At 41.0% G+C, this 58,071-nt stretch overlaps 5 protein-coding genes across 13 annotated transcripts; 2 read left to right on the top strand and 3 right to left on the bottom strand.

The window, feature by feature from the left end:
- Window positions 1-5,649: 5,649 nt before the first annotated feature.
- trpv4 (transient receptor potential cation channel, subfamily V, member 4) lies at window positions 5,650-16,064 on the bottom strand. The gene is made up of 15 exons (XM_079162090.1): window positions 15,940-16,064; window positions 15,230-15,405; window positions 13,796-13,948; window positions 13,289-13,429; window positions 11,647-11,945; window positions 11,336-11,515; window positions 10,960-11,118; window positions 10,142-10,234; window positions 9,929-10,002; window positions 9,435-9,600; window positions 9,268-9,334; window positions 7,948-8,252; window positions 7,398-7,525; window positions 7,184-7,305; window positions 5,650-7,062 (listed from the first exon to the last, which is right to left on the bottom strand). The coding sequence occupies exons 1-15, from the start codon at window positions 16,014-16,016 to the stop codon at window positions 6,962-6,964; spliced, it is 2,241 nt and encodes a 746-aa protein (XP_079018216.1). The 5' UTR covers window positions 16,017-16,064; the 3' UTR covers window positions 5,650-6,961.
- Window positions 16,065-21,471: 5,407 nt separating this feature from the next.
- gltpa (glycolipid transfer protein a) lies at window positions 21,472-25,241 on the bottom strand (the record flags this gene model as incomplete). Its single annotated transcript, XM_079162094.1, has 5 exons — window positions 21,472-21,654; window positions 21,822-21,972; window positions 22,086-22,219; window positions 22,326-22,384; window positions 25,139-25,241. The coding sequence occupies 5 exons, from the start codon at window positions 25,239-25,241 to the stop codon at window positions 21,472-21,474; spliced, it is 630 nt and encodes a 209-aa protein (XP_079018220.1).
- Window positions 25,242-26,127: 886 nt separating this feature from the next.
- tchp (trichoplein, keratin filament binding) lies at window positions 26,128-31,284 on the top strand. Of its 2 annotated transcripts, XM_079162093.1 has the most exons (13): window positions 26,128-26,236; window positions 26,527-26,722; window positions 27,724-27,934; window positions 28,046-28,102; window positions 28,447-28,515; window positions 29,121-29,294; window positions 29,380-29,492; window positions 29,587-29,653; window positions 29,754-29,926; window positions 30,019-30,100; window positions 30,189-30,374; window positions 30,533-30,676; window positions 30,765-31,284. In XM_079162093.1, exons 2-13 carry the CDS (start codon window positions 26,532-26,534, stop codon window positions 30,795-30,797), a joined length of 1,500 nt encoding a protein of 499 aa, XP_079018219.1. In that variant the 5' UTR covers window positions 26,128-26,236; window positions 26,527-26,531; the 3' UTR covers window positions 30,798-31,284. The 2 variants fall into 2 exon arrangements, with proteins under 2 accessions (XP_079018219.1, XP_079018218.1); XM_079162092.1 differs by having other exon boundaries at window positions 30,533-31,284.
- A 127-nt stretch (window positions 31,285-31,411) lies between these two features.
- Window positions 31,412-46,681, bottom strand: git2a (G protein-coupled receptor kinase interacting ArfGAP 2a). Of its 8 annotated transcripts, XM_079162087.1 has the most exons (21): window positions 46,335-46,681; window positions 43,606-43,739; window positions 43,141-43,253; window positions 42,882-42,987; window positions 42,695-42,781; window positions 42,469-42,599; window positions 42,187-42,281; window positions 41,832-41,877; window positions 41,307-41,358; window positions 41,147-41,219; window positions 39,805-39,902; window positions 39,582-39,693; window positions 39,341-39,483; window positions 38,919-39,068; window positions 36,995-37,243; window positions 35,988-36,077; window positions 34,371-34,453; window positions 34,039-34,230; window positions 33,648-33,779; window positions 33,111-33,174; window positions 31,412-32,760 (listed from the first exon to the last, which is right to left on the bottom strand). In XM_079162087.1, exons 1-21 carry the CDS (start codon window positions 46,384-46,386, stop codon window positions 32,548-32,550), a joined length of 2,415 nt encoding a protein of 804 aa, XP_079018213.1. In that variant the 5' UTR covers window positions 46,387-46,681; the 3' UTR covers window positions 31,412-32,547. The 8 variants fall into 8 exon arrangements, with proteins under 8 accessions (XP_079018213.1, XP_079018208.1, XP_079018210.1 ...); XM_079162082.1 differs by lacking the exon at window positions 33,648-33,779 and having other exon boundaries at window positions 33,099-33,174; XM_079162084.1 differs by lacking the exon at window positions 33,648-33,779.
- Window positions 46,682-46,856: 175 nt separating this feature from the next.
- Window positions 46,857-53,793, top strand: ankrd13a (ankyrin repeat domain 13A). Its single transcript, XM_079160871.1, has 16 exons — window positions 46,857-46,997; window positions 48,053-48,196; window positions 49,032-49,167; window positions 49,497-49,621; window positions 49,732-49,777; window positions 50,012-50,155; window positions 50,262-50,451; window positions 50,821-50,887; window positions 51,003-51,084; window positions 51,177-51,238; window positions 51,326-51,456; window positions 51,583-51,740; window positions 51,882-52,013; window positions 52,111-52,271; window positions 52,391-52,455; window positions 52,636-53,793. Exons 2-16 carry the CDS (start codon window positions 48,086-48,088, stop codon window positions 52,832-52,834), a joined length of 1,809 nt encoding a protein of 602 aa, XP_079016997.1. The 5' UTR covers window positions 46,857-46,997; window positions 48,053-48,085; the 3' UTR covers window positions 52,835-53,793.
- The last annotated feature ends 4,278 nt before the right edge of the window (window positions 53,794-58,071 follow it).

The following is a 58,071-nucleotide window of genomic DNA, read 5'->3' as shown; positions in this document are numbered from 1 at the left end:
TACAGGCTCCAAACTGTCTGTCTCCCTGCTCCTTCGCACACATTAATGAGCTTCTGTTGATGGGATGCATCTTAGCCCTGAAACTCTGGTCCATTCCACAATTCCCGATTTGGACAATGGACGCTTAGCCCATGTTAGGATAATAGAATTAAATTTCAAATAGATTTGTGCCTGAGCTGATCCATGCACGGCTCACTCAGCTGCAGAGGCAGAGTGGCATATGGCATGTCATTATCTAAGCCCACCCTCCCCCTGTCCGGGGCCAACAGGGTTCAGCAGTGCTTAAACAAACTGAAGGTTAGGACTGGCTGGCTGGCGTTGAAGGCGAGGACAGTGGGGTTTTAATTCGGGGGGTGGGGGCGGGGGTGTTGCTAAATCACAGCCTCCACAGCGTCTCAGAGGGCCTCAGCACCGCACCATGGCGCCTGGGCTCAGAGGCCTGCTTTAAAAAGCTGGGCTGTGTTTGATCGAGGGGATTTGTTTTCTGTTGGATTATACATGGTTGCTCCCTGCCTGGCTGAGGGGCCCTGTGCAATGTGACAGATTTCAGCAAAAGAAAGAAAGAGGGAGAGAGATACAGGGAGGGATTTGGGGTCAGAGGAGCCTCGAAGCATCAGTAATCAGGATAATTGCCATGTTCCTGGTGCTGGTTTCAGCCTCCCCTCTTTGGCTATGCGGCCTCATATTCAGATTCAAGCTCTAAGGAAATCACATTCTTCACTGAAAGATTTTTACTGTGCCTCAATTTACTAAATTCTTGTAAGTAAAAAAAAATATATTCTAAGTAATATTGCCCAGGAAAGGATAGATAACACCGATCAAACGCCATATGAACGAGGACACTTAGATCTATAACTTATCTCTGTGGCGATAGGCTATCGACTGTTAGCACGTGTTCAAGGGCAATGAGACGCTCTCGGGGATGGCCTGAGGGCAAAGTGGAGGGGAATTGACTTATGCTGGTTTTAAAAATCCCTTAGTAAATCCCAATAAGTCCATAAAGACCTTTACCCAGTGCAACGGTCTGGTCGCATATTATGCTCCTTAAACACTGCTGAGAAGGAAGCAGCGCAGACAGACTGTTCAAAGCATGGGTCAGATCTTTTACTCTCAAAACAGAGGAGACGGGAGGGATAGAGAAAATAAAGGCAGCTGCTCGCTCTGTAGAGTCTTGGCGCTGCTTCTCTAACCTACAGATGACAGAGGGGGGGTGGGTAGGGGGGGGTGACGTCCCCTCCACACCACTTTAGTCCTGTCCCCTGGCTGCCCTTGGGCCCCTGGGGCTCTCATCTCAGAGTCCTTCCCAGCATCCCTCCTCAACGTCTGCAAAAGATAAAGTCATGAGGCCAGTTATCTCTATTGGGCTCCTACCTAGCAAGAAAATACTTTAATCAATAATACAGATGGTCCTTCGGAGGCTTGTATAGTTAACCCACCAGCCTTATAGCTGTATTGCACAATATCATTTAGAGATTTGTTGTGTTTTGCTGCAGAGTTTCAGCACATTGCCATCTCTATAGTGCTACTGAATAAGAAGACTGGATGCACCATTCAATTACAATTTTGTTTTAAGCATTTATTAAATACAAACCAAGGTAAAAAAAAAGAACAATCAGCACAGACCACAAAATAAATCAGGATCTTTTTCCTTAGGCACAGACCCAGAGCCCTTTTCTAAAAGGCAATGCAGCAGGTCGTAATTCCAGGAGCTTACAGCGTTTTATTTCTTCAGCATCACAACTATGTATGTTCAGCTGAAAAAGCTTATGGCCTCCAAATATTCATCTAGTTTATGTGGTGGGTATATTGCTGTATCCAATCCAAACACAAAAGTCTGGGGATTTTGCTTTATTTATTTTTCCCTGTTTCCTTTTACTGTTTGTGTGGCTCTCAGAATGTTCCTGTGGACAAACAGGGCTGTTTTCCCCGAATTATCTCAAATGCACCAATGCTGCCAAAGTCTGAGGGTGCAGCAACCTTGAGAAAATAATATATATGGAAATGGGAAATCTATTAAGCATCTCTCTTATTGTTCTCCCTGCAGTGTTGTATTTATGTTTAAAAAATGATTTTGTCTCCTCAGGATGAAAAAATGTAAAGAATACGTTGCTTTATTGAAAATGATAATATATGAGTCTTAGATTTCGAAACAAGAAGTCTGAATATAAAAAAAGCTGTAAAATCCTTTAGTCGTGGGGGTTTCAACTTTTGAATGTGCCTACAGTCAAGCATCCCAGTGATTGCTTACCTTCTGCCCCCTCTCCAGTTCTGCAATCTCCCCCTAATCTCCCCACAACCATCATCTTCAATTTGCTGAAACTGCCATTGTCCCCCCTCCATCCCAACGACCACAGTAGATATTTTGTCTGTTCCCTGCTTTTTGTCAATCTCAGGACTGAAATTTCTTTATTTTAATGTAGATAGTTGGTTTTCATTTGACCTCTCCTCTCTTATGTATTATTGTTTGACATAAGTAAATAAAGCAGATGACTTCTATGCCTGTCTTGTTGCTATACTCATCTGTGGCCTTCTTCTTCTTCTCCCTCCCTTCCTGTAAACATATTCTTAAACATGTAAGGCGAGACCTTACTGTAACATAGGTAAGCATATTAGTCTAAGGATTCACTTTGCACTTCACCGCCATATGTCGGCCCCTACAATCCTGTTGTTCACTTGACCTTTTACCTCACCTTTACAGCAGTATCTTGTGGCATCCCTAAGGCCTCAAAGTGTCGTTGGAAAACAACCCACAGTGAACGGGGAAGGTACCCGTCTAAACTGTAGGAATGATTTCCTGGATGAGGATTTAGAGAGACTACTCTTAAGCAGAAGCAAAGGCAAGCTAAGTCTCTTCACATGCAATTTACTCGAAGTGGCCACGACAAGATGTCTCCAAGACTTGGACATTGAAGTCATGCAATAAGGGATTATCAGCTGTCTCAAATACCTGAACCAATTTTCTTACAAAGCAGAGCACAGCCACTGATGTTTTTCTTTCACTGTGGCTCCCACCTTCCTAAGCCTCCTTCCAAAAACCCAGCAAAATGATGAACAAACTACATAGCGCTTTAGTTCTGGATTATATTTGAATTTCATCAATAATAGTCTATATTTGAATGTCAAGCTATTAAAAAAATGTCTTTTTTGTAAACTTTTTTTCCTTCTTTTTCTGAGGATTTTGCTTGTACAACAGGGTCTCACAAGTCTACATCCTGAAGATAAGGTAAGACAACATACACCCAATCTAAATGTTTAGCAACACAGGTACCTCCAAGAACTCAATATTGATGCTTTTTCCTCATTTCTCTCCTCACTCCCAACCTCTCCACCCACCTAAAACATCAGATAAGCCGTAGACTGATGAGCCAGCCGCTTCCACCAGAGCGTGTGGTACTGGGAGACTGCACACTGATTTCATACACGCTCGCTCAGACAGAAAAAGAGCTCTGTGGAGCAGAAATGCTTCTCTTATTAGCAAAACTCATTCACCTGCACGCCACATTGAGTCCCTGGCAATTTCACAATAAATCATGAGAGATGCCTATGGAGGCCGGGCAGCAGGCTGACGCTCTGCCGCGGCCGTGCCCTCGCCTGTCAGTTTAGACACTCTGAATCATTTCGGGTTCAGCAGCCCTGTTTCATCTTAGATGAACTGAAAGGTCATCTCACACGCCGCCTAACCAATATGTCTCTGGCTCCTCGTCTCCCAGTGCTTCCAGTGATTGCTCGTTCCATTTAGAAATACCACACCTTGGTGAAATATTTGTATCACTGGGGATTAAGGAGGGAATTTCAAGGAATTACATCAAGGAAGGAAATTAGTAACTGACTTAAATCTGTGAGAAACCTGCTTTTAGATCTCCTGACTTTCTGTGTTAGCCTAAAATTACCCAGTGATGATCCATCCACCTCTTTTGCAATATTAGTTAGTGAAATGTTTCGTGAGAGTGTGACCAATATGTAGGGAGGTTTCCCTCTCTCCGTCAGGCTGCTAGACCTCAGGCAGACAAGGAATGTTATACTTGAAGATATCAGACTGTGTGGAGTCTTGTTTAGTGAATAAAGAATGAGTTGGCCTAAGTCCAGCCCGGTATCCGCTTGAGACTCATCAACCTAAACACCTTAAAGCTTAACTGGTTGGACAATAGCTGAACAATTTGTACTGCCAATATCTAAGTTAGTTTACTTAAGACCTCTGGCTGAGACTGTCAACTTTCCCTTATGTGCGGTTGCTAAATGATGGCCGTTACAACTTGATCCTGCTTGGCTCTCACTTTGGTTTGTTCAGACACATTTGTGGCAGCGAGCACACGCATGCTGCAAGCAAGTAAGCCATTTTGTTAACAGCTCACACTTCCTGTGCAAGTGTGCGGTTCCAGAGTTGCTGACAGTGACACTTGCAGGACCGAGTCCTGCCCTACTTAACAGGCTGCGGGGAGGAGGGCAGGCCAAGTTGTCAGCAGCGTAGGTGCTCACTGCTTAGATAAACCTGGAGGATTAGTGGCCCAGTTAAAGTTGGGGCAAAGAGGATTAGCCTCTTCTCTGAGGTGGTGAGAGATTCCCCGTGTCCTTCAGCGCTGCCGGCCTCAGAGAGGAGGAGGAGGAGGAGGAGGAGGAGGAGGAGGTGAGGGGTAAGGCCCTAGTTATCATGAGTGAGAATCACCACTGTAGCATTTTAAAGATGAAAAGCGAAGGTGAGGTGTAATTATAAAAGGTGGAAAGCAGTGAAGCACTTCATAAATTGTTGCCAGCTTGTGGTTTCATTAGGAAGGCAAAACCCCATAATTACTGGCCGGGTGTTACAGCGAGGTCAACGAGACCTGAGATAGATCCACATGAAAAAATATTTCATAAGCGGACTGCATCCTACAAACTATAACCTATTAAAGGTTATAGTGCTAATAACAGTTAGCACTGACAAATCAATGTTTACAGCTGTAATCAAAAATAAATATATATTTATATACATTAATATATTCGTGCCCTACAGTTTCTGCAGGAGTCGACACAGCTAAGACCTGTCTGCCTAACCTGGGAGCTCCACATACGACACAGCAGAGGAATTTAGAGCTCTGCAGCCATCAGCAGGTCAGAGAAGGAACTGCAAACGATGATTAACAGAGCTCAAAATCCTTGTAATGAGTTTTTGAGAACAAGGATTAATGTATAGTATAATGAATGTGCATTTTTTTAACCAAAAGACACATTTTTACACATGTAATGTAGATGGTTGGCCACCAAAAGATGTCCCTACTCTCAGGTAAGGTAATATGAAATTTAGTTTATTTCATGAAATTAATTATATAAAAATGTTGTGATATTAGTGAGATGATCATAAATGTAGATAATTAAAGATTTTCCCTACTCAACTATACCTCTCAAACATCTTACGTTTTCCATATTAAACTAATCTTTGTTAGTTTTCAGCACTTTCCCAAAGGATTTTTTATCATTTAACCTTTCCTCACAAATTGATTTGGGACATTTGGTCAAATTAAAGCATTTATGGCTGATGCTGATTAGTAGCTAATATCCTAGGATAAAATAACTCAATCAATCTTTCAAATACTGATTACAAAATATCTTCAGAAAAAACATAATCTCATAATTCTATGCAGGAATCAGAAAACAGACTACTGTATGGTTCAGAAAATGTATTTGGTGTTTATTGTTCTTCGCAGTAAATATAAAAACGCATCGTGTCTCTTCATAAAAGTAATGTACACACAGTAAACAATGACCCGTGACCCTCAACAGCAATGAATTAGTGAAAATGAATTGTATGCTCTATTCGCTCTTAATCATGTCATGTAGTACAAGACCACAAATACATGTATACATACAGTAGTTGCGCATAAACAAGATGCTCTACGGGGCAAGGAGCCAATTGCAATAAAACCACTGCAGCAAATAGGGGGAAGCACATAATGGCAAGGCCTGAGAGTTGATTATGCAAATACCCCAGCTGCAAAGGAACAATAACTCTACAAATTCAAAGACAAACCATAACACAGGAGGCTATTGTCTGGCATTTGCATATTTGCTTGACAACTATAACCTGCTCATCATGCCCATCTTGTTCAGAACAATGTCATTGTGTTCATACAATAATGCACACATCAGAAATTGGCATACTGCATTGTTTCCAATGAAATGAAGGCTGCGCTGCCTGAGCTAGTGCGACAACTAAATGAGACTATTTGATTAATACGGTATAGAAAATTGAGCAAAATAAACTTTATAAAATACATATATCCTGTTTCTATACACTGAAACCTCATAAGCTGAATAATAAACAATTAAATTACCATATACAATATAATCTCATATAGGGACCTCTAAAATGTAAAGCAGGCAAATAAAAGCAAACATTGTAGTCTATAAGCCTATCAATATTTATTGCAATGATTTCTTGAAGCAGTACATCCGATTGTGATTATGTCTGTAGATGGCATTTTTATCACAGCGTTTGTTTAGACTGCTCATGCAGTAATACAGTAAGTATGCTTCTGCTAGCTATTCAAAAACCCATGATTCTGTTTTCCATAAGATTACAGTGAGACTGGAAATGCTTGAATTTCTTGAATCCCTGAGTGATCAGACACTGAAGTCTGCAATGCAGATGTACAGTACATGTTTATTATAAGTTCTCTATTCTTCTGTGACAAGTTTAAAACAAATTACAGTTATCTCATTTTGATGTTTTTAACTTCATTTGGTGTTTTTCAGGCCACTGATTCTTTAAGACATTGTACATCCAGTGTTTCCGTGTGCCCAGTCCTCTGTCCTATTACACTGACTGACTGTAATATTTACTACACTTTTTCTGAACAAAATGCAAATAGAATCTGTGCAAATTAGTAGTTATTGGCCAAATCATCCCCTGCAAAGTGATCTCACTGGTGCTGATGGCTCTCAGCTGTCTCTTTATAACAAGGACTGCACTAGTCTTCTGCAGGCGTCAGTGCCTGGGCGTCAGCGGCTCCATCTCTATCGCCAGATCACGAGGACGCGGACCCTTACTTAACTCCACCACCCGCGGAACCACTGTGGACCAGCGGTCTGGAGAGGAATAAAAATAAGGATGTTCTTTGATCTTTATGAATAAGTTAGTGTGTGCTCCACATGAATATATACTTATTTGTCGATGCATTTATTCATGAGAGCACAGTGAGAATCTCACCTCTCCGCAAGGTTCTGACACTCTGCTGCAACCCGTTGGCTTGGCAGGTCTCATTCTTGCCTGGATCCTCGTTGATTATTGCCAGGTTCTGATTCCAGTGGCACCAGTTCACCTCATCCACCCTGATATAACAAGACACCATTGGGATTGACAGTTTTCTTTGAAGTGGCATTGGCGCTGCTGAGTGACTGTGATTATGAGTCATGCATAATACCTGAAGCACCAGCGTCGGTCAGGTGTGCCATCCCAGTTCTTCCCCACAGTCACCATCTCCCCGGCTCGAAAAGACCTGCGAAGGCAGACTGGGAAAGAGCGCTCGATGTCCAAGATGGTCGTTGCCCACTGTGAATAAACATTATGTTTAATTAGAGTAGCCTATTTAAACCACTCGAATAACAATAATGCTTTTTTTTGTAGTTGGCTATACATAGCATGCTAACATGCTACACTGAGATGGTACCATGGAAATATTAGACCTGCTGACATCTGCATGTTAGTTCTGTCCTTATGAGCAAGTTAGCATGCGGATGTTACAGAACAGCCTCACAGAGCCGCTAGCTTGGCTGCAGGAAAGTGACATTTTTCATAAGTAAGCACCACAAACTGAATTTGTGTTTGAGTGGACGACATATCTCAGAGGTGAATATCACAAAACCTGCCAAAAATAAACCAAAACTATCTGGATGGCGAGACACCAGAGGAGGTAATGATACAATATGCGTTTCCATAATTTGGGGGAACTGACCCTTTAAAACACTGCTCACCTGAAGCTTCCAGATCTTCTTGCTCTCTTTCGACACCTGTCCCACCGTCTCCCCCATCAACGCGATCAACATGTTTAGCAGCAGGATAAAAGTGAGGATGATGTAGGTAACCAACAGGATGAGGAAAACTGCAGGATACTGTGCACCGTGAATCATGTCCAGTTCTCCCATCCCAATGGTCAGCTTAAAGAGGTCCAGTAGGAAAGCACTGAAGGTATCTGGGTCCCTGCACTTGGGGTAGGTGGGACAGCCCCCCTCACACTCTGTGCCCGGTGGAGGACACATTGTCATCAGGGACACCAGGGCTGTGGGGTAGGAGAAGGAGGTTAGGTTATGTTTCAGTGAGCACTTAAAGAAACAGTTCAATATTTTGGGAAATGTTTGCTTTCCTGCCTAAAGTTAAATTAGGAGATCAATACCACTCTCATGTCTGTACGTTAAATATGAAGCTGCTGGCTGTAGCTTCATATATGTTAATAGACAGAGTGTTATTGATATAAATGTCAATATATCCCTATTAGTATTGCTGACATATACCTGTAAAGTTAGGTGACCATAAGCCTACCGGACCAGTGCTTGAAGTGGGAAAAAAACACGTGGCAGTACTCTCCTTATTCACATGTTGAGGTGTGTATCAGCAAATCTTTCTATTTATTTATCGTCTCTTTAAGCATGTTAGTCAGTAGTGATGTAATTGTTATACTTGGGCTATGCATCTTCTATTGTAGCCCTATAATACTCTAATAATATTCCACCTAAAACATTAACAGGTTAAGGTGGTGTGTTTGTGTATTCACCCATAGTGTTGAACCTTTCCTGTGTTATGTGTAGCCTGTAGCATCACTCTATAAGATTTTATACAATGCCTGCAGCCTGAAGTCAACACCTGCCAGCCAGACAGGGTGTGAGCTAATCATTCAGGTTTTAGGAGCAGTGTCCCAGTCAGGATGCTTGTATATTATTATTATATTACATTCTGAATTTCTACAGTGAATAAAAGATACTAGTTGCTATTGGGATGGTAAAATATGAAGGCGTTTGACTTAAAACTATACCATTTTATATAATCTTGGACCACAATCATTACTATAGATAATGCCCCAAAGGTTTAAGACAAAACTAACTTTTTAATTATTTATTTTTAATTATTTACACATATCACAGCATTCGTCTGAACAGTTCATTCTTCTGGCAATGTTTAAATGCGTCGTCTCGTCCAGATGCCCTCAACATTGTTTTTTATGTTCTTACAGCTTATGAGGCCAAAGAGTAATCTGTATTAGTGTATCGGTGAGTACTGGCCCACTTCGAGCACTGTACCTGATGCATATCCAATCATGAAGAGCACGTACACCAGCAGAAATCTGAAAAGGTCTTTAAAAAGAATCTGTGAACCAAAAAAAAAAGAAAAAAGAGTGGTAAGACACATGGGTGGTGATATTTAAGGATAATTCATTTTCAGTAGTTAATTTCCTCCATTATCTAACCTTCTGTATCATGATACTGTAGGTGCCAGTGAGCTTCAGGCCTCTGGTGAAGTAAAGAGTGTTCATCCAGCCCAGGACAAGTGCAAACACCATCACAGACACATAGGCCTTAATGCCAGACAGGTAGAGAGCAGCTGTGACTACAATCAGCACAGAGTAGATGAAGCTAGAGAGGACAGAGAGGAAGTTTGTCAAGGAACCAGTTCCAATGCTAAAGTCTGTGATTCTGAAGTAATACGTGAAGGCAGGAAGACGTAATTGCTGTTATTTTGTACAGAATGTAGGAATCACAGCCAGGCTGCTAATTACTTAAATCACCACGGTTCAGAGAGGTGCTCGACATTCTCTGCTCTGTATTTAGACTATAGAACATGCCAGGGAGGACGTTCAGAAATTAATTAGATGACTGAATTTAGAGGATGCAATATGTGCCTCGAGTGAAAGTCAGCAGAGGTGAGGAAGAGGGGGAGCAAGGACGGCGGATGTAAACTTACTAAAGCAGTTGAAAGGATCCATCCATAAATAAAGACTTCACCCCGGGGCACTTCTTCGTGAAGAGGTCCTTAATCTGCAAAGAACAGGAGAGACATTTCCATAATGACAACAACACGTTCCTTACAGTTTTGAGTTTGATGCAAGAGACTTGGAGGCAGCAGTGAGCAACCAATGATGGAAGCATACAAAGGTGTCATAGTGTATTGACTCACATTGGTGAGGAAGAAGAAGATTCCCGATGCCAAGGTGACAATCTCTCCTGCCATACGAAGGTAGTCAGAGGATGTTGTGTAAGGGTACGGAGGCTGGAAGGAAGGGGGACAGGACTAATCAATTAACTCAATCTGAAAGTTTAAGCAATAAAACGTATATATACAAAATACATCATATCAGTTGATAAGACAGCGAGCTAAAGGATTAGTTCAACATTTTGGGGACTACAGCTATTCACTGTGTTGCCGAGAGTTGGAAGAGAAAATTGTTATCTTTCTAACATCCGGTATGCGATATACGGGGGGGGGGGGGGGGGGGGGGGGGGGGACCACTTGATTGACACTTGAGATCCCCTGAAAGCTTCAACAGCAAGATTTTGGGAGGTCTCTAGAAGAATTTGTCAATTGCAATTGTCACTAATATCTTTTAAAAGCTTACTTTTTCCAGCAGCATTCCTTATTCATACTGCAAAGCATTTCACAAATATGAATACAAAAAATGATTGTGTTGGTGTTTCTTCATATATTGTCATTAGACAACCGGTTGTTTCTGGTCTGCTCTGGAATGATACATTAAGATTTCTATGTACAGACAGTATTAAGCTATCTGATGTACAGTGCATGTGGTCTACATATACTGTGCACATATATAATAAGCAAAAAGTTAAAATGCTGCTATTGGAATAGATATGTTCATTTGGTGTCCTGACAATTCAATGCTGTATGGGAACATCCGACAATTTCAATCACAAAGCATTAATCGGTTCATTTGAGATCTAGTCATGCTGTGACAACCTCTTCAGTAGTTTCACACCCACCGTTCCCTGCGTTGGGTGGTAATGAGCCACTAGGGTGAAGATGATCATGGTGATGAGGTAAGAAACCACGCTGATATAAAAGGTGACTGCAGCAAACTTCTGCCATTTGGCCCTCAACAGCTCATTGATGGGCTCCACTGCCAGCATCTCATGTCGGTTCTGACAACAGGACCAGACACATGACATTGATATAATGTTATAATAACACACACAATTCTTTCATCACACTCAAAGCTTTTGATGCACCCGTACATGTTTTATGTTACGCCTTGTTGCTCTTAATACTCTGATGTTGAGAGAAACAATATTTTACTTCAGCTGTGTATTTTTATAGTTGGAATACAAGCATGAACTTGAGCTTAATATTGTTATTCACCTCATTGCGGCTGTTGTAGACCAGGATTTCCAGCACAGACGGTTCCTCTCCACATGTATCCAGTGAAGACAGATCGTAGAGGGAGGAGTACACTGGCCCATATGCCCAGTCCTTAAACTTGCGTGACAGTTGACGAACTTCCTCATCTTTGATCTCACGTCGGATAATGTGCTGAAAAACCTGTGGGAATACGGAGAAACTTACCTTCTGACCTTTGACTTAAAAATATTATGGCCTGTAGAATTGTCACAGTGAAAATGTATTTTATAATACTGGTCCTGCTTGACACACTGAAGTATCATTTTCCCTACCCCGATCTTGCCCAGTTTGGCAGCCATCATGAGGGGGGACATGCTATCGTTGTTGAACACCGTCTCCAGGTTGCAGTCCGGGTAGAGCTTGGCACTCTTGATTAGCAGCAGGTCGTACATCTTTGTGAGGAAACGCGTGTTGTCCTTGGTGTTGTCCGCAATGTGCACCAGAGCGTGCAACACCGTGTTTCCACGTGAATCCTGGCGCCGCAGGTCGGCCTTCTTGTGTGGATTCTCAGTCAGGTAGTGCACTATGTCAGGCTGGTTGGTGCACGCAGCCAGTGAGAGAGGCAGCTCACCTAGGCAAAGAGAGAGACTAACTTCATACTGAATTCCCAGGAGATTAAAGGAACTGTATTTCAGATAACAAATAAGCAAATCAACAGGATGGTTAATTAAGAAGTGTAGCTGGCGTCTGTGTGTTTTCGCAAAGCACACTAAGCGTGGATCAGAGATCTGACTCAAATCCCTGCTATGAAAACAGTACAATTAGCAGTTGTTTGAGGGAGGGGCGCAATGGGGCCAGAGTGCCAAAAGCAGCTGCTGAAAATGAGCTGTTGCCATGGGTGACAGATTACTTTGTCACCTCACATAGAGACGCTCCTCTTCATGGATTTGCACGGGTGCATGCAGAGTGTTAGCGTGAGTCTAAATCCCATTAGCCCTCAGCCCTGCCAGGTTCCTGTTCACCTCACTGCAAAGCTCCGCAGCAAATTACTCACACTGTGTCCGGACACGCTGGGATTTGGGAATGACAACCGTGCTAAGTGCAAATAGAAATCATCTCCTCTGTGATGAGTGAGAAATATAATGCATGAATGTAATCAAATAAAAAAATTTTTAAATTGGTTTGGGTAAAAAATAAAACATAATTCACAACAAGATATCGTTCTTTCAGGGTTTTAGGAGAGTAACTGTTATAACTGCGATGATTATCTTCTGAAGGCTAAAAAGGACACAAAGCAGGGTACCGCATCCGGTGATATGGAAGGTTGTGCCTGAACAGACACCGCAGAGGGCAGTGTTGAGTTTAGTTTACAGGCTCTGATTTATTTTGCCTCTCTTACAGGTCAGTGAAGTCCTGCCCAGGGGAGGGTCGGCAGAGGATGTGGACTTTTCTTCACTGTAGAACACTGACACCTTTCACTGAAAGAGCCCTTGAACATTTGACATAATGCTCGTCTTTTCATGTGTTTTTGGAGCACGGCTAATGACGGTTTCTCGTACGATACTTCAGAAAACAAACTGTGTTTGTTCAGCCAAAACCTGCCACGTTAAGAAAGGGTGGGGTCTTATGTCACGTCATTTCTCCACGTTAACAGAGGTTTCCTTGCAAGGACCATGTACCAGCTATTTTATCTTGGCAGTGATGTCAACTCTGTGCCGTAAAAGACAGACTAACCACTTGTGAGTAAAGCAGTGGAAACTAAAAGAGTGACCAGTGAAGTCATTTAAACCACATCATTACCATCAGATGAAGCAGAAAACACAGTAACGGCTTTCCAGACATCTTTCTGTGACCATCTGCCCACAGTGTTTTATCACTTAGGATAGATTAAATGTTTGCTGAAAACAGAAATTCAGAAGCACAATGAACTCTTTTGTTTCCACACTAGATTTCTGTGCTGACAAAGGTCCCTACCAAAGTAGAAGTAGCCCCCCTCGTCCCTGGGCTGGAAGAAGCGTCCCCTCGCCTGGGCATGAACATCCGCTCCGTGCTCCACCATAAGCTCCACATACTGCTTACAGCGTCGCTCTATGGCAATGTGGAGAGCCGTCTGGCCTGACAACGCAAAAAAACACAATAATAGTAAAACATTTGAACTATTATTGGTATTCAAAAAAGGGCTGTTTGGTGTGCTGCGTTCAATCTAATAAATATCAGCTGAATGAATGATGTTCTCCAAGAGATTATTACAATTCGGTAATTGTAATCAAAAGAAAAGTCTATAAAAACTGACTAAAAGCAACGAGGGCTTAGGGCCATATTTATGTGCAGGTTGTATTTATGGGGGTCAAAACACATTTAACAAAAAACGTGTATGTTGTCACATAAAAAGTGTTTCCTGTATGAGGCAAAAGAACAGATTTGTTATAATTACAAATCACTTTTATGTAACTGACTGTTATCATTGTGTTGTGTCCATACCTCTGTAGTAGACATCCCTGAAGGGCGTATTTAAGAACTCTCGGAGGTTTCCGGTCTTCTCCGCTATGTCCACCAGCAGTGGGATGGTGGCGTTCTGCCCGCCGTAAAGGTTCAGCAGAGCTTTAGGCAGACATGTCTTACCCGTGGACAGCTCTGGTGGAATAATGAAATGAACACTGAACATTTGTATTGAAGTGCACCTTCATCAACATTACCAATCTTGTTCCAAATATGTCCATTTGAATGACTGGATGTGATTTAACACCATAAACATAAAAGTGGATATTGTTGGAATATATTTTTCATAGAATTGAATTGTTCATGTTTAGGTCTGTTTGGTCAAATTTGCGTTTGCACTACGAATGGCAGAAGCTGAGCATTTCAACCTTTTATCCCGTAGTTTATGATTTAAATTGTTCATCAACATTTAGCTAATGATTTTGTCCATTTATTCATTTATGTTAAGCTATTTTTACATTTACGTTTAGCTAGTTATCTCAACAGTTCATCCATTTAATTTAGCTAACAATTTTAACTTTTTAGTCAATGCTCTGAGCTCTAAATGTTAACGATTTATTAAATCCTTTGAGCTATCTATTTCACCATTCAGGTATTACTTTTAGGTACAGTAGCTGATAAGATGTCTCCACTTACTTGCTTAAGTTAACTCATTTCTCTTAATAGCATCACGTGGTGTTAAGGTGTTTCAGCTGACTCAATATGAGGATATGCATTTTTAAAATCAAATCGTAATTCATTATTTTTAATGATAATTATTTGTACTCTAATATCTTTCCCCATACCAACAGGCAACTGCCAGTACCCCATTGAATAGAAGGACCCCTGGTTAGGAATCTACTTACTGTCATTTAAAATGTGACCTCCTGGTGTGTTGCCCTAAATGTACTGGGAACCAGTAGGTTACATAACGACAGAAGCTAGACAGAGTTTTGGGAATTAAAATACGGGTCAAGAAAGCGCTTCACTATTTTTAAACCACTGTAAAGCCCTGTTTAACTAGCTGAAGGAGATGACAGTTTGCTGTGATTTCTCTCTGCTCCGTGTTATAAGCCTGAAACAACTTCTTAGACACACACAGGAAGCTTTCCTTGGGCCTGCCTCTAGCAGCACAGAGACTCAACTCCACTTTTTCCCTCTCACATCCTTTCAAAAACAATAGAGAGGAAGGAGCAGGGGAATACAAAAGGGCAAAGGTAAAACTTTCACTAGATTAAACTGAGTTTCTGCTTTAGAGCAAAGGAAGAGCCAATTATTATTATGTGTCATCTGTATCACAAAAAGCTCCCCGTGTCCAAACACAAACTCATTGTGTTCCTTTGCAGTCTAGTGTAGTTGTAGTTAAGTTTCAGTGGTTGGCTTAGACTGGCAAAAAAAAGCCGTACAGATATCTGATGCAAGTGACAACAGTCTCACCTCTGAACTCCTCATCAGTTAACCTCTTTTCGTGACTTTGCAGGTACTCCAACAGGCCCTCGAGGGCCCCGGGGTCTGCATGTGACACGCCGTCGAAGAGGAGAGAGCGGTTGAATATTTTCATTACTTTTGGTGGGTCTGAGCTTTGACCATCATCACAGGATGTCTCAGTTTTACTAAGGAGACACAGAAACATGACATCACACATTCACTGTAAGATTCCCTTTGAATCTAGGAATTATTTTTACATTTCATTCACATGAAATTAAGAATTGAATGGGTGTTTGATGCACAAACCATCTTTTAAGCAATCATCCACACCCTCGAGTGCTTCAGTAAATAGACCTCTGTGTTTATTGGACGGGTTGGGCAGACTAAATATTACCTCAACGGCTGCAGAGCGACCAACAACATGCTCTCTGTTAGCTCAGTGAATGGGCTGAATGAGGGACTTCTTGGTCCAGTGTGTGTGTGTGTGTGTGTGTGTGTGTGTGTGTGTGTGTGTACGTACTTCCTCATGTGGCACACCTCTGTCTACAGAGTGGCATTTGTAGGTTCTCATTTTTATGACCACATTTTTCCAAACCAGCAGTCCAAGCTCACTGCTGTTAAACCAGAACCCCCTAAACTAAAAGGTCTCGAGGAACACATGATCATTAAATCCTGGAAACACGTGAATTGTAGTTTAGAGACAGCGAGGCCCTTCTCACCCTCTTGGGAGCTTCTTCCTGCGTCGCTTCTGGTTGCTGGTGTTCCTGCAGGTACCATAGTCAAAGAGCGAGTCCATGGGTGCTTTCTTGGGACCTGGAACCACATTTGACTCATATATGGTGGATTCCAATAGGTCCATAGGGGTTGAAATGCCCTTCTTGAAAGCACCCTGGAACTTCATCCGCAGGTTCTGTCTGCTCTCCGCCGGCTGGTCGGGCTGGACCAGCTCCAGGGCTGAATCGTGACTCGTGTCTTGAGTTGACGGGGAGCCATCCTCGTTCTCAAACAGGTGAGAGAGCTCAGACAGGGCTGCATCGCTCTCAGGTTGAGCGGCCCCGCCCTCACCTGAGTCCACAGAGGCTCTGGCAGGAACAGAAACGAGGGTGTCGGCCTTGGACAAAGCAAGGTGGCACCTTCTGAGGAGAGCAGAACGGCCCTGGAAGTATCATAGATGTGTAATTATGGTAAATGCATTTCCTTCCTCATAAAACATCTGCAAGGACAATTTTGACATTCATGTTTCCTAGCTAACAGTCTTCTTCCCTGCCTTTGTCTGCACATTGCGGCATATCTTGGCGTGTTGCAGCCACATGTTTATCAGTGGTATAGTGGAACACCAATGGTAGGACTGTGTATCGTGTCACAAAACAGGGACCCTGATAGAAGAACAGCTCCATAGCGCTTCTCAAGGTAAAAATAAATAAATAACAGAGAGCCTTTAATCGCTTCAAATTCAATCAGACTATGATCGTGTGAAATAGGAACGTTTCACTTCCTATATATTTCATAACTCAGAAACTGTCAGCTTAAAACATTTGGCTAAGGGATCTTCTGTCGTTTCCAGCAATTAGGCGTATATTTAAGCTCGGGTACTTCTCATTTATACAACTTGTATCTTGTCTTTTATCAGTTGAATGTTTTTCTTGGTTATTTGAGCAGTATAAAGGGAATGTGGGTGTCCTTAGTTGATTGTGGAACTGATCCATTTCTAGGTCAGATAAGGAAGGACGATGTACAAATAAGAGACATCAGATTCAGCCGGCAGGCCAAATTGCGTACTGACGGGTTTAGGAACCTCAAGTCTGAAAGACTAAGCTACTGTATTTACTCAGGTAATGTATCTATATTGCTGTCATGTCTTTAGATGAGATTTTCAAAACTAAGGCCCACCTCAACAGGAAAAAGCAACAGTTATTTAAGTCTTTCTTTTTTTTTTACACCAGCCACTACGATAAGTGCAAAGTGGACAACTAACTGTATTTAGATTATTACCAAAGGAACCCTGGAAATTCCCACTTTTGAAGCTTGAAGCTAATTTGTCATTTAACCCCTCTGTACCTCATTCATCCCTTTTATCACAATGGTGTGCCAAATTCCTCTTCAGGGGAAACTGGAAATGATGCTGAAGCATGTGGGCGTCCTGTGGAAACAAAAAAGAGTCACACAAAAGAATCTGTAGGTCCCAAGTGTCATAAAAAGAGCTGTATGAGAATATATGAGAAGAAGTAGAAAAGGACTGGTGCCAACATGAATAACTTGGCTGTGAGTCCGGCCCGTCATCGGTCATAAGGATGTGTTTTCTCTTGCAGGCAGAATCACACCACAATACTCATTACAACTCAGCACACACAAACACACACTTTGCTACATTGTGCTATCACAACGGAATTTAGAAAAAAAGGAACAGCCTCACTTGTTCCCCCTGAGGCTTCCTTTTACATCATACGCTTTCCTGTGATTGTTCATGACTTTGACAACCTATATAGGCCAGACTGTGCTGCAAAGGAGCAACACAAACAGGGGAGCTGGGGTCCCACTAAGGGGGAGCCATGACTCACATCCCTGTCTGACACACAGGGATTACCATACCTTTACACCTCAACAGGCTTTTGATTGTAAAAAAAGACGGAGGAACAAAGAGTGGCTGTCCTTGATGAACTATTATAACAGACTAAGAGAAAAGGATTTAGTCGTTAGTGGAGGTGTCTGACGGCAAAGGACCCGCTGAGTATTAAAACTGTCCGTGATAAAAGGGGATCATGAAATGAAATAACAAAAAGTAGACCCGAAGCTGGAAATCCACTTGAGAAAGTTTCTAAATGTGGGTGACTCTGTAATGTAGCCTCAGAGATGTGGGACTTCCTGCTCACTGTCACTGATGTGATATTATCCAGAGCAGGATGTCCACATTATGTGTCAAATCACACAAAACAGAGTTAAAATGTTAAATTATAGCAAAACACATGAGGAGTCATTAAGAGTCGACTGTCTCACAAACAAGGTCTTGATAATTAAGATACTGAGTTCAGTTAAATGTTTTTTCCTTAACACATACCAATATATGAGATTCCCTTCAGAGGCATCTAATGATGAATACCGATCAGAGGAGTGACTTACCTTTATCTAATCTGTTGGTCTTCGTTTGAGTTTCTTGAAAAATAAACTAGTCCGCAGCTCTTTTCCCTCGCTTTTGAGCGCTCCTCTGTTGCCTCCTTAGGTTTACACAAAATGCTTTGACTAAATCACAGTATCTACTATGAAGGCATAGTATGCTTTGAGCGCGAGGGGCGTCCCCTAGCGCGCGACTAATATCACTGCTCTTCTGCTCGCGAAACTTTCACCTGCTCGCTCGCCCGCTCGCTCGCGAGTAGATTTTCTTTTTGACACTAAGTGGGCGGACCCAGTCTTCATCGTTTAACTACATTTAATTGGTTACAATCCTCGTTTTTGGATTTGCCGGATATCACTTTAACACAGACGGTAAAGAGGTTGTTTTTAATCCGCCACTAAACACTACTCCACTACATCGCAGAGTCTGACAGGTTTTATAAACTTTTAGACTGTAGAGGATGATGAAATACAAAGTATGTTAATAGCGTTTTGAAATACAATAATTAAAAATGTGTTTCTCTTGTAAATATACTGGAGTCAAGTTGTAAAGATTTAAATTCACTCCATCATTCTATTACAGACAATGTGTGTTTGATAGTCAAACCTCTTGTGACAAACAGCTGAAATAAACTCTTTGATCTTAATTGATTAAAACATGATGAGATCATACTTAATCATTGAACCACTGTTTGTACATTGACTCTTTGCCAAATGAGTTCACAAACTTAAATCACTGCCAAGTAATTAGTGGATGAAACATTTTCCAGACTCTTCACTGCAGTAAACATACTAATACCAAACTGATGAACAAATAAAATACCTGCATTCAAAACCTTAGTCAAGTATGTTATAATCAGCAAAATGTACTTTAAGTATCGAAAGTAAAAGTACCCGTGCAGTAAAATGTACCTTGGCAGTGTTTTACCATTACCTGTATATCTAATGTTTTAGGATATATATATACATATATATATTGCTGCATTAACGTGTATGCTGCATGTTTTTAACTCCTTTATATACTGTTGGCTAGTTTAATCTACAGCAATGCATCATATTCTATAAGATCATCGTATGTTTGTAGTGTCAGTACAGTAAGTTATTTACCTCTGAGATGTAGTAGAGTAGAAATGTATCATATATTACTTTAAGTAAAACAAACTTTTTTCTTTGAGTCTGTGTAAAATGTTAACCTAAGTGTGGAGACCGACAAAGGGATTATGAAGAGCCATGCACAAAAGAAGAACAAAATAATAACAACTGTTCTGACTATGGCTTTTTATGGCATAATATACTATGACTTATTATGGAATGTTATACTATGACTTTTTATGACTTCTTATGGAATGTTGTACTATGACTTTTTTATAACCTGTACTGTAGTTTACCTCTTGGCATTTAGCTTAATGCAAGACAAAGATCACTTACTTAAGTAAATGAGATGATTATGACATATGACTTATAAAATGCTTATCTTCAAGGTGATTTAATAGTATTTCCCAATTAATGTAGTAGAAATATAGTGACAACAAATAAATATTCTCCCTCTCAATTGTACTAATGGAAATGGAGTAAACATACTAATTTAGTTTGGGAAATTGCAGAGATGCACAAGCAGTAAAGCAAATCACATGAAATATTGCACAATATTGCACATTGCACACATTTATTGCAAATTATATGGTTTACATAAGTTGAAAATACAAGCTTTGTTATTTTTCACTATACATGCACTGCAAAATCATTTTAGCCACAAGAGACACATCAGATGAGCATTTCAGCACATTAACTCAAAACAATACTGACTCACCAAAGGTCACCAACATATATTCATGATATGCTGTCAAAATATCACATCTGACATTTAATGTAGTTTTGCCAAGCATCTGAAATCCTATCTAAAAACCACGTAGAAGGCCAAAGTTATTGCAACACTTTATATCCCCTTGACGAAGAGGTTTAAAGAAAATTCACATTCAGTTTTACGTAAGCACCTGAGAGCAGAGTGGACAGAGAAGGCACTTAGTGCTGATGAAGCAGTGCTTTGGATGAAAAGTTAAGATACCTGTTCAAGTATAAAAGAGACCACACTTTCAGTAATAGTTAACATTTTGTTTTTAATTAGCCTGCCTAGTTTACAAAAAGGGACATGTATAAAAATATAAAGGACTAAAGGCAAAAAAAGCTGACATTTTTACTTAAATGCTCCGTAGTTCTGGCTTAAGGCAGAAACAGGTGTTCACTATATAAAGCTGTTTACAACAGTGTATGTACAGCTTCTTGTACTTCATGAGCTTTTCAAAAATTACGCCGATAAACATTCTATTCATGTATTTTGTGCATTTTGTATAGCTAAATTAATAATTAAGGACTATCTAATAACTTAGAAATAAAATTGTTCATTAAACACTAAAAACTACAATCAATTACCCAAATACATGGACAACTACACAGTATGTGTTGTGTGAGATGAAAACACCTGACCTCTTTTCCAAATATTTGTAAATCGTGTGAATTATGTGCTTTGAATTTTGATAGTTTTACTTCAAACTAGAAGCCATAACCATACAACATTTTTAATTCTTGTTTTGTCATTATTCATTTTTTGTATAATAACAAGTAAACACAGCCATTATCTTATGTTAGGATATAGAATTTAAGAATTTAAAATCCACTATATGGTACAAATTATTACAGCAGAGATTACATTGTAGTCTTATATTCAGTGTTAATAGTGATCTGGCTCATTAAATCTGTTAACTTCAGACACCTCACTCACTTACTTGAAGCTTTCAAGAACATTTGTTGAGTAGCACTTTGATTCTTGCTATAATTATCTTATAATCATGCAAATTAATATCTGGCAAACAAAGAAATACTGAGTTTAAATCTTCAGTTGCTTTAGGAAACTAGCATCAGAGTCGACCAAGAATGAGGAAAAGGCCTAACGAGAAAGTCAGAACAGGCCCACAGATGATTAAAAGTGTGCAAATATTTGACATGTAACTACAGAGCATACACTCCCGCAGTGAGCTGTCAGATGACCTGAAGGGAGCCATGTCAAGATGCAGATTGCAGACAGCAGAATGTAAATTGCTATGTAAACTAAGCGGATCACTGGAGTAAAGAATAATGTCTTGCAGTCACACTGTGTAATCAAGATCAGCATTCCGCTTATTGTACATCTCATAAATAGCATCAACAGTGGGGGTGAAGTTGATGAGGAATTTTCTGATTTTTTCCAAGCATTCCTCTTCCTTGACATCCCGACCCTTGGAGAGGGCCTTCATGAAATCTGTCTTATATGGAGCAGCGAAAAGAGCTGCCTAGAAGAGCAAATAAAAATGCCAAATTTGTGCTCAACTCTGTGCAGTTAGCACGCTCTGTGATACTTGTCTTCACAAATAACAAACAAAATGATACATCTGCTCGCTTATATATGTATATATTATATATATCTCATAAAAGACATTGATATAAACTCTGAACTCACCTTGAAGAGCTGTTGCACAAACCAGCCATGATACCGTTTAAGGGCTATTTCATAGGCTTTGGTGACATTGACTCGAATGAGGTTTGGGTTGCTATCATCTTTTTCACCATCCACCAGGCTCTGTAGGAAGACTTGAATAAATCGTAGACCCCTGGTCAATAAAGAAGTTATGCACAGTGGTTATGGGTGCAGACCTTGCTCAAAATGGAATACACACTCGAAACCCAACAGTCCATAAAACCTGAAATGTTAAATTTCTCAAACCTTTTAAGCCACATTAGTGCCAACGTTGCTCCAGCTTTGGGCCATTCTGCTCCATGTATTTCTTTCTCTGCCTCCAAAATATGCTGGAGTGTCTTGAACCGTCCTGGGTTGGTATCGTAAACCGCCTTGATTTTCTATTAGGTAATCAGAACCTTTTTATTGCATCATAACGTTACTGAGAAATGTAAGAGGAGAGCCACAGATTTAACTTGGGTCACATGAAAGAATAATCATACTTACTGTGATGTTACCAGATAGATCTGCCTTTAATGGGGCAAAAATGGTAGAGCCAAGGCAGTCTGAGGAGGAATATTTACACAGTGAGTGACTGAGAACTTAGGGAGGGAAATTCTACGCATGTAAACAAAACTACTGAGCCTATATAACAATATTATTACATCATTTGGAGCATCTCATTGTGACCACAAACCTCTATCAACATAGAAGCTAAAAAGATAACTGTAAAAACTTTATTGCAGTTGTGCATGTGTGGCTTGCAATCATGAAAATGTCTTAATATTTGAACTAGTCACTTACCCACACAAACTGTTCAATAGCACCACTGGAATGCATTAAATGTAAATTAGCTATAGCTTTACAGAAAACATACATTTAAAGAAATCCCTATAACAATAATATATTGATATTAGTAAACACTACTATACATTTGAATTTGGGGGACCGTGGCTGAGTGGAGAGCAAGGCCGTCTTTCAATCAGAGGGTTGGCAGTACAAACCCCAGCTCCGGCGCCACTGGTTGCATGTCGATGTGTCCTTGAGCAAGACACTTAACCCCACAATTGCTCCCGTAGTTGTGCCTACGGTATGATAGCATCCGAATTGTAAGTTGCTTTGGATAAAAGCGCCAGCTAAATGACTGTAATGTAATTTAACTGGGGCGTAAAACTAGTGAGTTTGACCTTTCAACAGTACAGACTCTTGTAGTTATGTCTAAAAACTCACATTGCACCACATTCAAGTCAAAATCACATACCTAAAATCTAAAATGTTAGGCAGGATTAAAGAGACAATACTCATAAAATGATTTACAAGACATTCAGGATTTATGAAATTGTGCAGATACTACATTGCTTCCTGGATCTGAATATTTCAATTGATTTACATTATGTATGATATAGCTTTAGTTACGTGGTGGACCAAGCAGACATACACAAGGCAAAGTTTAAAGGGACATTTTGGCGCTTTTATTCCGGCTTTGTATCGTTGCTGTAAGGGTGGTATGTGCAAATGAATGATGTTCGGCTTCCCTCTGTGTTACCGGTGCCGGTTGCTCCGTGCTCACATGCTGCTCATTTGTCGAGGAAGATCCGATACAAAGCCGGTTGACAATTGACAAAAAATGCCTTTAAGACTGCACCTGCAACCAAGGGTCCTGGAATACACCCGTACATCACTGCAGCGAGGTGAGAAGTCAAACCAATGGAAAAGCAAGATTTTCAGGAGGTTACTCTTTAAGTGAAATACTGGAAACATCCTAAAGTGGTTAAAACACTCTTGTGGTCTAGAATAACTCTACATTGGTAGATTAGGTCTTCAGTGTCTGCTGTTTTCACAGACACGATCACCGTATTATCATTAGGTGTCCTTTAATTAGGCTACTAGAGGATTTGGTGACGGGATGGCGAACAATGAGACATCTAGAGTACCAACCACACGCGACTCCTGGTTGACCCACCGACACAACAGAGAGTTTTAAGCCTCTGAGCTGTTTGTGGAAACTACTCATGACAAAGTCCGCTCTATTGTGCTAATGTCATCACCACAGCACTAATGACAACATATCTTGTTTCGGAGATATCTTCATGTTGTATGGCTCTGGCTACATTTTCCACTCTCTCGACAACATGTGTGTTACAAAGACACAGTGTATCCGGAAACAACAAAACTCTCTGGAAAGTTACAGTATTCAAGAATAATACTTGAAATAAAACTAATACAAACCTCTAACAAGAATAAGTGCTTATATACTTTTGTATTAACAAAGAGCATTGTCTGTTCAGGTCTTGGCTAATTAAAGGCCCTGCACAGCCATCACAGGTGTTTATTATTCTGATGGTGTTTATTCTCAAGTTGGACAAAGCCATGCAGGGAGTTGACTGAGGTCACTTAAATCCATCTACTTAAAAGAATCATAAATATAGGGTTTGTCCTGCTTTAAAACAGGTGCAAACCTAACAAGGGATTCAGGAAGTACTGTACTAAGTACTTGTACTAAGACAAACTCATTTAGAACACCTGAGTGAATGTAGTATGACAGTGTACAGGACTTTAATGGCTTGTAGGAAAGTTGGCCAATAAATTTCGAGGTCAGGTTAAACAATGGCGACAAGGAGAAAAGAGCTAAATATTGACATCAGACTTGGTTCCTCTCAAGGGTTTCACATGGCAAATTCAATAGAGGACCTTTGGCATATTAATACAGAATGAAGTCGCACAAAGATGCCCTGGTGCACCATGCCGCCGGTGAATGGGCATGGGGAACTCAACACCGTACTAATCAATTTTCACAACTTAAAATCTAGGCCAGTGGATTAAATTATGCATGCTAAAGGATTGTTGACAGCTTGATGGTGAGAAATACGATCCAAAAAAGATCATCATTTGGAAAGACTGAGATCGGTTCATTGGGTTTGATGGAAGTGTTGTGACAGATTTTTCTCACACCAAGTTTAGTGTTTAATAATCAAAGTTGAACAAATCTCACATGAAAGATGCATGACGGTGGAAAAAAGGTCCATGGCAGGGGACTTCTGTCATATAAAAAACAGCATTTATGTGCACGTCAAGCCAATTTAACAGTCGTCAGGCTTAAAGCATGCAGTATTGTGAATCTACATGCTTAAAATAAATATCACTTAGTCAGTGCTATCAATCTGGTCTACACTGTAACTGTACAACTCAAATAACTCAGCCATTAAAATAAGCTGAATAGAAATACGTTAGAGGTACCTCTTCTCTCTGCAGCCAGTGACATCTGGACTGGATACCTACGAAGTCTTTAAACTGTGTCACACTGTGTAAACTTCACTTACCAAAGAATGGTGGAAGGTATGACACAGCCTCCAGAAACGGTCTTGTTTCCACCTGTCTGTCAGCTGGCATCTGTCTGAACTGGTGCTCCATTAGCAGAGCCATATCTCTTTAATCCGGACACACTCGTACCTCTGAAATGATAGCAACAGGCTCTCAACCCTCCACTGCGGATTTAGAGTGACACCAGAAGAAGCTGTGTGCCATACCCCACCCGGAAAGCACTAACGCGCGCGCACACACACGCACGCACACCCACACGCACACACAGTCACCTACATTGAACCCCAGTAGTGGTGTAATATCAAGCAGACGGCTCGTGTGATCGACGTGTTACTGGTAGATCCAGAACAAACACAAGAACCTGATGTGCTATAATCAGCTGACACTGGTCTTCCTCTGCGTTTTATCACATGTGCTACTTTACTGCCAACTAATGGATTTCCGTGGAACATCTTTAAGTGTTCAATTACATTATTGGTAGCCTGATAATCTGACTTAATTTGCCATTTAGTTCCACTTCATTAATATATATATGTATTCATGAAATATTTATTATTTCATTCTGACCAAGTGTAGTCGGTTAGTCAAAAATCTGGAACCAGATTACAGCCTATTATTTACAATATGATATGTGTAATTCTATTTAATTCTAACAACAATAATAGTAATACTAATTGGTTAATGTTGGTGATGTTGCCAGCATTTTATTTGTGAATCAAATGGTCAAATACATTATCAACCGTCATTTCTGCTTTATTTCCCAGTAGACGACTAGCGTTACCTTTGTCTTTACAATTAAACCGTTATATTCTATTAAACAAAGGATCAAAAAAGAAAATAAAGTAGAACGTATATTGCTAGGCTTTTTTACAATTTAAAAAAGGAATTTCGCGTTTTCCTGTCAACGTTAGGCAATTTTGACCTTTACCTCTTTCCGTAGCGTGGGAGTAACTAGGAAGTGTATGGGTAACTAATGAAAACTGTGGGCATTGACTCCATGGATCTACTATTTGAATAACGGAGATTTTGTCGTAATGCAAAACGTAGACTGCCTTTAACAAACATCGAGAGAAAGCGACTGAGTTCACCACTAAAAGGTGAGTGGGTGTCATTTATCCAGCTGAAATGGCCCTGAAGTGTTGGTGCTAGTGAGACGTTTACCTTTATTGCCCTTAGCTAAATAATAAACGATAAGGCCTATAACACATAACACTAGCAAAGACATAACTGCATACTTTTTGTTTTCTGTATGAATGAGCTTCGACTCAACGCACACAAGTAGTGCTTTAAGGTGGTCGAGGTAACGCTAAAGCTAACTAACGTTAATACATCAATCAACGTAGGTTCAGGTTATTTCTTCTTATAACGTATGTTAATCATGATTCAGGTAACATGGCTCTGCCGACCTTCTCGGCCCACGTGCCCACTCGGTCCCGGGTGGCGGCCGGACAGCTGGCCCGGCAGCGGGAGCAGGAGGCCCGGTGTCGACAGCAGTGGGAGCTGCATGCTCAATACTTTAAGGAGCAGAGCGTCCGCAGCCAGAGACAGGCGGTGTGGAGCTCCCATCAGTCCCACCAGCAGAGGTAACTGCATGCACCAGTGGACTGGACGTATCCAGTTACCACACAAAGCTGTCTCTAATACTGTGTCATTGCAGACATCTCTGCAACAGTAGGAGGTATAACAAAGCAATGCGGTTTAGGACAATTGCTTCAATTTGACTATGATTTGTGTTCCATGTTTATTTTTATGATGGCCAAGGGGCTACAACAGCTGTAAGACCTGTAAGTAATCAACCTTTGAGTGTAAGGTGTCTGTATTCAAACGTTTAAAGAGAGACAGTGATCTACACACTACGGCTCCCTGTGAATGTATACACGTCTCAGGCTCACATTGGCTCTTTGTTTGGAGCAACACAAATCAGCGTTAGATTTTCCTCTCAGGACCCGACTAATCTGCTGTGTGAGTGTGGCCAGATAAAGGAAGGTGTTCAGGGAATTGCTACTGTTATTATCATATACGTGGTGAGCGATCAATCAATTGTTGAATCAACAAATGTCAAAATACATATTTTTAAACACAGTTCACATTATTTAAAAGCGGCTTTTCCTTTTACATGTGTAAATAGTGACGGTTCCCCAATTCATTAATCCGTGGCTTGTACTAACGTAACGTAGAGAGAACATTCATAAGTATTTACAAGTAATGACTGAATGTGCATTCATGACTACCAGCGTTGATAATCATTCCACTATGAAACATCATAGTAATACAGTTTTGATGATATTCACTGAGAGCAGTAGTGCGTAAGTCAATGCCTCTTTTTCAATGTTTAGTTATTGGATATATGTGCACAGTCTATGTATTGGGCTCAGTGACTAAATACCAGTGTGTCTTCCCTTTAATCTATGTAACCTTACATAAACGTGCTGTGCTATACTGTGTTTGTGTAAATGTCGTGAATAATGAAGACATAAACTAGACGTATTCTCTCTTCTAGTATGAAGAAACCCTGTTGGTTTCAGCAGACAAATGAAAGAAAATGAAGCCAGAACTAAAGTATCTTTTTCCTACGTTTTGTCAGTATGTCGGCATTCAATAAACAGAGACTGAAGGAGGAAAAGAAGGCCAGTCTGGAGCAGCGCAGGAGTCGGCTCAGGGCCATGCTTCAAGAGGAGCAAGACCGGCTGGAGGCGGAGCTGAGGGAAGTAGTTCCTGACAGGAGCGCATTGGAAAGGCAGCTGGTGCAAAAGACTGAAGAGCTGCGTACAGCAAGAGAGGAAAGAAGGAAAAAGGTAGCTTTACTGAAATTAATTTAATTAGTTGTATATTTCCTTTTCAGGACTGATCATGGTGCTCTGCCATAAGTGTATAATCCTTGTTATTTCTCTTTTTTTCATCTCAAGCTTTCACAAGAGCTGCTGAGGGAGCACTGGAAGAAAAACAACACCGAGTTGCGAGAGGTAGCTAAGTGTAAACTATTAATGGAAAAGCAACAAGTTGCCAAACCTGTTACTTCAAAGTCTCACTGTTGATGAAGTGATAAATGGCCTCAGGAATCCTGTAACCATCCTGAGTTTCTGAAGAGCTCTGCAAGAGGAAAAAACAGACACTTTTTGTCAAGACGTCCACTTGATCTGTAAACTAATATGGCTTGTGATACAGCTATTCCATGACTTTCTGTTAACCTGAGTCCAGTGTTGACCGAAGAGAATAAAATGTTGTGGTGTCCCTTCTGCTGAGGGTCAAGTTCATCAGTAACTCTGTCCCGTCTATGTCCTTTCTCGCTCTTTTAATCTGTCCACAGGTTGAGTCAGCATTACATAAAGATCATGTTGTCAGCCAATGGCAGGAGCAGATATCTGAGAAGGAACAGGTAAGACATCCATCACAGCTACAAGACAAAACAGTTCATTTTATTTTTATTACAGTGTTTTGATAACTTTCTATGAATGACAAGTGTTTTTGAGTGGCCTAAGGAATCTCCAACTAACAACAAGGGCCGACAGGTCAAAGCACTTATTATTCACAGACATTCCCATTCATATCAACATGTTAGGATAGTCAGATGTAACAACACTGTACATTTCTATGGTCAATTTACAGTGCTGTGCATCATTTTCTTTTGTAGTCATATGACCATGGCAAACAGTTCGATGTCCTTTCTACTCTCATTCTATTTCTATGGTTATTATTATTATTTTACTCAGACCAAATGTGTAGAAATTGCTCTCCAGTACATTTAACACCTCCCTCAAGTCAGTGATGACACATCGGACCCACAAGTCGTTAAACTTTGTCATTATCCTTTTAGGTGACTAATTATTTATGTAACAAATTCATCCTTAATTAAACAGTGCTCATGTCATCTGTGAGCACAGTATCAAGTCTGAAATCTACTCACGTTAATCCTCTCAACATGGTACATAATTAAGAAAGTTAAGACACCTACTGTAAGTGACCTTCTCTCCGAACATGTAGCAAGAAGTGGCGAAGCAGGAGGAGAAGAAACGCTTTGAAAATGAGTACGAGAGGACCCGAAGAGAGGCTCTGGAGAGGATGAAGCAAGCTGAGGAGAAAAAGAACGTAGAGGAGCTGAAGAGGGCGGAGGAACTTCGCAAACAGATGGAAGAACTGAAGCTGAGGGAAACGGAGGTATTTAGAAGTTGGTCAAAGTATTTCTTGTTGGAAAAATGATCACAGATGAGTTTTTTTTTTTAAAGCATTATTTCTCTTTCAGGCAACTCGCTTGAAGAGGGAGCAGGAAGCTCTGCTGGTCAAACAATGGGAGCTGGAGAAGATAGAGGAGGAAAGGAGAAAAGTGGAGGAAAGACGAAAGAAGTGTGAGATGGGGTAAGGGAAGCTCTTTACGCCGATAACGTATCTAAATCAATATGATACTTCCTTCTCGGGAGCAATTGAGTTCATTGGATTTGTGTTGCACCAGGCATTTCTTGATCCGTCAATATCGTGCTCAGCTGAAGAGGAGAGCCCAGCAAGTGCAGGAGGAACTGGTTGGTCTACTTCACCCACTTTTGTCACCGTATACATTTCTACATGCATTCAAACTCGACTGGCTTTCACACCTTCCTCGATTTCGTCTGTGGCCGCTAGGAGGCCGACCGTAAGATCTTGGCAGGCTTGCTAGACGGACAGCAGGAGGACAAGAGGATAGAGACTGAACGAAGGGAAAGGGCCATCGCCGATGCTGCCTGGATGAAACGTGTGATTGAAGAGCAGCTTCAGTTGGAGGAGGAGAGGGAGGCTGAGTTTGACGTCCTACACAGGTACGCACCATGATTCAGTAAGCTCCGACTCTGCAGGAAGGGAGTTTCCCGCTTCTCCTCAAATACAAACCAATGCATCTCATCCATTTCAGAGAAGAAGCTCAACACGTGTGGGAGAAACGAGAAGCACAGTGGGAGAAGGAGAGGAAAGCCAGAGAACGGCTCATGCAAGAGGTGAATTGTTTTAAAATCAAGATGAAACTATTTGAATGTAATTCAAAAGACTACTTAATAACAGCTCTATCTTCTTCCACTTGGAAAGGTACTTGTGGGCAGACAGCAGCAGCTGGAGCTTAAGATGCAAAAGAACAGAGAGGCTCAGGAGGAGTCCCTGAAGAGACGAGAACAACTGATCCAGGAGCTGGAGCTGGAGAGGGAGACCAGATGCCAGGAGAAGGAGCAAGAAGAGGGACGTAGGACGGCACGGATGCAAGAGATAAATGCTCAGGTTGGCACATAGTGCAGTGGTTTGTTTTTTCATTGCACTTTTGGTCCCACACAGCTAACTTAATGTTTTAGAAGAAACATGAACAGGCATTTCAACCCACAGCACAGGATCAGATTATATCCTTTGTGTAAACCAGTGTTTCTGTACATCTACTGTAGGTGGAGCAGCAGCACCAAGAGCAGTGGGAGGAGCAGTGCAGGATAGAGCAGGATGAGGAGGAGGACAGGGAGGCCCTTCAGGTTCAGGAGGAGGAGCTGAGGCTGGAGATGCAGAGGATGGCCAAGAAAGGGTACCAGGAGAAGGTAAAAGATGAAAGTCAAGCTGAATGTCAACTTTCCAAGGTCCAAAATGCTCTTTAATGTTGAAATATGCTTGAATTCCCACTTTCAGGTTCACAGCAGACCTCGATCAGCATGGACATGAGCAACCTGCCTGAAGTCAAAACAGAATTGTGAGATGTATATTTTTCTATCTGTAAATCGGTGTGTCGTGAAACAAAGCTCACATGCCTATAAGTAGATCGTAACAGTGGTCACTGTAATTGTTCCTCCTGTCCATGAAGAGATCCCTTCCTACCGCGAATCAAAGTATCTGATGGACAAAATCCACAGTCCTCATTCAATGAAAACATGCATTTCAACTTTCATCAAATCCAGTTGGGATTTTTTCCTTCAATGGTGTTTTCTTGCTGAGCCACAGTGAAGAGACAACACAAGTGAATTCAGTCTCACATCTCTTACATACACACAATGTGAACTGATCCTGTATTCCCTTTTAAAGAATGACGTAGGTTATGAGGTCATACTGTGCTATCCTTATGTTAATAATGTCATGCTGGTTGTTTTCATATGTAGAAAATAAGTAATGGATTTGTTTTGCACTTTTTTTTTTTTTTTTTTAGAGCTGTATATTTTCCATCCTGAATTTATAGATAAAATAAAATGATTTAAATAAAATAATTTCAGTTTTTTGTATTAAGGCAATGCAAAGTTAAACCGGATGAATTCAACATCTGGCAAATCACAACAGGCTGTATTTATAAATTAAGTTTATTTAGAAAATAATTACTTTTCCGAAGTGCAACTTAACAGCTGCATCACATACATCCCTGCACTCCGGTCAAGTACACAGAATGACATGATCTTGATCAGTTTTCAAAATGACGATAAACTCTGAAACACTTGGTGAGGATGAACGTTGGGTTGCACAATTATACGGGAGACGTCAAGACTTCTATCCCATATGTTGCACATTAAATACAAAAATAGCAGCAACGGAACAGAGCACAAAAAACAAGGACATACATACAGTATGGCTATTAGCTCGAAATATCTTTTAACATCACCAACACTGCAATGGCACACAAGACCGCAGAATACATTGCAGTGTGAAGAAACACACCAGATCATTTGAACTTAATACCACAACATCTTGGTGCTAACAAGCGTTATTTGCATTCACTGAATTGACAAATGGGCACAAATAATTAGGCACAATAAGTGCACTGCAGACTGATGTCACTTGGACAGAGGGCAAACGATGTAAATGGATTTTTTGATGCAACAAACATTTGCATTGCAGAGCTACAATGTGTGCATTAATGAAGTTTCAGACATATAATGGTCAATTTGTTTTTGGAAATTGAACTTTACAGTTTGATGCTGGCACAGTGCTGTTAATGAGGAAGCTCCTTTAGCCAAAAGAATGTTAGCAATAGCATTCAATGACCGCAGATTCATGACTCATTTATGGCTTTTCAGCATCCATTTCTGGCTTTGAACTGATAACATTAACCGATATCATCCTCTCATTCCTTCTCTTAGTAACAGATATTTACATTATGGACTGACTAAAGATTATTTGTAACTAAGAGCAAGTTTTACTCAAATGATAATCTATAAACCATTACAGTCCACAGGCCGGCTGCTTGATTTAACATGATTTGTGGAAGTTATTATTTTTATCTTAAGAGAAATTGTGCTATTACAACAGCTATGTAAAGTTGCTGACTTTTCCTTTTACACTCAGATTTTGTCCAGGCTTGGCTTTAAATATTTATTCATAAATTAAAAAAAACAATGCATGCATATACCACTAATACAAAAGAATCATTAAAAAATATATTCAAGAACAAAACTGAGACGCTGACTGCTTTGCAGCTCCGTAAGTGCTGTTAGTTTGTATTCTCCTTTGTGGTGATGGTGACAAGCTGCTTGGCTGCCTTGGCAATGTCATAAGCACATTGGATGACCTGCTGGGTGACCAGCTGCATGTCCGGTCCTGGGCAGCCCTCGGAAGGCAACGCCTTCCTGCACTCATTCTGAAGCCGGAACGCACTGGAGGTCAACAAGCGCAGAGAGCCTCTCACAGTCTCCGAGCGTGGCCTCTGCAGAGGAAGGTTAAAATATCTTACTACTAATGGACAGTGTTTGTCCAAAAGTCAACAGATTTGTACAAAGAGATGCGATATAGAGAGCTCAGGGGTAAATTGCTGGCTTGAAGCTGGACAGAACCTACTTTGGGTTGTCTGCCATGCTCTCTGTACTTTAACACACTACATTTAAAACAACGACATATACAATTCCGTGCAATTCATTGCTATGCAATTTAAGAACAAAGTAAAATAATACATACTATATGCTTGTGATACCTTCATGATAACAAATGTAAATAGAAATGGCTGATTGATGATCCGTTCTCTCAAAGTAAAAAATATCTACTAACTTGTTTCCATACCTTGGGGAAGAGGGCCGCCATTTCTATGACAGCCACATGTATTCTTTCTGAACAGGGTATAAAGCTGTGAGGAGGAGAAGAGATGTGTTGAGTTATTATTATTGAACATGGATAACATATCGACTAACCAAAAGCTTTTACATGCAAGTCAGTGTACTATATAGTATTCTCATCACACCGTGCGTTATCATCTTCAACAGAACATGCTACTTGTTGCGCACATTTTTAGCATTGTAAGTAAGTAGAAGGCAGTTTCACTCCATATCACATTTTTGTATTAAAAATGATGGCTGAACAGTAGAAACATCAACCTGAAAAATGTTATACATACAATTCACTGTCACCTACAGTATATATCAAAAGCAAGTCACTGCATAGATATAACTTAACTTTGCATGAGTTAACTGAAGCAACTGAAGCATTCAAGGTGAACACATTGAAGCAAAGGAGACAGCTTGTTAGCAGGTGAGGCAGAAACTGTGTGAGGGAGAGGAACATAAAACTGTGCCTGGGAGGCAGGGACAGAGGCCAGAGTACCAGGAGGTGGGGTCAGGGGACCGCAGGCTGAGCGGCTGAAGGGGAGGGGGGGCCTTCTCGGCCCAGGGCACCAGAGTGCTGAAACATCCCAGGCTGTGCCTGAGCCGGCGTACGCCTTCACGCTCACAGGGTCTGCTCCCAGGGGTGAGGGGCGGGCACACAGCGACACCAAAACAACATCATAACAGCGAAGCAGATTGGAAGTAGAATGAAGGGGGAAAAGTGAAGATAACAAACAAAAAGGGGAAATGATAGAAGATAAAACACAACTAAACAGAACAGAATAATGATGACTGTATGAGGAACTTAGGGTTTAAAATGGAAACAAGGAAATGAAAGCTAAAGAGCAGATCCTAAACTGATAGAGATCCCTTTCTCTTCTGATTCTGACCTGTCATGTTTGTTCTCCTGAGCAGCTCGCAACAGCTCCTGGATATTCTTGGTGATCTGCTCCGTTTTGCGGATGACGTCCTCTGTGCTGGGAAGCGTGGGGTCTGCCTCCATCTCCAGATCGTCCAGCTCTGGGATAGAGCTGCCCTCCCCGAGCCAGCCACTGCTCCTCAGCCTCCCTCTCCTGCACATACTGCAGAGGGAGATTCAGAAAGCTTTTACTCTAAAGCTGAAACGGCACATTATTTTACTTGAAAAGCCCCTTTGACTCTTTTTAGGAGCAAGAAAACTGTCCCTATTGTCTTTCAACCTCATTTTGGGGGATGCTCTTACCCCGAATCATCCATCTCAGAGTCATTGAATGTGTTGTCATAGTCACTTTCCGGCATGCTGCTTTGCTTCTCTAACTTCGAGGCCTAGAGGGAAGAGAGGGGACAAAAAAATGATAATGTACCTCACGCTCGCAAGACGTCCCATGTCACTGCCGATACAACCCAGAAACAGTTCTGGTGGAATCACAATTTCAATGCTGGTCCACAAAGAACAAAAAGATATAATGGAAAGGTACTTCTTGCTGTTTGTTGTATGTCAAATTGGAATATAAACATGTAAAAGCGATGCAGATGACTGACTGAGACAAGCCAATACAGCTGTGAAGCAAGAGCACATAATCAATATGAAGCATTCAATACAGGATTAGTAAAACACATTGCGCAGAGTTCATTTAGTCTACTCACATGGGTATGACACAATCACTAATGCTGACTTGCATGAAATTGACCTGATGTTCGTCAGTCTTCAGTGACTATGATCATCAAATGTGCATGAGGGTGACAATTAACCAAACAGTCAAACTAAAGCCAGTTCAGCAACATGTTGATAGAAACATTACACCGGAGCCATGACACACAAGCTTTACTCATCCTCCAAACTGAAGAGAAGAAGACCCCATGCAGAGGGTCATTGTTTTAGAGTGGGAAGTCAAGGTTCAGATGAGTTCATACATGAAACTGAATCCCACACAATACGAATGCCTCATCTTCACACCAGACAGGCTTCACAGTCATCTGAAATGTTCACTGGAACTAAGCTTCATGCAGGTTCAGACTCAAAGCTACATTTATAAAACAGGCCGCATTGACAAGTACACTCAAGCCGCACAGGACCTTCTGTACAACGTGTCTTTCAATCCATGTCCAAGAATCTCTACAAAATCCTCTCGTACGCAGAACAAAGTGAAACGCAGCAAACATAAGCTCGCCTCAGGAAATGCAATTAGCACATACGTGTTTAGAATCTTTTTAGATTGTTATTAACTTTAACTCCTGGAACACCACGTTGTTTGAGTGTTACTGGAAGAAGTGACAGCATGCTGTTGGAGGCGCACAGTGCGACATCGCCAAGCAATTGCTAAAGACGGTTTAAACACGACTTCTCTTTATACTGTTAGAATGTTTGAAATCAAAAACGTGAGTTCAACAACTCAAGAGTAAAATCTAACAATCTAATTGACTCGGTTTCCTTTATTTTTACAGACGAGAGGTTGTTTTGTAAAAATGAAACAAACACGACCGTCAAACTTTGTACAGAGAAACTTTTTCAACATCATCTGCTGCACAGGTTTGTGGAGCAAAGAAAGCAAGCATTCAAATTAGCAGGTGCTGCATCACAAGCGCAACTTCCTGCTCAACGTTCAGCGGTCGGACAGATGGTTTTGCCTTCACAAAAGCAAACAACTCCAGTTGTTTAACAGCGCTGTGAGGATGATGCTGATGGAGGCAGGTGTCTGATGGTGAGGGCAGCTGGTGATGGGGTGGCTCATGCAGCAGGGCTGATAAGGAGCAGTGTATGGAGGACAGAAGGCGGTGAGGGAGGAGGAAGAGATTCGAGTGGCTCCAAGTGGATTTGCCGTGTCCCACAAAACGTGGACCGAGTGAGGATGTACTTAACCTTTTGAGCACTTTCGTCCTTCGACCAAGACAGGGTGGATGGAAATGAGGGGAGGGATGAAGAGGTGGTCACAAAAGCGCCCCTTTCCGTCTAAAGACAGGGTTCAAATCACATTTTAAGGTCACAAAGTTCTTAAACTCAAATGAAACAAACTAAAAAGTGAGATGAATGAGATTAGATCACGTTATGTCCCAATAGTCTCTTCAAGCCAGTTGCGTCTTAACCGTAAATTGTATATTGAGAATGGAATTAGTGGAAAACTACATCTTTGCAATGAACATGACTATTACATTCAGGATTAAAAAAATTCTATTATTTTAGAGGGGTGATTTTAAGATAAATCAATGCTATGTGGTTGGTTGTTTTTACAGATTATCCTCCTTATTTCATTCACTAAACTCATAATTATTTCCTTTCGGAACACTGTGTGCAGGAAAACATAGGACTGAAGAGCCTGGGAGTTAATCCATCAACAGAAAAGTACCAGAAAATGATGATTCACAGGATCAAATTTAACTGTGTAAATATCTTATTTGAATCAAAGAGAGAATCCAAACAGATGAGAAGACAAAGTGAGTTTGTGAAAGTATCATGCATTACAAAAACACAGAGTATTTGTATGGTAGTTTTAATGCTTCATCAACATAAAACACAGTACAAACCTTCAAAGTTTATCAAAATAACAGCATCTCCTTGCGGTTACAGCTAAGTTTTGTCTGACAGACAAGCAGCACTCCAGTAAACAGCAGATATAAGCAGATAAAATGGATCTGGGCGAGATGAGATGTGACTGGCTGTGTCTAAATGCATGACATTGTGGTTTTGATGGCTCCGTCTTTGAAGCTGCAAAAAACTACCCAGTGGCAGATGAGTAGAGAGAACCATTAAAAAGAAAAAAGGCAGAGAGAAAGGTTTGCAGACAGGATGAAGACATGAGGGGAAAGTCTGGGGAAACAGGGCGGTGGAGAGGGAATGGCACAGGAGAGCAGGGAACAGGTCTTACTTACATGAGGTGGGAAGGGTTGCAGGGTGGGGATACCCTCCTCTGGGTAGGGAGTTTCCCCTTTAGGGAGATAGGGCTTCAGGCCTGAGCCGGTCTCATACATAGACATGGGCCGACTGGCCCGCGCAGACTGCCGGTGTTTCAGGGCTGAGGGGCTGGAGGGGTCGGGGTAGTCTGAACCGCTGGGGATCTGATAGATATTGGTGGGGACGTGCCGTCTGAGAGAGGAGTTCTCGCTTTGCAGAGAGTGCAGCTGGAAGAGACGGTCAGCAATACACTAAGAGGTGCTCTCAGCAAAGCCAGCTGTGTTCCCTGCTCTGATCTACTCTATCTTCATAGCACAACATTTCAGCTTCTATACCATTATTCCTAAAATATTCTTATTATACTTAGTCTACTATCGTTAGCATGCTTATAGTCGTTTAATTCTGCCAACGCTTTCATTTGGCAGGAATAAAACACATCTTTGTTGTACTATAAAACTTGAGAATCTAACCTTTGAATTTTGTTACTATGATATAGAAAGTCAATATTTGGATAACGCTCTTACAAAAATGTATATGTCAAAACCTGAAGCTGCTTAGATGATAATGACTTAAAGAAGAACGTGTGTATGTGTATGCCATCAACCTCCTAAAAATCATAAGAATGACATGATTTTTGATTTGAGATGGACTTAAAGATAAAAAAATAAAAAGCAAAGCAAGTGATAAGCAAGCAAAAGATTGTTGCATAGGTGAGCAACACAGGTGCAGTTCAAGTCAAAGATGTAGCCACAGTGCAGATGGATTAACTCAAGAATTATGACAGGATATGATCTGGTGTACTGGTCAGTAAAGTGAGTAGTTTGGTTTCTGTTATGACTGACTATGCCTTTTACAGTTTAAAAGATATACAATGTGTCATGACAAGCAACATGTCCTGTTTTCTCCACCACATCTTCATCCGACTGTGGTCATTTAAGTGAATCTGTTCAGCTATAAGCTAACACGCAGCCAGATCACATCGTCAAAAACAACACAGTACGCTACAGTGCTGTTTTGTCTACTGCAGTGTCGCAATGACCTTCGGTGTGCAACCAAGAGAGACAAATTATCGGCATATGCTTCCTTCACAACAGCCAGCTCAAAATAAGAACATTAACCTCACTGACAGGGGTTCAAATTTAACACAAGGAAAAGCCATAACATGCTTAAACATCTGTAAATGATCATTCTCAAAATAGTTTGGGTTTTAGCAGGATATAGATCGCTAGGTTGAAGCACATTGCATACATTTGTGCAGAATCTCAAACGTAACATTGTCATGTCTATAAATCAGCAGTTTGGTGGAGCAGAGTAACAATATTTCAGGTTTGCATCAGCCGAGTATGCCGTCTATGACATTTCTATGAAATGTGAGCACAACACATCAAACAATAAATTCACATGTACTAAAAGCTTGTTACCAAAAACAACAGCTGGAAATCATCCAAAAACATTCTACACAGAAAACACAGTATATGTGATGAAGCAAGGCACACACACTATGAAGGTATTAAAAACCACTGTCAATTACTTCATGCTTTTTCTTAAAACATGCTGGTTAGTAACATTAGACTGTACAGATTTATTACAAAAAAGGAAGGCTACTGGTAAACGGTTATTAACTAGAGAAAAGGTGCATTTCTTCTTCTCAAATCCAGAAACAAACCAAAAAAATAAAAGAATCTCCAGTTTACATTCAAGCTCTGAAATCGAACATGCTGGCCAAAACAGAGGGTGGACCAGCAGGGCGTCACAGCAGCCTTATCTTGCAACACAGCATTCCTATTCAGATAGCTCGGCTCCCATACCCGAGAGCTGGAGAAGACCTCTGCTGACCACTGTGGCCCCCCCTCAGTCCGGCCCCCGGTGTTAGTGATCTTATTGGTGGAGCACGGTGGATACCTTTTTCTGCATCAGCCTCAGCTCATCACTCAGGTTGTTGTTGGCTTTCATAAGGTGCTGGATCTTGGCTTCAGAGGCGGAGAGCGCGGTTTTCACCTCGATGTATTCATGCATAGTAATGGCTCCATCGGAGAGGTCAGAGTCCAGGCTCTGTTGGACAGAGGGGTTGAAAACAAAGCGGTAAAGGCACCTACAGTGAGAGAGAGAGAGAGAGAGAGAGAGAGAGAGAGAGAGAGAGAGAGAGAGAGAGAGAGAGAGAGAGAGAGAGAGAGAGAGAGAGAGAGAGAGAGAGAGAGAGAGAGAGAGAGAGAGAGAGAGAGAGAGAGAGAGAGAGAGAGAGAGAGAGAGAGAGAGAGAGAGAGAGAGAGAGAGAGAGAGAGAGAGAGTCTCTCAGGGTTCAGATTTGAGTGACGCCATGATACCTTTGTCCTGTCTCCTTGGCTTGAGGGGAGCTCGTGATCCGTGTCCTCATCAGACGCCACACTATCGTAGTCAGGCTGGTCATTTTCCTGGCTGTCACTGCAATGCCTGACAGCCACACTCTTCAGGATAAATTCAACGTTGTCTGGAATGAAGGGACACCGAGTGGAATGGTTGTTTTATATCTGTGCTACACTTCAGTGTCAGTAAGATCTTGGAGTGACGCAACAATAAGATGCTGACCTTTGGGACTGGTTATCGAATTCCCTTGTTGTCTGCGCTTAGCATCACTTAATATGTCAATCACAAGAGTTGCAAACTCGTGTGCATTGAATCTTGCCAGCTTCTGTCTTCCCTAAATAAGAAAAACAAAGTCACATCAGCGCTACGCAATCTACCTTCAAATGAAATGTGTGCAGTGGGAAACAATACGACATTGTGAAGTGTCGTTGTGAAGCAGACTCGCCTGGTTTCGTGTTGATGAATACTCTGGATTCACAGGAAGGAACGGCACCACAGTCGTCTCCGTCACCAGAGTGCTGTGATTCTGTGTAGCCAACCACACTACAAATAAGAGGATAAGAATGAGGCTGATTAGAGGTGGGAGTACAGCTGAGGATATCAAGTATCAGTGGGCCTCATTCACCAACCGCTCTTAAAAAGGTATAGCATGCAACAATTTACTAAAACAAAATGTATAGACTGATCCACAAATAAATCCCTCTCAAACATAACTTGTGATCACTAGATGTGTGTGATGGCGTCTCTATCAGCAGAGACCCTGCCCTCCGACTGTATTTTCTCATTTCTTATTATTTTGCTGTGTTCAGGACATTTCTGGCGTCAGCAAAGAGCATTTGGACTCCACATGAACGTGTAACCCACAGCCAAGCAGCAGCGTGTGCATTCCCTGGTCCAACAACGCTGCTCTGTCACACCCTGAATGTCTCCTAAAACCCACCAACACAGTTTTCACAAAGATTCTGATATTCACCATTTTTTTCTTGAGTGTCTTATTACAGTCCTGCGACAGCCACAGATAACAGATTATTTGTATTGTTTTTGTCCGGCCATTTGATTCATTGATTGCCGATAGGATGTAATTAGAATTTAAACAAAAAAATCTAAAATGTTTATGACCAACCCTGCCTTCAAAGCTTATCATGCCTGCCCTTTTTACAAATCATATTCTAATAGGCAACTCTTTCACTACTAGGTTTACAAAATAAAACTGAAACTAAAATGTACTTTCAAATCTAACATTTTCTTTACAATTCTTATCGCTCTCTTCTGTAGCATGAAAATTGGATTAGTGTTTGTTTTATGTGGTTTCCCTCCACACTGTAGTTAATATATGGAACTACACGAGATCAATACAGTCTATATAGTGACATAGTCAATGTTAAGTAATATTGAAATGCTTTAGACACTTTCACAGTTTTTATATTATGTATGTGTGGTTTCCCACATAATATATGATCAATTATAACACCTAGAAATGTATTTTCGTACACTCTTTCTATTTCATTTTTACTTGATAACAGACTTTGCAATTATATATCATAAACTTTGGTCCTGTGCACAACCCTCTTTAGACTTTCATTTGGGCATTCTTGACTTAATTCTCTCAACTCAACGAACAACTGTGGTTTAAGAACCTGTCATGAATCTGACGTAGACTTTTCTTGAGAACAAATCTAAGAACGATCTTAGGAGGATACGGGTGAATGAGGCCCAGTGTGAGGAGCTGTCAGTACAAATGTCTTCTCTGGATACCAGAGAGCTTTAACTGGATAATTCTACTTTACCTGCATCAGTCTCTCGTCTGTCCACCTCATCGTACACATCCATGGCCAGCTCCTCAAACAAATGATTACTAAGCTGCATGGAAATAAGTGAATGACACTTAGTTAGACTTAAGTAAGGAGAGAAAATATACCTCAGTGAAACTCTGCAAAAAACACTTACAGACTGCAGTTTCTTCTTTGCTGCCTTGGCCAGTTCTGATAAATCTAAACTGCTACAAACAGAGCAGAACTTTCATAAACACATGCTGGTGAACTGTTAGGTCAACATAACGCACTCCTCATTCTGAGTAATACTTACATGTTCCTTATCCATCAAAAGAGAGCAATAAAAAGAGATTAAATGTGTCATTTAAAGAGTAAAAAAGGCACACTGGTTGTTTTACAGTGGATGTTCTGCTTGTTTAAAAGTTAATACGAATAATAACATTATTTGCCGCAATTTCTTATTGTTTGGGTACGACAGCTACTTCACTGGGTCTGTTTCTTTAAACACTGATAGTAGATGCTGCAGCGTTCTCAACTGCGTGTCAGAACAGGCCTCAGAGCAAAAACACAACCATTAACAACTGCCACAGCTGCTCACTTTGTAGGCTCAACTCACGTTAACTTAGACATGTGTTAACTAACAGACAAATACCTTCATATTAACATGCATCATGTTGACGTACTGCTCGTCTTTTCTTACCTGTCAGCCATTTGTGGAACAATGAAGTGCTGGCTGTTTTTATGATCTGAAAGGAACAACAAGTATGTTCTGGATGACTGCCAACGACGTCATCGATACTTATGAGAAACAAGTGTTTTATATTTAGCATGATTTAAATATAGTATATAATCAGTATTCACTAAGTGAATTAAAAACAATGAGCGCTTGTTTTTATCTGCTTGGAGTACCACATGGGTGAGATTCATCTACTCACTCATTGTAGTGCCTTAACTGACAAGTCAAAAATATCTTTCACTCCAACCAAACATGCACATAATCTTTAGCCCTCATCTTTTCAGTCATTTCAATAACAGAGCTCTCCCTCAATGCATACCTGGCTTTCTCCCACACAGGTAGAACGCCAGTCGATCAGTTAGTTCATACTGAATTTCCACCAATCTATCTGCCAAGTCATGGTGGCCAGCTTCCCTACAAAAGGCACATGTTTCAAAAAATCATTACATAATACGTCAAAAAGTGAAATTACAGACCATTAATATCTTGTGTTTGAATTATACAGTACTCCAGGACCCTCCTTGTGAAAGGGTTTTTTCCTGGTTAACATTAAACAAATAGAATAGAACAAATAGATTTGAAATAATTTAAAATAGCTGACCTTGCATAGTCAATGGGAGTTTTGCCGTTGCTGTCAGGGGCTCCAGGATCCGCTCCATAAACAGTTAATAGTTCCGCCTGAGACACTTGTCCTGCCTTTGCAGCTACATGCAAAGGAGTGTTTCCTTTTTCCTAGAGGGACAGACAAACCATTAGGATCTCAAATCAACAGAAACTTAAATGCAAAGATGAAAACGCTGGTTTTAAATAAAGCAGACGAATCTTACTGGGTGAAAAAAATTAGCTTGTGCTCCCAGAGATAGCAACCGTAAACAAGTCTCCAGATTCCCGGTGCGTACACTTGAATGAAGTTGCTGGAAAAAAAACACACACAAAAACAGCCAATTACAATAAATTGATAAAGCTTAAGAATAAAAACATGTTTCAGTTTCCTCCTCATCACATTCTCCTCACCTTGCTTAAATCCTTGGCTGTCGAGCTGTCGTCCTCCCGGCAAGGCATGCGATGGACAAACGCCAGCATTTGATATTTGGCTTTAATGAACTCTGATTTGTTTGGACTTTTGGGACACCGCGAAACATAAAAGGTTCAAACAGAAGATAAGAAGCAACTAATGAGTCAGTGGCACATACTAAACTTGGAAGTTCAACAGTCCTCTTTGTGTTTCTTGAATCAACACCTGTGTTAACATTTTTGAAGAATGCTGACTCACTGCAGTTTGTCCTGAGGGTTGGCCTTGCGTTTTCCACTCAGCACAGCTGCAGGGTCCAGAAGAGAGTGCTCCCATATTGAATTTGCACCATTGCTGTATAACGTCTGAACCATCTAGGATGAAATGTAAAAGAAACCTGTGAAATGTGTCCCATTGATGTGAAACTTCAGAATGCTGACTGGTGTTAAACAGTTCCCTTCCTGAACAAACACTTTCTATATTTGGACAAAATCAATACAACTGTTGTCAACCGATTTATCTTGAGCAAAGACCGAGGCCTCAAAACTGCAGTATAGTGATTGTGTGCAAGGGTAACGTGATCTCAAGACGTTTTTGGGAGAGACAAGTCAGCCTTAAACACATCAAATATTTTCTAAAAAGACAACTTCCCGGTTGAAAGCTTTAAGATAAGTGGCTTCACGCAGGCGAATACTAATACAAATGTTTTCCTCTAGGGATTCTTACCTGTAGCTGCGTAGGAGGCCATGGTGTGTGCGTCAGGTGACGGACTTGGGAGCTGTGTCTTCCCAGACTTCGATGAACACTGCAGCACTCGTCGCAAATCAACACGCCCCTGTTGACGGAGGCCCAGCGAGGTTCTGAGAGGGAAGAGACAACCACAAAGTTAAAATCACGACACTTGCAGCGAGTTAAAATCACGACACTTGCGGTGACCCAACTGTAAGTGCCAATTGATGAATCATAACGGATTAAGGATGTTTTTTCAGGAGTAGCTAATTGTACAATATTTTATCACCCGGCTCTCGTTGGTTTGATTTGCTCTAGCTGTGTTTTTAGGTGGTTTAAAATGAGTTAGAAATGTATCACAAGTCGTGTCCATTATTCAAATAAACGGCATGCTAGGTCGTAGCACCCCACTTCTCCTTTTTAAGTTCCTCACTGACTGCACTGGAATAAACTCTTACTTATGGTGTCAGAACTCTAACAGACAGGTGCTTAAAGGATAATACTGGCGACGTTCTACATTTGTCAACAAATCCCAGAAGAAGAATAAAACCCACACTTAATACTAAGAAGCATTGTGTGGCTGATTCTGATACAGTTTATTGTTCTGTGCCGTAGACCTCCACACGTCAGTGAGCCACACCGATGTACTAGGTGTACCATGATTAGATGAACTTGGGTATTGTAGTCCATCCCACGTAAACTGTCTTGCTGCCGGAAATACTCAGAAGAGAATCAAAATGTGTATTAACCCTTTGGCTTAAAATAGTCCCCAACCAAACGCTTATTTACATCTGCTTAGATAACATTTGCTGAAAACTAGTGTCCAGCTGTTTAGGAAATTAACTTTTAATAATGAAACTTCATATTTTGACCTTTTTTTTTGTAAATTTCCATCTTCTTTAAGATTAAATGGGGAAAGAGAAGCAGAAAGTCCTGAGAACTGAAACTTGTTGGTTTTGGTCTTTTTTTGGTGCCAAGCTCAGACGACTGGAAGTATTATTTCTATGTAACATGAACAGTTAACACAACAACGTAGGGCACAAATATAGCAAACATGCAGCCACAACCACTCTCAAATAGAAGGAGGAAATAAAAGAGCTTTTCAACCCCAGATTTAGGTGAAGCATGCATTGTGTAACAAGGAAGTGAGGACTAGAGCACTAGCAGTTCTAGGTTGAAGCACCTCAACCTTAATGTTGAGTAAGAAAGCAACTTCCTCATTCAAAACCAACAGAGAATACTTTCAATCATTTTGGTGCTGCATATTCAGGAAACGCATAGAGTATAAGTGCACTCTTCCTCTGTGACCCAAAATAAATGTTTACTTAACCTCGACCTATTTAGCACACTTCATCTAATACAAATGTCACAGAGTTGTGCCGTCTACGCAGACACGCTTCAGACAGTGAACATCTCAAGACCAAAAATACTGTAAATCATACGACACTCCCGACAGCCGATAAACTGTTAAGCAGATTGGGTGGCTGGCACCGCGACAGGACAGCGAAGACTGTAAGTGCCTTATAGCAGCAGCTGAGGTGCAGGAGGAACAGCTGCAGGGGTTGCTGGTCAAATCCTGCTCCCCAGTGTTTAGAGTCTCCTCCTTTCTCCCCACCGAGACCTGGGAGTTGGTGCTGACATGCTTCTTTTACCCTTTCCTCAACAAGTGTTGCTCAATTTAATACCACATCTTGCAACTCTAAAAATATTCAAAGCCAACAACTGGTAACAGTCGTATGGAAGGGCAACCCAGGCCAGCTGCTGAGGAGACCTGAGGGCTTTGACTAGTCTCAACGTGATGAGACGAGGTACTAAAACTTGAGTATTACTGAATATTTAGCATACTTGTTGATGTTTCTCTTCATTTTTATTGTGAAATAGGAAAAAAGAAGAGTAACTTTTTTATATATTGGTTGCCCATTTCTAAAAACAAGTCATGTTCTACTCTTACAGTGCATCACGTTTACTGTATATTGTGTTGCCACAATAGAAAAAAAAAACATCTTCTGCACTGAAAGCCTGCAGTCTATTCACTCAGCATCCTGTTTTGCTTCCTGTGTCTGCAGAAAAACATCACGTCATTTCTATACAAATGGGACTCCTGAAAGTACCTTACACACAATACAACTAGTCTAACACTTGTTCGGCTTTCACGGAAACGTTTGATTGTAAAAGTGCAGTGGTTGGAAAAACACAAACCAGTAAGAGTCCTTTCATTCAGTCATTCCTCACCTACACAAGTGCTTACATTCAGTCACACATTGTCAACATGGGATAGGCTCCTCTTTTACTAGCAATACCTCGATGTGCTGCACAAAAAGCACCCCGACAGGACACCACTAACTTTCTACGAACGATGCAGTCCTAGTGAGAGCTTACAGAGCAGATTCATGCTGATCTAGGATGAGATTTCAGAATGGATGCATGATTATATTTAAAGCAAGTAACACCGGGTGGAAACGGTTAAAAACGACAGCTGCTTCAGGTCTAATTGCATCCTCGACCAGGGAGCTATAACGTTAGTGGCCTGTCAACACCACTAAGAACTTGCCCTGCCAAAACAAAAGTAATCTAACTTACTGTAAAGAAGAGAGCAGCATGGGGCAACACTGATAATCTGATTTAAATTGCAAGCATTTGGCTTACCGTTACTTAATCGACCAGACGGCAGTGAATATCTAACGGATAACGACTATACACTGTATGGATATTGTGAATTTGCTCACCTGGAACATTGCAATCAGCGCAGAGCTCAGTGTTTCGCAGACGTTTAGACATCCTTTATTCAGGAAGAAGTGCCTTTTAACACGAGCAGAGTACTATGTCCGTTTCGTTAGGCTAACCATTGATTACTGTGGGGACGCCTTCCGCGTTAGCTAGACCCGGTTAATTAAAAACAACCTCAACAAGGAACTGCTTCTTCATTTAACTGTTGCTAGCCTTTCCGTTTTGGCTCTGCGTTACAACCATTATAGCGTTACCCCACAATAGAAAGGTGCAGTGTTGCTCGTCTGCAAGTTAGCTGACTTAGCACCTCATTAGCTAACTAGCCCTGTGCCCGTTTGTCAGTGTACTCTTCAGTCTCTGGTAGACATCAGAGCTACAGGAGCTACAGTCCCAGTGGCAGCTGTGACCTATCGGTTTGCGCGCTCTGTGCCCAGAGGAGGGCCTTTCAGGAAATAAACTTCTCCCCGGCTCCACGGATATACACGCCTCCTTGTCTCTTTCGCTTGAATAAGCAAATTCCAATCGCACCCCTGATTTTTATAGCTACAATTTGAATAAAATTCAAAGGCAAACACGTAGTTTGTTTGGTTGAGTTTGCTGTGAGTCTGCGCGGACCACAACCTGATAGACCCTACTGAGGGCTGAGGCAGTGAAATTCCTAGGTGAGTTTGATCCATGCACCTTCCTGACACGGTACAAATGTTTTAACACTAATACTGGGCAGACGACAACTGGATGTCCATCCACCAGCGGCCATTTATCAAAACACCATTGGCTCATCAATGTCACTACAGTGATTGTACTTAAAATAACGAGAAAACAACAAATCAACCGTATTACACAACTTCGCTCAGCCTCGAGGCAGAGTGAATCCACGGACCTACAGTGTTTGGTTATAAACTATTTATCCGTAGAACAACAACAGGCACATGGTATGTATATATTAATAGAGCAAACTGCAACGGGTCATATTATATAACATTTTATTAATATAGTTTAAAACTACTAAGTGTAGTAATGTAGCTACCACACCGCGGTACTCTGGCGGTAAAGTCTCAGAAGTTCAACCTCTCACGTCCCTCCCCGAAACGTAAAAGCGGCGATCTCATTTCAACATTATAGGCCACAGCCAATGTATTGTCTTGATACAACATTTACAATATTTGTTTTGTTTGTGTTTGCAGGAAATATTGCGTTCAAATGTAATTATTTAAGGTATTAGGTGTATAAAAGTGGGACACGGAATCACGTTTATACAGGAATTATACTTTTGGTCGGATGTTTGAAATCCCCCATGCGGGCACGTTGAATGGTTCCGTCCAACTGGAACTGACGATTCCCTTTTTTTTTCTAAAGGCGATGGTTTTATTTACAAATGATGTTCCTGTCGTGTATTTATTTAGCACGGAAGTAACTGTTATTACACATAAATTGAGTTCCGTTTGAAGGGCACGGTAGGCGATCTTAATTAGATTGCATTAAGTCGATTGTCGTCTATCTCTATATAGGACACCCCTGTCACTACTGGGTTGTTTCTGCTCCTACTTCCTTGTTCAAAAGTTTTATTTTGACCAAGGCTTGGTGAAAAGTTGGACACCGGTTTCGATATCTCGACGTTGTTATGGTCAAATATTAAGGTCATAGGTCATATGTATGGTACATTTGTAACTAAGGTGTAGCTAGCTATCTCAGTTTGTCCCATGGCTGTGATTGTTAGGCTAACGCTGCACTGAGCGGCTCCGTAAAGAAGATGATGTCCACGGCTAATGTTAGCGAAGACATCCGAGGGAAGTTCCCCCTCCATACCGCAGTGTGGGGGAATGACTACAGGACACTGGAAGAACAAGTAACGTTACCACAGGTTGGTAAAAGACGGGAGTGTGTTTCAAACATTTGCACCGATGCTTGCTAGCTAAATGAAGCCAGGAGTGAGCTGTTAAATCATCCAGTAGAAGTAGGCCAGTCGTGTTGACAGATGCTCCTCTGTACCACACACAGACAATGTTTGAAATGTCTTCGAGGACATAACTATTCACCGATCAACAGGTTTGGAAGTTTACTTAAAAAAAATATGTAATCCAGTACAGACTATTAATTTATTTTTCTAACTCAATTCCTTGGATTACTCAAACAAACTCAGTTTATAATCTGACTAGATATGATAATAAATGCTTTACCAAGTAGATGTGTACATGTGAGGTGTATTACCAGACAACATACAACATATGAATTGTGCTATTAATATTCTAAAGAGTGTATAGTGGTGATTATGTCATTCCTGTCAAACAGCTGACTAATCTACCAAGTTATCTCTAAGTGTTACTCATGTTTCAAAAGCATCTCTCATCTCATTGTGTGTTCACTCTCAGTAACCCGTCACAGGTAATATGGTGTATTGTGGTAATATAAACCGGTCGTTATGTTTGTGACTGCCTGTAGCAATGCTGATCAATAACACATTTACCTCAGTAGCATGACTCATTTGAGGACCAGACATGATGCTCAGTGTTGTCGGTGTGCTGACTACTGCAGTCCTACATCATTACCAGTGATGATTTAAATGAAAGGTGTAAAACTATGACTCTATGAGTATATCATATAAAGGCCCTCAGTTACAAGGGAAGTAATATTACAAGGCCAGCATAACATGCTCTTATAACACAAATGAAGGCGCAGTCTCTCCTTGGTTTTCACAGAATGAGATTGAGGCTGTGGACCCCAGAGGCCGGACACCTCTGCACCTGGCTGTGTCGCTCGGGCACCTGGAGTCAGTGAGAGTCCTTCTGAGACACGGCGCTGAAGTGACTAAAGAAAACTGCATGAACTGGACAGGTTAGTCGTAAAAATGGCTGCAGAACAAATACCGAATGCTGTGATGCTATGAATGTTTCCTTCACTTGACTCGCAGAAATGCTTTTTGTGAATGTGTGGGTAGTTTTACCACTTAGAGCCCTTCTCACATTAATCTGCATATCATCTGCTGTTAATGGGGTTTCTGGTAAAATGAAGTCCATCCTTCTGACTGCAGTGGAACACTTTCTCCTTGGTCAATGCCCTCATTTTTGAGGTTTTCTAATGGATGGTTGCTACTCCTAATGAACAGATGCTGTGCTTAAAAGGTTTAGTGGTTTGTTAGTTCCTAATTGTCTGTCTATGTGTAGTGCTGCAGGAGGCAGTGAGCACCGGAGATCCAGAGATGGTTCAGTTAGTGCTTCAACGCAGAGACTACCTCAAAGCCTCCACTGCTCTGGGAGGAGTGCCTGAGCTGCTGTCAAAGATCCGAGAGGTTTTACTTCATACATCTTCCTGTTGTCTTGTCATCCATCCGTACAAGTGCCTGGAAACAATTACCGGCAAATGAAATAATTGCTCTGTCCATCTTTTTTTCTTCCATAGTCTCCAGACTTCTACATGGAAATGAAGTGGGAATTCACCAGTTGGAGTAAGTCCCTTTGTATGCGGAGATGTACATCATGAAAGTAGAGTGGAATGTGTGTGCAGAGTAACCTGTTCATGTAGTGCAAACAGGCTGGCTATCAGCATTCAGTATGCATAACAAAAAAAGTTTTAAAATGTTGTGCCCAGAAAAACTGCATACCTGCCTTTTGGTGTTTGCTTTGGTTATGAGTGACGTTGTTTTTCATGTGTGGGACATTCATATGCTGTTGCTTCACAGTCCCTCTTCTGTCCCGGGTTTGTCCAAGTGATGTTTGTCGCATTTGGAAAAGCGGTGCCAGCCTGCGAGTGGATGCCACTCTTCTTGGCTTTGAAAACATGACTTGGATCAGAGGGTGCAGAAGCTACATCTTCAGAGGAGATGGTGTGTGTGCTTTAACTCTCCTACACACAAAAAAAGGATTCTCTCCTTCATTTGTACTATTCTTGTAAAATGATACAAGTCTTTCCCCGCCTGTAATTTTTAACAGATTCGTGTGCAGAGTTGATAGAGGTGAACCACGACGATAAAGTCGTGGAAACTGAACGCTTCAATATATCCCAAGAAATCGAGGATGTCACGCTAGAGTCAATGCAGCCAGCTGAGCAGGAAGTTGCCAAAAGGTTGACCACTCCGATTGTCAACACCTATTTGGACACCAAGGACATTGCTTTTGAGAGGCAAGAGTCACATCTTCTTCTGCTGCTTTTTCTCACAACATGCACAGATTTAACTTCCTTTGACCAGCCACGAAGAAGTGACAGCTTTTAATAAGTGTTGGTATCTCATGGCACACTTAATGTCATTGCTCCCTGAGTGAGGTTACAGTTAATTGATGCTCTATGGAACATGTCCTAACTAAAGCAAAACGCAACAATGGACTGCAACACTGCAGATGATTTAAATGCATTCTCGAGCTTGAGCAAAATATCTAAATATCTTGCATTCTCTGTGTTGTGGAAGTTATTCCAAACTGAAGGATATAAGTGTATTTTGCCTGTAATGATGCTTTAGTTTTCACAAACTATGTTTGTTTTCTTTTCTCACAGGAACAAGTCTGGGATTTGGGGCTGGAGAGCTGACAAAACTGAAATGGTCAATGGATTTGAAGCAAAGGTTAACAGGAGTTTAAAACATTTCATTTCTCATTAGAACTAACGAGTAGTACCACTTAAAACGGTGGAGCACACTTCTAATAGTATACGAGTTGAGATTGTGGTTGTTTCCTCAGGTTTTCAGTGTGAACAATGTGAATGTGGTAATCAGGACGAGGACAGAGCATCTGACAGACGAGGAGAAAGCCAGGATAAAAAGTAGGTGGAACATATTCTACATGTACGACTATATAACCTACAATTGACGGAAACTGAATCAGAGTTCTGAATTCAAACGTTGTTGTTCAAAGGTGAAAGGAACATCTTGGAGTCTCTGCTTGGGACTGTGGAGCAGCACATAAGTGCACAAGGGGTAAGACTCACATTCAGTAACTGCATTAGAGTTCTTTGTTTTGTTCCCACCTGGTTACTGATTTGATACGTGTGCTCAACGTTATAGGACCTGACTCTTGAGTATGCAACTGCCACCAATCCCACTGCCATCACTCCAGAGGAATACTTTGACCCTGACTTTGACCTGGGGAACAGAGACATCGGCCGACCCATTGAACTGAGCATTCGAACACAGAAGTAAGAAAACGCGTCAAGGCCACAAAGACATCATACTTTACTCCCCACTGCTGTACGTTATTTTATCAATGAATTAGGTTGCGTGCACATTGCAACAGCGTCTTGCTTTAATGTCGTCTCACCCAGGTTCAAAGGTACATTGTGGATGAGCGAGGAACATCCTCTGTCTCTGGTGGAGCAGGTAACCCCCATTATCGACCTCATGGCTCGGACCAGTTCCCATTTTGCACGTCTACGAGACTTTGTAACCCTGAAGTTTCCTCCTGGATTTCCTGTTAAATTAGGTATGTGACAATCCTATCAAGTTTAATAGAAGCTACACTTTCAAGAAGCACGTAAAGCTAACCCCTAGTCTCACCGTTGAAATCTTTTTTTTTTTTCTTTGTCCTATACATCTAATCTGTTGTCCTTTTCATATGTTGCAGAGATTCCCCTGTTTCATGTGCTGAATGCCAGAATTACATTTGATAATGTCAATAAATGCAGTACTGAGGAGCAGGCGAACACAACACCAGCAGCCACACCAACATCCTCCGGAGAAGAGGAGGAAGCTGCAGGTAGCAGTACAGCCAGTTTAACCAGTACATGTTTACATGTTTAGAATAGTCACACGTCTGTGATTCCTAAACCGCTTTTCTTTTTTCACCCGTCCAGCACTGCCTCAGTTTCAGGTTTGTCCTTCAGTGTTTGAGGTGCCTGTCCGTTATCATCGCAGAGGAGGCAGCCGACACACGCCCGTGTCCAACAACGACGAGGAGCTTCTGCAGTACGCCATCCATCAGAGCCTCCTGGAGTCTCGCACCGCACCGGACCAGGTCCGAACAATCGTCACTCGGCTCTCTCGCAAATCTGTTCTCATCTATTTTCCCTTGCTCTCCTCGCAGTTCGCTGCATCCTTTTTTTTAAATGTCCCTGTTTGTTTGTGTCATTGTAGGAGGGGATTTGGGATAATGCTGATGGGGAATCCACTGATGTAATGCCCAGTAGCCAGAGTGACAGGTAGGAACACACAGGTTTGCGACTACATAGTTACATGTGGTTAAAAAGGAACAGTCCTTGCTACTTGCTCGTCCTACGGGAATTCGGATAACACTGTATATCAGTCCACCTCTTGTATGTGTCAAGTTAAAGCCACAGAGCAGAGCTGGATCTCACTTCCCCCTGTCAATGTCATTCTAGGAGTATCCCAGAGGGGGTGCTAGTGGAATATGGAGACACCCCCAGCCCTGTCAGCTCCCCCTCCGCCTCAAGCCCCGAATCGGAGCTTCGCCTGGCCATGGAGCTCTCTGCACGAGCTCAAGAGGAAGAGGACAGGGTGAGGAAGCAGGAGGAAGAAGAGCTGGAGAGGATCTTGCAGCTATCACTGACTGAGAAGTAAAATTAATAAGAGGGAATAACAATGCAACTTATCCAGATCAAGAAAAAACCACCACACCTCAATTTTCCTTCCTAACCACCGTAGTCATCTATGCAACTGCAGGTTTCTTTCTGTACCAGATCAGTCTTGCACAGGCAATATCGGAATCTCGCTGTCTAATATTTTCCAAAAGGTATTTTTGGTAAGCGCATACTCCTTTATACATTTATATCTCAGCATAGCGTGTCTCCATCCTCGAGCTCAATTCAAGAACTCTTTCAGGTCGGTTCTACTTTTTATTCATTTCCTGTCCGAATCTGAATCACAGCAGCATCCCACGTGTGTTGATCACCGTGTTGTCCAGAGTGGGTCCAAATCAGTGTCGTTATGGTTCTATGAACAAAATGACAACTCAAGGTGACTTCATGTTCTGACTCTCAAATGTGGCACTTAAGGTCCAGAGCACTGTTTGCTTGTTTCATGCTAGCTGTTGCAGCAGTACATGGTGTTTAGATGGCTAGAACAGTCTAGCACAATAAAAAGCTAATAGTCCTGTGGACCTAAAGAGACAGATCTGAGTGTTTTCACTGTGAGGTCTTCCTACAGAGTCACTTTTTTGAGGACCGTGGACTCACTGAATAACAGAAATCTCAGGGTTCCAATTTTACACATTTTACTTTTACTTTGGAATTAAATTTAAATGTATTGGAAATGTTTCTTTGGTGTGAAATGGTATCCCTCATGCATATCTACCATATCAATATTAATTCAGAAAGCTGAGTTAATTGAGTCAAAGGTTCATGAGTAAATGACTTTTCTTGTACTTTGTGAATGTACACTCTACAGATGGGTAAACAAGAGGCATGCTGCTGTGAGAGGAAATGTAAATCAAATGCATGGTAACGTTATATCTTTGCTGCAACGAGGATGGGGGGGGGATTAACTTTCCCGGCCTGACTTTTATTGAACATTTTCTCAGATTTCATTATTTTTGTTAACCGTCACTGAGCAACTGCACCTCAGTTCAAAAAGTCAATAGCAGAGAACAGTCTGTCTGTGGATTTACAGCCGTCATGCAGTTTAAAAGCAGTCACACAACTAATGCTGCAGAGATTATTTAGATTTCTAAAGGCAGTCTATTAGCTTTTTGTGGCCACAAACAACTCTGGACCTCTGAGCGGAAGAGAAGACTGCACAGACTCTCAAGATCAAGCATGTCCGCCATATTTAGGATTAGTTTCTTCAGCGCGTGCCAAGGGACTTTGATCTGAAACCGCTTGGTGGAGGCAAGAGGTGGTGACGATTGTGGTGCCACTAAACTTTTGAACAAATTTTCTTGTTAAAATGTTGTAACTTAAAAATAAGATGGAGAGGTTTCATTGACACCAGGGTGATGCTGTCTGACATGCATTAACCACTATAGTTGCTTTCACTGACAACCAACCACTTATCTGAGGTCGCTCTGTGTAGCTGTGTCTGACAGTCTGAAGAACTAATTATTATTATTATTATTATTATTATACGACGCTCAAGTTTCCAAACTGCTGAACCGTCAACTTTAAAAAGGCTAACTTTGGTTAAATTAATGCAGGTCTTTGTAATGCACTGTTCCAGCTGCAGAGTTGTTTTTTTAATATGTTTTAAATTTTAAGAAAATGTCCTAAAATAAAAGCACTTTATTTCCATGCGGACTAAATGTGACTTTTTTTCATGCTTCATTTACAGAAACACAGCTGGTAACAAAGGAGACCACCGTATATGCTTTTCTACTGTAATTAGTTGGATTTCTATATTTATTGCAGTAGTTTTTGTTATCAGGTCAAGTGTTGACCTCTTGAGGATAACGTGATCATGACATGATTTATCTGCATTGAATAGATTTGATGTTTGGCTATATAGCTGCTAAATATGGTCCTTCCACTGCTAACAATAACAATAGAGTAGATGTTGTTATTGTCTAAATTATCGTTTAGATTGGGAGCCAGTTTCAATGACATGATTTCTAAATTAATTTTATTGTGTATTTCTTTTTGTTTGATCAACAAACAGCTATTTGTAGAGCTTCTTTATCACAAAGTCAAGTACAAATAAGGAAATAGACACCTTCATCAACAAAGTGATGATATACATAGATTTAATAGTTTTATTTCAAAGGAAAATAGTTCTTTCTTGGTATTACGTCATTTAATCTGCATGGATGCCTTCTCACTTTGTAATCCACTATTGTCAGTTAAATGACTCCACCTTTATTAGCACTATATATAGATATATTATTTTTTTTAAAGGTCCAACAAAATCCACGTATCTACATTTATGAGATTTAAAGTGTGTCACACAAACACATTGATTTTAGAGAAGTAATGTGCAGATTTCCATATTTAGGGGAATAAATCTGACCAAACTGGTTTAATTGATGCAGAAATAAGCAATGACCACTCATTTTATAATCCCACTTACTGTACATTTATTTAACGTTTGCAAAACTCCAGGCTTTTGGACCAAATGGCCCTTAAATAATAATACTTGGCCGTAACAGCTAACAAACTAGACCTAATAACAGCAAGTCCATATAAATAAATAAATAAAATGTAATTTCTAACAGCCTAGATTGTCATCATTTTCATCAATCCCACCTCCCCTTGTGTACAGAGGTACTTTCTAATGTAATAAATAATTTACAGCTTATAAAAATAGGCAGGTGTAGGAGTGTGACGCATTGAAACATACAGTTACTCTTAAATAACCTGATCTGACGACAAAATGAAACCCCAGTTGAAATATCATTGTGCAGTCTGAGTGTTTTCAGTTCTGGGTGGCTGTGACGTCAAGGTCCCGTCAGGAGGTGATTGTGGCCCCCGGGGGCCTGAGCTCCTCGGTGCTCGCTGGTCTGTCCCACTGTCTTTACCTCCTCCAGGGTTCGGACCGGCTTCACCGACGAGACAGCGGCTTGTAGACACAGACAGCCATGATGATCATCAGCACGAGCAGCACCGCGAGGACGCTCCCCATAGTGACTGTGAGCACGAGAACACAAGCCCGCAACAACATCAGATACACTGGTCTCAAATGCTCGGTTAAACTGGTGTTACTGGTGTTAAGTCTCCTGCTCCACTAGTACGTAGTTGTCAGTGTAGAGTAAAGGCATGCAAGACATGTGAGGTGTGTGAACGCCTCACAAGAGGCAGCATGTCAGCGTCACTGAGAGGCCTTACGTCATTCTCTACAGTCTCGCATCAAGTCTCACCCAAGTTCTGCTTCCGTAAAACAACATACGCTCTCTCGGTCAGCTTGGAGTCCTCGGGTTGTCCGTTAACTAACGCACTGAGACACATTATTAGCGTTTGTGGGATGAGATGCAGCATCATAGCGGTGGAGGCTGGAGGAGGATGGTGGTGGTGGTGGTGATGATGGTGGTGACGGTGAGGCGTTTCTTCTTCCGCTGTCGGTTCTGGGTCCTAAAGCCGTCAAGGTATTGTATTCACTGTCAGAGCTGACCGACTATCAGGCCTTGTTGATTAATCGATTTCTCGATTGGCAGAAAGTTAACTGTCAACTATTTTGATAAGAGATTAATCATTTGAATGTTTTTTTTTGGAAACACTTTATTTTTTACCAGTCAGTGATTTCCTGGACATCCCCACAAATGATTTAAAAAGTAAATACAAGAATAGGCTGAATAGCAAATTATTGGAAATGTTGTTCTTTATAAATTATGAAATTATTGGTTGTTTTTTCGCATTTTTTAAACATCTTCAGCTGGCCTACTAACGCGCTGCATTAAAGTCAGTTAATTTAATTTAAACCAGGAGTGTACCAACTGGACACCTTTATTTATGTACACAAAAAGCACAATAAAACCCAAATACACGACTCAGGAGTGCAGGAGTCTTTACTGAAAATATACAACAATGCAAAATCCAGGCAGGCGAGCACCAAAAGGCGGAGGCAAAACCCAAATTAAACAAAACTGGTTAAAAAAACTAGATCAGGATAAAAAACAACAACTAACAGGCTATCAGACAACTATGGTATAACCGATATTAATCCACATAAGGAAAGGAGAACCAGGTGAGTATAGTGCTGGAAAAAAATCCCTGGCTCTGACTTCTCAAATGTGATTATTTGCTGGTTTTCTGAGCCCATTATAGCAGTTATATTTATAGTAGAGGCCTGGGGCTGTTGGTTGGACAGAAAAAAAACAATTTGAAGGTGTGAGCTTATTGTTATAGAAGACTAATAAAACCGGAGTATTCACATTTGAGAAGCTTAAACCAGTGAATTTCTTTGACCATTTCGCTGAAGAAATGACTTATGTGATTGATATTTTTCTGACAATCAACAATGAATTAATCTTTTCAGTAGGTTAATAATTACACTGCCCAAAGGACTGAAAGCTGCAGGTGTTTCCAGGTTGTTTGACTGTGAAAACACAAAGTGTTTAAAATCTCTTTCCCTTACTGTTAACCATCAAACAAGTGTGAGGGCCCCCATCACATTTCCCCATTTCTGAAATGTCAAAGAGCAATGAAGAATAGATATAAAGGTCAAGCTCCTTGCGGTTATATCCTTACATAATTACTCAGTATGACTGATGTATATGGCCTTTACCTTCATCCTCTATAGAACGTAAGAGCGCACACCATTGCCAACACTTATGGCTCTTAATTATATGCCAGAGAAGCTTAATGAATGTTAGGACATTTCACTCACGGTGGACTGAAATTAAAACGAGAGGCTTCCTAGATAAATTAATCAAAACAAGCAAACATTTCATTACAGCATGAACTGAAAGATCCTGTTTTAATTGGAGATCCGAGGGCATTAAACTGACTTAAGAAAAATGTTATGCTATAAACTGAGTCAAGAATGTACATTTGATAGGCTACAGAAGCTTAATAAGGTAATTTTGTATTTTTTGTTATAAACTACAAGAAGCCTATAACTCTCATCTTTTTTTTTTTCAAAGTTGTATCTCAAATACCTCAAATGATTGTTTCACATTGATTCATCTACATACAGCAGACTGAAGTCATTTATAAACATGACAGGCAATAAATCAGCGATCCAAGACTCAACAGTTTCAGCTCACAGCACCACTGTGAGCCGCCGCAGACTCATAGTTTTATTCCTAATTGATGGTTGATGACAAAGAGTGCTAATTTAAAATCAAATGTTACTTTCATCTTTCTGTGTGTTTACACTCAGGTCTGATTTTGTATAACAGTTTAATGCAGGTTTGGTGGGCCTATAAAACTCCA

The sequence above is a fragment of the Pholis gunnellus genome (assembly GCF_910591455.1).
Source record: "Pholis gunnellus genome assembly, chromosome: 6".
NCBI classification, from domain to species: Eukaryota; Metazoa; Chordata; class Actinopteri; order Perciformes; family Pholidae; genus Pholis; species Pholis gunnellus.
The sequence above is the reverse complement of the archived record's forward strand: the minus strand, read 5'-3'. Positions and strand labels throughout refer to the sequence as shown.

Coding starts and splice junctions, on each gene's coding strand:
- trpv4 (XM_079162090.1), bottom strand. CDS start 16,016: ATGGACTCGCTCTTTGACTATGGTACCTGCAGGAACACCAGCAACCAG. Junction 9,335..9,434: donor ACAGTATCATGATACAGAAG/GTTAGATAATGG, acceptor TTTGGTTCACAG/ATTCTTTTTAAAGACCTTTT. Junction 7,526..7,947: donor AGAAGATCTGGAAGCTTCAG/GTGAGCAGTGTT, acceptor GTTTATTCACAG/TGGGCAACGACCATCTTGGA.
- tchp (XM_079162092.1), top strand. CDS start 26,532: ATGGCTCTGCCGACCTTCTCGGCCCACGTGCCCACTCGGTCCCGGGTG. Junction 27,935..28,045: donor GAGAGGAAAGAAGGAAAAAG/GTAGCTTTACTG, acceptor TTTCATCTCAAG/CTTTCACAAGAGCTGCTGAG. Junction 29,493..29,586: donor CGAAAGAAGTGTGAGATGGG/GTAAGGGAAGCT, acceptor GTGTTGCACCAG/GCATTTCTTGATCCGTCAAT.
- git2a (XM_079162087.1), bottom strand. CDS start 46,386: ATGTCTAAACGTCTGCGAAACACTGAGCTCTGCGCTGATTGCAATGTT. Junction 42,600..42,694: donor AAGCTAATTTTTTTCACCCA/GTAAGATTCGTC, acceptor CTGTCCCTCTAG/GAAAAAGGAAACACTCCTTT. Junction 42,282..42,468: donor ACTCCCATTGACTATGCAAG/GTCAGCTATTTT, acceptor TGCCTTTTGTAG/GGAAGCTGGCCACCATGACT.
- ankrd13a (XM_079160871.1), top strand. CDS start 48,086: ATGATGTCCACGGCTAATGTTAGCGAAGACATCCGAGGGAAGTTCCCC. Junction 49,778..50,011: donor GTGGGAATTCACCAGTTGGA/GTAAGTCCCTTT, acceptor GTTGCTTCACAG/TCCCTCTTCTGTCCCGGGTT. Junction 50,888..51,002: donor TCAATGGATTTGAAGCAAAG/GTTAACAGGAGT, acceptor TTGTTTCCTCAG/GTTTTCAGTGTGAACAATGT.